Here is a 71,526-nt window from a genome sequence, read left to right on the forward strand (position 1 = left end):
TTATGGGGGACTTCCTGTGGGCACAAAATGACTTTTAGGGTAATACTTGGTTTTAGGGTCAGGAACAGAATTGGGCCCTGCGATGGACTGGCGACCTGTCCAGGGTGTCCTGCCTATCGCCTTGTAGCCGCTGGAATAGGCTCCATCCCTTCCACAACCCATATTTTGAATAAGCGACAAAGAAAATAGATGGATGGATAGATAGGATTGGGTTATGGTTCATTTTAAGATTAGGTAAAGGGGTCAGGCGTTCAGCTGTGGTGGTTATGGTTAGGGTAAGGTAAGAGCTTCAATGGTCATATAAACAAAATGTGTATGCAAGCGTGAGTATATGCTAAAAAAGATCTAAGAATATATTTCATAGATCAGCTGTGACTGTGAACTTATTTTCTAATGGTTTTACCTTTTAATTTAAAAGCCCTTGCGGTGTGTTGCATTGGATCATTTTCTATTTTTAATTGTACACCATCTGTCTACATCAAGTAAACAAATCACATTACACAAAACACATAATACTTAATTTTGCTTTTAATAACAATGTATTTGCTTATGGATATTTTTAGTTTTATTTATTCAAAATTTTTAGCACAAAAAATGTGTTTGTTAGATGTTTTTTTCAGTACTGTGGAGATGCTTTTAAACATAAGACATTTTGAATTTGCAAAGCAACACCTACAGTCTCCGAAACATAAGGTCAATATGTTCCTTTTAAGAAGACTGGAGAAACAAGTCCTAAAAACTTGCAGGGTGAGACTTAATGGCTAATTTACATGCACTGCTCAGGAGGAATGGGAAACTAATCCAATCTTCAGGAGATGTTAGCACAAGACAGGTGGTAAAGGGGAGAAGCTGCTTCATAGCGTTTGTTCTTGTAAAAATATGCTAAACTGTGCCACAAGTCACTTTAGTTTTCTAGGGATATCACAATATCACATCAAAATACAAAAGAACACAGGTTTACAGTCTTTATTTTTGGACCAACTAAATAGCACTTTTAAAAAAGAATAAGTTGACCAAAGTGTCCCACTAACTAAAAATGGTACAGTAATATGTGATTAATAATTTAATTTAAAATAATACTAAAAATATTAAGTAAAACAATAATAATACTAAACACACACACACACGTGTGTGTGTATATATATATTGGAAAGAGGTTAATTTTGCCAAATACATACTGATTATCTGGCAATATTTCTTGATAAAGTGAACTGTTTTAAGTATTTAAGCCTTACAAAAAATGTCAATCTTAATCTGTGTCTTATGATTCCACAGTGGAGTGCTGCTTGCAGTAGACCAATCAGATGCGTCCAAGCACAACACTGACCAATCAGGAACAGAGGAGGTGTTCCCAGCTTTATTCTGCACCGGAACGTGCGTGCGAATAACAATAAACAGCGATCATACAGCGGATGGCAGACACGTCAGGATAAAAAACAAACAAAAACAACATCGGTAAGACCTTAGCTAATAAAGATATTTGCTTGGCTTTGTGATGGTTAGGAATAAAATGTTTTATGGCGTATTTATGCAGCGTGCATTACTCCAGACAGCAAAGGTTTGCTCGTGCGATTTAATTAAATGTCACATGAACGTAGTTTTATTTATTTTTACTAGGACAATAGTCAATCTGACTTCGTAGTAAAAACACTGAAAGACTTTTTTTGGAGCGAATATTAAGTAGTTTAGCCGTTTTCCTCCGTCCGGTACGTTGTGTTCCTCGCTAGCCACAGCTCCTTAGCTACTAAGCATCATGGCGACCGGGGCCGTGTTCTCCATAAAGTGTTCAGATGCACAAAACACCTAAAAGATGCGTCCCTTCTACATTATTAATACGTTGCGTTTACTACACATCCATCGACATGAGACGTCCTTATTACCTAAAGTTTAACAACATAACCGTCCACGGATATTTCGGCCTACCATACAGCAGGCCTGGTCTAGTTCGGGTTCACGCTGGACAAAGAATAACCAGGCACAATCGTGAGATGAATAGGCTGATTTAGAAAAAAAACGGTACTTTTAGTGGCAGTAAAAGTCTTAAAACGGATTACCTGTGTTAAAATGGCACCGTTAAAATAATACACATAAATAAATGCTGCATCACACGTAAAGGTCCTGCAAGTAGGCCATAAGCCCCCCAAAATTTACAATAAAATATGTTACAAACAAGAGTATTCAGTACTTTAAGCATTACTGTAATTTGAAAGAAATTTAAGCTCTTCCTATACTATACTTTTAGATGACTAATACTTTGCATATTGACGCAAAAAAGAAAATGCCATTGTAAGCTATATAAACAATCTGGTTTTTAATAGTTCATCTATTTAAGTTATCTCATTTTAATTATTTGTATTGTATTTCTATAGTCTCTTTCTACGCAAACATTCTTTGAGTACCATGTAAAGAGCTCTATAAATAAAATTTATCATTATCACATTTTTCCATGAAATATATTGGCAAATAATTGTAAGTATATACAAACTGCACCTACAGGTGGTACAGGTGAAAAAGAATAGTTGCAAAGTAAGAAAAAAAAAGATTTAAAACTGATATCATGAAACAACTAGATTTTTGTGCGTTTGCACATGTGCATGCACAAGTTTCGAGTGGGAAAGGCCAATTTTAAACACTGAATATCTTGAACCACTGTGTCAGTGTGTTTTAAAGAAGCACAGCCATCAAAATACACAAAGATTAAAATGTTCAACAGAGAATAATAAAAGTCAAACTGATACTGACCCGACAAGAAGTTAATTTAAAATAATAGTCTTGCTTTCTGTATTTCATTCCAAATGATATTCATAAATCCTGATGATGCCTTTCCAGCCTTACAGTTTTATTACCTTTGCTGCTGTTGCACTGAAATTTCCCCACTGTGTCACAAATAAAGGATTATATTATTTTATCTTATCTTATCTTATCTTATGAAAACATACAGTTGATCATAAGTCAGTTTTAACTTAAAGTGACTTCAAACAGCATGTAAGGTAATACAAAGTACAAAGACACAACAAGTATGTGTTTTTTTTTTCTCCTGTCATCACCAGCTGCAACGACTTCTCCTGGGAAACATTTCCTTGGAATCCGTCCAAGCCTAATTTTACATCCAAATGGCTGTGTGGCGTGTTTTTAGCCAACATGTTGTGCTGCACTTCTGTGTCAGTTTTCTTCTTTACTCCATGTTATCTTTTCTTTACAGATAGCTGCAGTCATGGGCAAGGCCCAGTCACATTTGATCAAACACAAGGATGAGAGTCAAGACGCCCTGACGTCTGCTGGCGAGTACAAAGACGGTCAATCGGAGGAGGATGGAAAGAATGGAGACGTATCTCAGTTCCCATACGTGGAATTTACTGGACGGGACAGTGTTACGTGCCCGACCTGCCAGGGCACTGGCAGAATCCCACGAGGTAAAAACTTTATAGATATTTCTACCATTTAATGTTCAATTTGAGGGTCTAAATGAAGATCTGGGCCCTTGAAGCTGCAGTTTCTGTTAAAACTTGGTATATTTATGACTAAATGTGCTTGTATTTGCAACCGACAGGTGCAGATTATGTGTCGGATGACAAAGATGATTACAAAACCCGAGCTTTTCGTTTATGCCTCACTTCTGCTAGTTTCAGTTCTGTTATTTTCAGTGGGATATGTTTGTGGTTTACAAAAGCAGAAATTAGGTCTATTTTAGAAGAACTTAACGGAACTGCTAGAATAAATTTATTTCCACATGTCAGAATCAATATTTAGCTCATTTTGAGGTATTTGGATGATCATCAGCATTTACTTTATCAACAGTATAAAAAAGAGTAGCTGCTAGATGAAATTAAAGTGATTAAAATTTATCCAAGTCAATCTGCAGCAGGGTACTTTGCATTTGAAAGATCTTACATAATTCTATAGCTGTCGTGTCCAGTTGTCCTGTAGGTGCAGACATGAACCATTTGTATGTGTAGCTCCATTCTTCTCATGGCTGCTGCTTTTCATTCACACGTTAGACCATTGTCTCCTTGCAACAGCTCATCACCCATGTGATCTCTGAGTGAGTCTTTAGTGGAGATCATAATGTTGTCAGACATGCGTAATGATATTTAGGTCCAAATAAAAGCTCTACTCATTTGCCATGCGTGGTTGCTCTATTAAATCAAATTTCAAGTGTCAAGTGGTTGTTCGTGACATTCTCGAGAGAGTTGTTTTTGCTTAGAAATGAATAAAGGTCAACTTTATTTAATATAATAAATATTGAGATGCATTCAGATGCAAATATACCTGAAAGGCCAAACTTTTCTGCATGCTACGCTATTAGATCTTACAACAAAAAGCTTTAGAAATGCTTTCCAGCAGTAACAGGACAAACTATTTCCTCTCCCCTTAAAAAAAAAAAAAATTCCACAGGTCAAGAAAACCAGCTTGTGGCTCTGATTCCATACAGCGACCAAAGGCTCCGGCCAAGCAGGACGTAAGTCTGCCCTCTGTTTTCTTTTTATAGATTAACCCAGTTAGCTCTGCGCCTGATGAAACAAAGTGAGCACAGCAGCAGGATAGACTTTGAAGGCATCAGCTGGTTTCAGGGCCTCACTTCTCTTTTCTTTCTCCTTCAGAAAGCTCTATGTTACCATATCCGTGGCTGTTTGCCTGCTGCTGTCTGGCCTGGCAGTTTTCTTCCTATTCCCTCGCTCCATTGATGTTTCCTATGTGGGAGTAAAGTCTGCCTATGTCTCCTATGATCAGGATAAGCGAATCGTCTATCTCAACATTACGGTAAATGTGCAGAAAGCTGTTGGAAAATTTTTAACTTTTTGACAACACCCTATAACAGATGTAATTAATATTTCTATTTAGATAATGTCTATAATAACCAAGAAAAGGGCTGGCAATGTTAAACACATCAAGAATTATCACCTGACTGTAATCTGGTCTCTAGCTCAAATTTTTATCACTTTTTGTCACTGGTCTCAATAAAGTTTTTGGCAGAAAAAGAAACATTTTTTTAAAAAGAAGAGAATTCCCTAAAGGTATAGGTAAAGGATAGTAAAAACAAGAATTTAGCTAGTTTGTAAAATGTTGTCCTAAATGTGACAGTACTTTCTACCAGTGTTGCTTTTTATTACAGCTCATTTTATGTGCTCCAAAATACAAGAAAAGCTAAATGTTTGCAAAGCTGGTGTTGGAACCTCTTTTAATCTCATGTATTTAAATTTTTTCTCACCAGAACACGCTGAACATCACCAATAATAACTACTACGCCATATCCGTGACCAACATCACGGCACAAGTTCAGTTCTCCAAGACGGTGATAGGCAAGGCCAAGCTGAACAACAGCACGGTGATCATACCGCTGGATGAAAAGCAGGTAGGGGCTTCAAACTGCACCCGCAGCTACAATCACAAGACTCGTGACTCACTTGTTGGCATCACAGGGACCTTTTCATTCTTCACTATAAATGGGTTCTTAAGATAAAGGTTGTCGGCATGGCATAGACGTTTGGAACGCAGCATTTCTCCTTTTAGGATGCTCTTTAGTTACATAGTGACTGAGCGGGCAAATACAGAGATGAAATATTTAAGCTCTTACCACCGTTATGTAATCAGTTTGAATAAATAATTATGCTGTTGTGCAGAATTAAGCATTTTCAGTGAGATATTCCACAGTAGTGCTCTCAGAATAATTCATTCTGAACTACATCAAGCAACCTCATTTGCTGCTCCACATCTTAAAAACAAATGGCCTCGCTGAAGAGGGTTTCCATCCGGTTAGATTCCTAATTGTTTTTATGTGGTGCAGAAAGTGTCTCGTGTAAAGTAACCCCTTCATGTAGTTAACTTTAACGACCCTTAATGTTTAACGTAGGAAAATGCAGGTTTGAAAATAAAAGCATGAAATAACTAAAACAGAATGATGCTGATAATGCAGAAAGAGATATATTGTTCTCCCTCTGTAAAGTTAGTTATGTCAGCCATGTTTAAAGATAACTAGTATGCGTGCACTCTATAAAAAATGTTGGCTAAATGCAGCTGTAATCAGTTTACTTAATAAGTTAACAGCGAGGAGTTTGAATGTAAAGTCATTATTTGAATGGCTTGTTCATTACTTCATTTATCCAAATTGTAGACACACAGTGCTCTTGCTACTAAATTCAATGCAAAAGTAAAAACAACATACTCAAGGCAGAGGAATGCGATCACTCTCAAACAATCAAAAAATATTGTTTCTGACTCACTTGTTGGCATAGCAACCAGAGGTTGCAGGCACCATCTTGCTTTTAGTGGCCGGACCAAGTAAAAATGTACAAGTCTGTTTATATGCAAGAGCAATCCCTGAAGTATACTTTATTTACGCAGATTTTACAAGAATAAAAGCTTTATTCACGCAGATTTTACAAGAATAAAAGCTGAAATGAAATGCAGGGAAGACTCAGTCAGTCAGTCGTTCAGTGCTGCAAGATCCGGCCTCTGTAACAAAGCTGTCCTGGTCAGGTGGTCGTACTTTTCAGTGCAATGGGAATCCTTGCCTGAAATTCTGATCTAGTTTAACTATGGCTGTTAACTTGCACATCTAACATTACAGCTCATTGTCATAATTATTGTAACTGCACAATCAAATAGGACCTAACTTTACTGACAGATGTGTAACGTTACTTCTCTAAAAACAGAAACATGTTTCTGCAACATCCACACTTTAGGAAAAAAAAAGGGGTAAACTTAGAGTACTGTTACCATTCCCACATTTGCCCAATAGGTATCTAAATTTAGGATTAAAAAAGTGAATAATTAGGTTGTATTTAATTTGTACAAATGTGTAATATGTCAGGAGCCGCTATAATTTTTCCTAAAATGTTTTATGAATTGTGTTTTTTACAGCTGGACTACACAGTTCCCACCGTCATCGCTGATGAGATGAGTTACATGTTGTAAGTATCTTATTAAAAGTCTTAAAATAATATTTGACAGGACTTGGTCGCCGTCATTTTTAATCTTAAATCGCTTCTTTTTCTTACAGTGACTACTGCACCTTAGCAACAATTAAAGTTCACAACATAGTGGTCATGATGCAGTAAGTATGTTGTTTGTACTTTGATGAAGACACTGTCTGCGATACATTCTGTTACCATGACAGGCATGACTGAGCACAACACCCTCCTTCACGCTTGCATAGTTTCACCCACACACACACACACACACACACATACTCGCCCAGAGTAAACAGCTCTCTGCTGTTCAGATAAGCAGAAGCAGGGTTGCGTTGATCGTTTATTGGTCAACGGTGACATGCAAACAGTAAATTTAGCTAATCAAACAAATTAATTAGACATTTTTACTCTTTATAGTCAAAGCCAGAAATTTGTTTTCTGTCCAAGCATGATTATACCGACTTCCTGTGAAAATGAGGCAGAAAAGCAAATACCATAACACCTACATCTGCATTTCACTGGTTTTGCATCTGTATTGTGAATGCTTCTTGTCTCTGTTGTATCCATTCTCTCAGCAGTTTGTCTATTTTAGAATGAAAAAAAACTGTAAAAAAAAAAAAAAAACAACATCTGTAGCAACTAATTTTTTAGAAACTTGTGGACTTGTTGCTTAAACCAAGCAGTACTACGTAGTCGGTTCAGGCTAAAAGAAAGCCAATCAGATTTATTTTGTACTCTGTTTTGTCCAGCTCAGAGTTGGACTGTTCTTCTTAATGACTGCTTTCAACTTCTGCATCGCAAATGAGAGTTAAAATTACAACATGCCAGTCATAAATATATGAGGAAGTATATTCATTTATTACAAGGCAAAAAAAAAAAAAACTTACTGGATCGGATGGCAGATCTACTCTGAAACCAGTAAACTGTCCTAAATGATTTAATGTCAACAGCACTCATAATCACAGAGCAACAAATGATCCATCTGGTGGAGGAAAGGGATGCCTCTATCCAATATTGGTATCGGTACCAATGTTGAAGAAAATTCTAGATTGGGTATCATGACAATGGGCCGGATCCATAGGCGCAGATCTGTTTGGAGTAATTCTATGCTGTATGCTTGGAGTGGCGTCATCTGCTAACGACGCGCCACGTGGAGGCTCACGTTAGTTTTCAAAGCGAGTGCAGTTCCTAACTGCACCGACTGAACCAATTCAAAAAGGTTTTGTTTTCACGTTGTTTGATCAGGGTAGTCAAGTTATTGTTTGTTTTTTTAGTTTTTTTTCCCAGTTGCAGCAGTTTATTATCTTGCATTGTGTCTTTTACTCCTACTTACACTGACTGAACCAGGAGCAGTTTTGTTATACTTTCACAGGTTTGACCGAGCTTACGAAGCTTATTTAAGATTAAGTTTAATTATGACTGCTGTGCAGTTGTTAAATAAGTAATTTAGTACATTTATATCTGTTTGTTTTTTAAAGATTAGGAAATAAATTTTTAAGTCTGATATTGCCTGCAAAAGAGAAAGATTTCAGTCTTTTCCACACAATGAGACATAATTTCTTCTTTTCTGTATCAGATCGGTATCGGCCGATACTGAAGTTAAGATATCAGCATTGGTATCGGAAGTAGAAAAAAGTGGATGGGTGCCTCCATAGTTCTCATATGTATATGGGGGTGTCATCCAGATCAGTACCATTTAATTTAAAATCACTTACGCGTTGTGTACCACCTCACCTGTTCGTTTATTATCCAGTTCATCAAGCTGATGCGTTGTAATTGCCGCCATCTTCTGCTCACATAAAGCCCAAACTGTCCTTTGTATCCAAATCACGGTCAGCCAGAAGCTCATCACCTGAGTTTCCGCGGAAGTACACAGTTCCCTGGGAAGTGTTTATCACTGCACTGCCTGCAAGATGAAAACGCAGGATGAAAATCCGCCGATTAATTTCCTTTTTTTTTACGCTGATCACAAACCTGCTGCAGCTGAATCCAGATGAAATACTCTTCAGAAATTAAAAACAAGACGGAGATTAAAAAGACGACAGCCACTGTAGAACCAACTTTAACAGAAAGCAGATTTCCCTAAATTGCCAAATGAATCCCACATTTCTGTACGTGGTGACGTCGGTGCGCATTCTCTACAGCTGATCCCATCCAGTGTTTAAACATCCTAATATGAACGGATAAGGCATGATGACTTACTCTACGATGACTTCAGCCTTGACTGAAAAACATTGTGTTAATATTGTAATCCATCACTGATGAAACTTTTTTTTAATGGCATTTTGAGTTAATTTAGCACAAAATGTTGTTTTCCTCCTTTTTGGAAAAGGACTGGGTGCAGATGGAAACGTCATAAATCAGGTTAAAGTCAGGTTAAATTTGTTCTTAGATAAACAGAAAGTAATTCAGTCTGTAGCAGAGGTGTTTTTCCACAACTTGTCCCAACTGTGACACTGAACACCAGTTTCACTTGTGCCATGTTGTAGTTAGCAACTACTTTTTTGCAGCTGTGTGTAACATAGCCTGTAGCGCCACCATCCAGAAGCTGGTGTGCATTTACTTTGCAGCAACATTTCAAAAGTTTTGCACCCAGATGCAAACAAGGCTACTGTTGTGGTTATATTTTAATAAAAGTGTGAGAGCCATTAATGTAAACATGAACTGAATGCTAGCAGATTGATAAATGTTAATGCCCTATATCACATGTCTGAAAAGAGCTTCAGTTAAAGGGCAGGAAAAAAAAACTTCCGTAGATTCTAAAAAGAGAGCAGTGTTTTATTTCTGTTGGTTTCCATTTCAACTAATATTGAGAAAGATAAAGCTTCTACTGAAACATGCCATGTGCTTATGTCAGTAAATATACCACGCAAATATCAGTACAAGCTACAATATAACAGCACAAAAACCAGCAAATCAAGCACATTCATAGTAGTCAGTCAGCACAAGAGTGGTACTAAAGGTAGACGGAAAACGTCGTCATATAATTTTTAGACATAAGGGTCATAATTTAACACTTAACCAACAGCAAAGGCTGACTTTTGATGTTTAGATTGTCTGGCTCATTCAAGAGCTGGATGTCCTCATCATCATCCTCATCGTCACCATCAAGAACTCCCAGCATCTATGGGATTTGTTATCAGAGATAGGGCTCCTCTAATTGCCTGTTTAACATTTTGTTTGCCTTTCAGGGTGACTGTGACAACAACATACTTTGGTCACGTGGAGCAGGTCTCTCAAGAGATGTATCAGTATGTGGACTGCGGGGGCAACACCACCTCGCTGCATGGGCATGTGCAGATCTACAAATAAGGGAAGCCGAGACTCCTCTGGGATGTAGGTTTTTTTGCAGACAGACAAGGATAACCTGCACGTGAAAGCACGGGATATCTTTACGTGGTGACAGTTGAATCGTGTTTCTCTTAAATTAGTGGTTCATCTGGTCTGACTTCCCCAACCACTTCATTATTTTACATTATAAATATGTTTAGAAGAGACGTTTTGTCACTGATGGCTGTCAGATCAGTCAAGGTTTGAAGTCTTTTTCCCACCGTGCTGCAAACAGAATAAATCTATTCTTCTAGTTAACGGAGGGCACTCCTACCTAAGTAAAATACTGGAAGAAGTAGTTTTGATGCACTTTACCCTGATCCTTACCAACAGAAATAATAAGAGTGTGTTTTAGAAGAGTGGGAATGCTGCATCTGCTAACCCATCCTATCCTAAACCACCTCCTACCTGAACTGTTCGTAAGGTTTGACACAGATGTGGACTTTTGGGCACAGTGAAAATAAAAGCACTGAGCAGTTCCCATCAACCTTTTTCATCTTTCTTTTTATTTTCTTTAATAAATCTACGGTTGTTGATGTTGTTTGCTGCAATATACAGAACTGCTCTCGCATCTTATTGGTTAGTTTTTTCCCCCTTATTTTATTGAGGCAAATGTGACTACTGTGAAAACTTTTAAATAGATATTTTATTAAATAATTAAAGCAATTGTTGCCATTTAAGTCACTTTGTAAAAGGGATAAGTGTTCATTTCAAAGGAAGAACAATGGGCTAAAAATACAGAAATGTGTAAATGTAAAGTGTGCTTTTTTTTTTTTGCTTTTCAAAAAGTTATATGGATAATTTTTGGTCTTTGGAGCAACTTTCATTCCTTTAATGAGGTTTTCCTATTTGTGTGGGTTTGGTATCACTTGCAATAATGTTTGCTGTTTTAAATCCACTCTGCACTGTGTAACTTTAACCATGAGCTGATTCCTTTTTCTGACTATGGAAGCTATTATTATTATTATTATTATTATTTCTTTAGACACTTAAATCACTCTAATATTAATTTGGATGTGTTCAAATGTTCTACAGTTGTCTTAGTTCTTCAATAGCACATGCAGTGTTGTCATGTGGTAGATGTTCATAACACAAAAATTCCTCATTAATAGTTTTACAGACTTTATTTAAGTTCTTTTGTGATCATATATGTACGCTGCAAAACTTCCTACCATTTCTACTCTGTAAATCCAGCTCCTCTTAACATGATGGTGTAGATGTGAATCATTTCTAACATCTACAGTGGTTTTGTGGTTTTCATGCATGAAGCTGAAAATAAAATCCTCATTTCATTCTACGTTTTTTCTCAGCTTGCTTGTCATTTTCTTTGTAAACACCAGGTGGGGCACGTAGCTGTCATAAAACAGAAAATGTCAGATGTTTATAAATGTGCACTTTTTAAATGATTTGGTTTATTATTTAGGACAAAATTAATGTAAAACAGTTGATTTTGTCTTAAGGATAAAACTGAAGTGTATCTGCAGTGTTGATTTTAGTATGAGTTACTTTGGTGACACCATTTACACCATTAACTACTATTCACCTGGATTACAAATGTACCTAAGTTACAATCTCTAGATCACTTAAATCGTGATTAATTTTTATTATAAAATGGCAGAAAGTGACTAGACATATCCAAATTTGCACATTCTCAACTACTCCCTCCAATGGGAGATGAAAACAGACGGACATGAACAGACTAATGGTCACACGGGGGCATTCCTGCTTCAGAGCATCAGTCTAAACCAGTGGTTCAAGTGGGCCAGACCAGTAAAATAACAGCATTATAACCTAAAAATAATGAAAACTCCTAATTTCTCCACCTGTTTTAGTGCAAAAACGTACAAGTACATGACCAAGATGTTTACATCTACAATTGTCCTTTCAGAAAACATTAAGAACCAATAATAAGTGCATTTTCAACATTTTTGCCTCAGTTACACATTTACATAATTACATCAAATACATCCAAATATATATTTTATATTTATATAAAAAATACATATTTATATCTTTACAAAGATATATTTATTTTATGAATTCATATGTTTTTAATTTAAAATATAAATATAAAAAATATAAAAAAGATTTTTTATTATATAAATTATATTTCTATTTGTTATTTTCATCTATATAAACATTTTTTACTTATTTTATGCCTATGTTTTTATTTTATTCACATATCTGGAATCTGGAATTGAAAAATAAAGTATTTTACATTATGATCAGAGTGACCTTTAAAGCTCTACAAGTTATTTTAAATGTACATACATGTACATTTCCACATCTGTGTAGTAATCCTGACTACCTAAACTGAGTCACCTCGTTCTACAAACTAAAGTCAGATCTACTAAGAAAGATAGAACAAGTTATCCCTCTTTTTTATTTTCTCATGTTCCCCTGGAGTGTCTCCAAGTACTCGAGGATGTACGTGTAACCCCATTTGAGAAACAGGTCTAAACAAACCAACGACTGGCCACTTTATAAGGTATGCCTGTTAATTGCTTGTCAACACAAATAGCTAATCAGCCAATCACATGACAGCAACTCAATGCATTTCGTCATGTAGCCAGAAGTTCAAACATTCTGGTGAGGCATAGTTAGGTGTGAACAACATAAAGCATCCTCCATCCTGCCTTGTTTCAGATGTTTTAGACGTCACACGGCAAAAACACTTAGCAAAGGAAACAGTTGTCTATCCTTGTTCATAGCTCCTCTGTTAAACCTCCTCCTTTCCTCTGGGAGCATTTTATGAATATATTAAACTTTTTGGCTATAAAGCATTTCTAGGATGACTCCCCAATGTGCCAGGTTAAAAATAATTATTATCAGCTGTTTGTTTTGTTAGCCAAACCTATCAATAGATTGATTTATAGGTCAGCTGTTTGTATTGTTCAGTAAACAGTAAAACAAGCAGTTTCCCATGGAGCAGGATGAAGGGAAAGCCTTGCTTATTTCTGTAAGTCTGGATCAAAGTGAGAGTTTAGTTCCATAAGTGTGGCTTAAAATGAGTCTGAGCTGAGTTACCATGGTAACTAGTGCTGGTGAACAAGTCCACTCCAGGTCAGGCTAACAGCCAAGCTTTTTTAAGTCTCAAAGGAAAAGAAGTGGACACTACCTTTTCATTATTTCTCAGGGGCACCTGGGGAGTGGACCATTTTCACTGACACCCAAGGAGCCCCCCGATTCCCCATCAGTAGCAGCAGCATGGGTCTTTTTATTTGTGTCTACATTTATAAATGTTAAAACCAATTATGATGATGTAACTGACTTTATAAGCTTCTGTTATGGAAGATAGCAGGGCCGTGCAGACACCTGTGGAGGGGCAGGCGCTCTAAGTTAAAAAGGAGCACATGGAGCATTAATTTGAAACACCAAACAGAAAATGACCTTACAATTTAACTGGTTGTATTGCAGCAACCCATATTCATAAAGAATATAACAGGGAATAACAACATACCAAATCACTGTCCACACCTCATTTCTTTGTTAGAAGACAGTGCGAAGCAAAGGTAGTCTTTACCTGATGGGTACACTGAACTCCTTCTGTGGAGGCGGTTGGTGAGGAGGCTGTGGTGGGTCTACTGATCTGAGCAGACATTAAAAAGAGCATGAGACAGACATGAAAATGGGTCAGGAGTGAAAAGGTGAGAAGGATACAAGCCCTCTAGGAGGTCCAGGGGCATGCTACCCCAGAAGAAAATGTTGGACAATTTATATTTAAAAGCATCAATCTGGTGCACTTTGGGAGCAGAGTTACAGGCCAGCATAAATGTATAATAAAGTTTCTAACACACCTGACACAAATGCCAGCTCTTGTCCTTTCATTGTGACTTTGTCTTCTAATTTGAGCCAAGACCAGTTCTAGCTGCACTTGATACCGTAATCTAGTTGTTTGACCACCACAGCATCTTTCTTCCTAACACACTGATTCTGGAAATACAATGTAATATTAGGGTTGACTTAGAGCTTCATTGATAGAACAGTGGTTGTTCACACTTGGTTCAGACTTTATGTTACACAGATATCTGTTCACTTCAAAAATCTGATTTCAAAAAACACATTTATGTCAAGCGTAGAAAAGGAGTGTTTTACAAGTTCAGAGAAATAAAGCACGGGACTACCCTAACCCACAGAGTAGTCTACCCTAACTCACAGAGAAGCCTACCGTAACTCGCAGAGTAACCTACCCTAACTCGCAAAATAGCCTACCCTGACCCACAGAGTAAAACTGTAAATTATTTTACTCATAACATTAGTCCTACGTATATAGTTGGATTTCAGATTGAAAGGCAAATGTATTTAGTTACAATATAGTAGGTGAATAACATAAAGAAAAGTACCATAATAGTATGAATGCCCAGCCTCCACACCAATTTAGTACTTTCCAGTGAGACAATAATTATTTGATATAAATAGCATGCCCTGTTTACATTACTTCAGTGCTTTTAGGATTAACAATTGAGGATCCTAGCCTACCCATTACTCTGAAATAGGACATAGACACTTTTTTAAAGAAAAAAGTTGGCTGCTCGGTAAACATTGGTCAAAAGAGTGACTTTTAGCACTGGGCTCTTCGTATAGAAACAAAAGCATAAAAAAGAAAAAAGAAACTTACTGACACGTTTGTCATTGTCCACTCAGAATACTTCTGTTCTGATCTAATAGTAAAGATTACTTTAATATAACAATATCTGCATCTTTCATTTTATTCTATCTGATGAAAGGATGGTTATGTAGCTCAAAGGTTACTCGGTCAGTGGGGTTCACTTACACCTAACCAAGCTAATAAATAACTTAAAATGTAATGTTTTATGTAGTCAAACTAATTCTGATCGTTTCTAGACTGATAATAAAATCACTCTTCATTCATTAGCAGAATGGAAAGACAAGAGAAGGTTATTTATGCAGCCTAGAACATTTTGTACAGAGTTTAAATCATTTTTGCAGAAGAACTGCAACCTCTTGCTTAAACTGTGTGGAAGATGATGTTTAGATTGTCTGATTCATATTTATTGTTTAATGGAAATAAAAAAAAACTGACATATTTATGCAAACAGAATGTAAAACCAAAGATTTTTAAAAGTCCAGGTCTCTGCTCCGCTCACCTTTCTAGATGTATTGTGTGTTGGTGGACCAACTCGACACACATACTGGTGCTACAAGCACATAATGTCTCCTGTGTATCCCGGTATGTTCACATCTGTTGAAATCATTAAACACCAGCCCACTTCCTCTCTGGGATCCAGGTCAGTAGTCTGAACCAGAACTCTGCTGGAATACATGTAAAGAAAAATATGTAAGCACTATCAGGTTTCACTTCGTCTCTCGGATGTTTTGCTGACGCTGATAGTCCTGCATTAAAAAAAACTCTATTGAAATCCAGACCAGCTTGTTAGACGGTCTGGATCATTAACAAGGCTACGTTTTGAAGAACGTAGGTATGGTTAAGACTTTGGATGAATGCAAACATTGCATTTAAATCAAAAGATGCAATGTGGGTGCGAGTTAATTGGATTATGCTCTTTAATATGTAAAGTGGGAAATGAACTCATCCCTATATCATCTGTAATAGTCAGAATATTGCTGTGCATGCATGTTTACATGTAGAGTAACCAAGCCAAGTTTCAAACTATTTTTAGGTCAACTTTTTAAATATTGTCAAAACTGAGACTCATGATAATATTCTTGGCTGCACAGCTGTATGAAGGTGGTACAGGATGGGTTATCTGCAGCCAGGGCTGTAATAAACAGAGAAGCTCCAAATGGAAGGAAATGCCAGACAAACAAATATAAGACGTTGTTTTGTCTGATTATGTTATCATCAATCTGCATTCAGCTGTCTCAATTTTCCTACTTATTTGCAAAAAAAAAAGTGTTTCAAACTCCTCTCATGCTGGTTAACTTTTGAAAAAGTGGAATAAAACTCAAGCATGCAATGAAACTTTTATGAGCACGTTTTTAAAAATTCTCTGGTTTCCATCAACAAGGACAGCAGACTACAATCTGCTGTCCTTTCACACAAAGCTGGCAGACGTTTGAGAGAAAAAGAAAATAAATGATATGGAAAATGTCTTTTTTTTCTGTCAGCTTTCGGTTAACAGATTGAGAGGCCCGTTGGAGCTGACGTCCACATCCGTCTTTCATTTGCTTGTGTTATTGTCATTACAGCAGACCTTCCTCTAACCCCACAGTTCGTATATGCCCGGCTTTTTTTTTCACCAGCTAAAAGGAAATGGCTTTTCCACGTGTGCTCTCCATGAACGTGCATCTGTCTGAAGTGTTGTTGAGAATCATAGCAAAGAAGTGCCACATACAGACCCTGCTTCTGCCCATCAGTCTTCTCCTTCAAGGTTTTTACTATAAACCATTAAACCCAATTAAAAAGTAGTTCAAACAAACAATGGGGCTGCATATCCCACTAGCTTCTTGTATTTAAGTTTGCATTTATTCGTGCTAAAGCCCTGTTTATATCTGGTACTGAGTTAAAAGAATTTTTTATTCTCACTTATTTTTCCTTGTTTCACCAGTTTGTGAAAACAAAAATTGAAGGAAAAAACTGTAAAACAGACTCTAAATACATAAAATAAATAATTATTATGAATAATCTGCACAAAAGCGTTATGTCAGTCTGTGACCGCGTGGTTTTGCATTAACGAAGCAACCTGACATTTTCTTTAATATGTTTGGCCAAAATATTTCGCGCGCGGGTTGTCCAGTGACGTTTTACGTAATTGAGTAGCTAAAACGGCTAACATTAGCCCAAAATGAGCTAAACTGGTTTTTGTTGTTGTTTGTGTTAGCCACACTTGGCCACGGTGATGCTTTAAGGAGTTTAATAATTAAATCTTAATTTCAATTCAGTCAGCTAATTTATTGTAATAAATTCACTGTAAGTAAACAAAGGGGAAAAAGTTAGCTTTGTTAACATATTGAAGCTACGAGGTAGCCAGCTAACAGCTACAGTTAAGTTCTGCACTACTTCTTGGTTTACTCCATCTAATGTCTACATCTGTGAGCAGTATCATTATTTAACACCCAGCAGCACTTTCCCTTACAGGTCACCCAGCCCCCCCCAGTCAGGACGCCTTCACCGCCACGCCCCGTGTCCTGCCCCCGGCTCCCCAACCCTGGTTGTAGATTCCTTGTGTGCATCGCGTGAGCGTCGCGGAGAAGTCTCAGTACTTAGCGGGAGACTTTCTCCCTTATCTCCGTCCACCGCTGCGCATCTTCCTCTTCTCTATCCCAAAAACAAAACCAAACCAACTATGGGGCATCCACGTTGCGGGTCAACAGTTTTCATCTTTGCGTCCTTGGTCGCTCTCGTTGGTTTTTGCTCCGGAGGTTCGGACGCACCCCGGGGCGTCGCAATGGGGTTCGTTTTCGACCCCAAAGCGAAGTGCGACCCACCGTGCGAACATGCAGGAGTCTGCATCCGCAACAATACTTGTTTCTGCTCGAAAGGATATGAAGGAGAAACCTGCCGATATGGTGATGTTACAGAACTTTTTCTTAGTCTTTATTTTCAAATAACCACGTTTTTAAAATACAATCATATGACAAATGTATTCTTGTCCAGAGAAACAAAACATTAACTTGTGAATTTTACTTTTATTTCCATACATATTCATGTACATATAACAATTATTTTGCTTCTGATCATTTAAAAAGTTTTAAATATATGAGATCTCATAGTGTAATGACTAAGTTATGGGTGTGTTTGCAGCCAACTGTTATCCCAAATGTAAAAATGGTGGAGTGTGTCTTCGTCCTGGAAAATGTAGATGCCCTCTTGGATTTGGAGGAAGATACTGTCACAAAGGTAAGCAGGTTTATTTGGCAAGAGTGATTATAAACTTATGAGGCCCAGAGAAGTCCTCAGACTGTCGTACATTGGCTATGACGGTTTGCAGTAGTGTGTTTATGCTGATCATCTAAATGCCTTGTGAAGTTTACTGGTTCCACACAGCTGCTTTTAATAATATCAACTTAATTCAATAATAAAATGAGGACAAATGCCAAGACAGGAAAAAAACTTAAAAGATAGAATTTTGTCTTTATTTTTTGGGATATAAATCACTTAACACACAAGTTTAGAAATGTCTTGTTTTCTTACTGTAATAAGTGTGTTGTGTTTTTTTTGCAGTGACTTGTGATGGGGGATGTTGGAACGGAGGGGAATGCACCGCTGTTAACGGAGTGTCCAAGTGCATCTGCCCATCAAGCTGGGCCGGATCAAAATGCCAAAATGGTGTGTTTATGGCCGTATCTGATCACCTAATTAACACCAAAGGTCAAAGTCACTATATGGAGCTGCTTTCTCCAGCTGGAAGCTTTTCATCAGCTGCAGCTTTCAGCAGATATTAGATATTTCCAAGCTGCTCGAGCAATAATTGGCATGCTTATTAATTAAAAAGGGCATACAGGTTGCCATCTTCTTTATAGAATTCCACATCCAGATATAGAAATTACAAAGAAGAAGGGAAATATGTTTATTTTCTTTTTGCAGAGTCATCTATAACTAGTTATAGTAGCTTTGCATACAGACTGTAAACAGGTGGTAACCGAGATCTTGGAGATGCCTAAAGGGAAAAAGTCCACATTCAATCACCTTCAAAGCCTTCAGTTTATCTTATTTGTTTAATCTGCATGAAGCTCTAGTTTCTAAGGGGTTATGTGTTGGCTTTTTTCTTGACTGGATGCTGTAATATGAGAATGGGAAAATGGCCTTCTGGCCAGAAGAAATATCTCAGCATTTAACTGTGTGTGCTCCTGCACAAGTTGTTTATCACAATTCAGCTTTTTTTAATAAAGAACAATGAAACAGTCTGATGGGAAATTTTTAGGCGAGATAGAGAGGCCTAAATCAGTCAATCTTTATTTATAAAGCACCTTTCAGACAAAAAAAAAAAAAAAAACGCAAAGTGCTCTACATAAAAAACATAAAGAACAAACAAACAAAAAAAACATTTTTGCCCATCAGCTCCCCCAGATCATGAACCTACAAATAACACACGCATACACATGATCACACCAACACACATACATGAAGTTATGTCTCCAGAAATGTCGTCGTAACCCTCACTAACTGCATCGGGGAAGCTAAGACACTGGAAAAATAAAAGATGTTAAGGTGAAATAAAAAAGAATAAAACTATCACACATTAAAATAAAGAACTCAACTGTTAGCTGTTATCTTGTTTTACGATATGTCCCAGTAGACTAGAAGATCAACTCCTTTTCCCAGAGCTTCTGCTGCATCTCTTCCTCCTCTAAATGTGTAACTTATGGCTGAAACTTGGCATGCTGAGATGATCTCTCAATGTTTTGTCTACCGAGCAGCAATTTGTCCCCAAGGCTGCAGGAACGGGGGGATCTGTGTGGCTCCAGGAAGCTGCAGCTGTCCAGAGGGATGGCTGGGTGGTGCCTGCCACATCGGTGAGTTCAGTCTGATCCCAAAGACCGAGTGCTTTTACATGCATCCATGCACTGTACAAGCGTTTCGTCTCGCCTCTTTATCTTCTGCTTACTGAAACTAAGTTCAGTTTGTTTTTTTTTTAAGCTCCCCCGATCCCTGTAAACTGTATTCTACAGAGTAAAGTTTTCAGCTCAGTGTATTCAGTGTTAGATTTTACAATTTCTTCAAACTGGCGTCCCCTTGCCAGGTTTAACAGAAGATTAACACTTGTTTTTGTTTTGTCTGTAGCTGTGTGCAGTCGGCCCTGCCTGAACGGAGGGAAGTGCATTTCTCCCAACAAATGCCGCTGTCGTCCTCTTTTCTCTGGATCGCACTGCGAGGAGAGGAAAAACTCTCACTAGCAAACAAGGCCATGAGAATTAGTTTAAACTAAAATGTTTTTTTTAAAACAACCTTATTGTTATAATTCAGCGATGCACACAGTACTGTAATTTACCATTAAATGAAGTTGTATGTTCATGTATTTACGTGTAATTAAAGCTCATTTTAAAAAATTAAATAAAAGAAACAGTATGTTGTCTTTATTTTGTCACATGTAACTTGTACATCAGTGTTTCTGATTTTTCTCATATAAAAAACAAAATCTCCACAAAACATACAAATAGTCATTACTTTGATCCATATATGGTGTCAGTAAATGAATAACAGTTGCATATGTTATCTTCATGAGGGAATAAAAGGAACATGTTTATAGATAACTAGCGGCATATTCATATCAGTGTCTTTGGTCAACTTACTGATGTGCACCATCTTAACAAGGGAAATAAAATAAGCACATGTTTCAGTTTAGTAAAGGTTGGGGTCCAGGAAGCTGAAGATTTGGTTCCTGGTAATTCTTCATTAGTTAATAAAAAAACGTTAAAAGGCAGAGCCGGGTGCAAAAGGTGGACAAACACTTCTGATTTAAAAGAAAGATGCCTCTGCGGGACAGTGATGATATCTGTATAAAGCGCTGCTGATGCGTCTAACAGATGAGGTAGAGATACACGGACGGAAACACAAGTGCAATACATCAGGTCCCTCTGTCAGAGTTAAATGTGCACTGAACCACACATACACTCTAATATCCACCATCACACACACACTTGCACTCTTTTTACCACACTTATGGTGCTTTTCTCTTGTTTTGTACCCTTTGCTGTCATCCAAATTCTCCTTTTTGTCCCATCATGCTTGTGATGCCTGGAAAGTGCAAATATTGGTTCAGTAAAGTCAGATTTCTTATAGTACAGGTGCTGCTGTAACCAGAGTGATGAATGCATTTTAATCCTTTGTGGATCATGAGTGCTGTTTCTTCCTCAGAGCCATGTTCTGTTTATGAACCATGGCCCCATTATTCACCTTTATTGCACAGGTGAGGCCCTTGTAGCCTTTCCGGCAGTGGCAGTGGTCGGGCAGCACGCACCGTCCTCCGTTCAGACATCGCTGTTTACAGATCGCTGAGGAGGAAGGCAAAGCGAAGGGTGGAAATAAAACAAAGCATCATTACCACTGATGTCTTAATTAAAACACTTGCAGATGTGAAACAAACTTTAAAGTAAAAACAGTAATTAAATAAACAGAGTTAAAGTTTCCACAAAGCAGCTGCAGGCGGAGATTTATACTCACGTGTTTGACACTGGAGGCCTTCCCAGCCGACGGGGCAGTGGCAGGTGCTCGGTCCGACACACTCGCCGCCATTCTTACACTTTTGCAGACAGACGGCTGCAATGACGGCAGATATTTTCTTCAGTGATTTGTATAAAAGTTTCATCCCACCTGACTTTTCTTATTAATATGTTTGGGCTTTGAACAGCTGGTTAGCAGTGTGAATATGTCTACTTGAAATATGGGAAATTACAAGGAGCATTTACACTTTTTTTTACATTTAGAAATTTGAATTAATTGACTTAAGACCAGGAGCCTGCACTGTGAAGTTGGTTCAACATATTCAAGGTATCTTCTGGTAATCTGGCTAAACTGACCTGAACATTCACAACCTTGTAATGTGAAATAATGCAGGTTAACTTAAAAAAAATTTCTCACTTTGGAAATGCGTATGCTCATGTGAAATGGAGATAGTTGCATTATATAAACTACAGATCATATTGGAGGACTGGGCTGGAGTCGGCATTGTCAAAAAGGAGGACTGGAGAATGTGCTCCAACCAATCACACAACTCACCCTCCTATCCTGGGAGGATGAGAGGAAATCCTGGCAAAGTTATTATGGTTATGGAAAGGAGGCTACAGCTGATTGATGAACCGCATATTCAGGAGGAATCCAGGTAAGAAGAACAGTGGACCAGGGGCCGTATTTATTAAGTTTCTCAGAGTGCTATTTTACTCCTAAGTGCTGAGAAATTGTGGAATTTAGTCCTACTCACAAACTTAAGAACAAAAGTTATTTATCAACTTTCACAAGTCTAAGAATCGCTCCTACTCCTCCAAATAGAGGTGTCCTAAGTGGTTAGATGTTGCCTAAAGAACAGAAATATTCAACTTGGTCCTACAAGGGCCACAATTCTGTCTCTGCTCTAACTCACCTGACCCAAATTAATGAGTCCTTACACAGAACTTCATAGGCTGTTGGATTCATTTAATATGAGTCAGGTGAGTAAGAGCAGAAGGCTTGAGACACATTTAGTTGATTCTTTTATCACGGCTTGTAAGCGTTTTTCTAAATTTCCCTTTTATGATGTCCTTTCTTTGGTAAACTAATCCTACAAATAGGAGTATCTCCTCCTCTTTCCAGTTCGGTTTTCTTTTTGCGGTAGAAATAGAGTTTGTAAATTAACCACACACCACTTTCAAGTTAGTCGCCTAATTAATGAAATGGAAAGGCAAATTTATTTATAGCACATTTAAGCAACTTCACAATTCAAAGTGCTTTACAGGAAACATACATCAAGTAAAAGCAGCAAATGCAACACAAAGTCAGAAAATACAATCAGAAAAAGTTACTCTATTTTACTATTTTTTAAAGGAGTTAAATTAGGAAATATTGATTTTTTATTAATTGCTATTGTATATATTTTGTATAATTTTGTCCATTTAACGATTCACTGAGAGATCTCTAAGATATTTCGATATTCTTAGATAAATGGTTCCATTTAGCGATTGGTCAGTTCAGTGGACTTGGAAGTGACGTTCATCTAAAATTCCGTTTACGGCACCTAGTACTGTAGAGCTCACACATCTGGAGGGTGTGAGCTGATGTTCCTCCATATTAAAAGGAGTCGGATAAGGTGGTTCATGCATCTGATTAGGATGGCACTTAGTTGCCTTCCTCTGGAGGTTCTCTACACACATCCTGCAGGGAGGACACCCTGAGGCAGACCCAGGACTCGCTGGAGGGATTATATATCCCTTCTGGCCTGGGAATGCCTTACAATCCACCAGGAAGAGCTGGAGTTTTGCTGGGGAGAGGAGCGTCTTCTTGAACCTGCTGCTCCACAACCCAACCTTGAATAAGCGGAAAGAATTGTGTGTACATGTACATATGTTCGGATGGATGGACGGACGGACGGACAGACGGACGGGTGGATGAATGGATGGACGAACGGATGGACGGACGTATGGATGGATGGATGAACGGATAGACTGTCTTGCTAAACCATAAGTCCCACTTCATATTTCAGGCATAATAAATAGCAGGCCTTATTCTAGCCAAAAAGAGATGATTTCGCAGCAGCCAAGAAGACTAAACTGATGACACAGATATGAAAAAAAAAACCTTTGAAAAACTATAAAAACAGGAATCTGCACATTTTCAGCTGTATGCAGTTAAATAAAGTGAATCTCAACTGACTAAAAGCTCAAAAACCTACTTGTTTAATCTTTTTTTTTCCAGACTGTGCTGCTTAATTTCTTTAAAACAAATCCATTTTCAAACAGCCAGACTGCAGAATCACTGACGTTTTGGGTAATAAAGAAAAAAAATCCCAATCTCCTCCATGTAATAAACCTGCATACAAATTAAATGTGTGATTTTTGTTGGAACCTTTTAAGTTTTAATGACCTGCTGTACTATTTATAAATGGAGCATTGAATAACTTACGTATGTTACACCTCTTTCCTCTCCATCCCGATACACACGAGCACGTGTTTGGTCCCACACATTTGCCTCTGTTCATGCACATTGGTTCACACACACCTGCAATAAATGTGTTTACACATTAAATGACACATTTTTCCACAATTTTTCCTAAAAAACAACACGTAAAAACAGCCTGTGAAGTAACTTACTCCTTTGACACCTTTTCCCTGTGTAGCCTTCAGGGCAGGAGCACACGTTGTTTCTCATACACTGACCTCCGTTCTTACAAGGCGGGTTGCAAACAGCTGAGTTTATAGGCAAAGATAAGCTTTTTATGCAGCGTTAGCAAGAATGCAAACTCCACTGAATCAGAGATATTCTAAAATGTACTTTAGCCATAGTAAAAAGTAAAATCCATACATAACTGATGACCAGTTTTTAACCAGTCTTACCAATCTGACACTGCGAGCCATAGAAACCACCGGGACAGGCACAGATGTTGGGCTTTACACATGTTCCTCCGTTCAGACAGACGGGGTTACAGACAGCTGTGTGCGACATCAGGTACACAAAGCTGTTTACTTTACAGCATATATATCAGAGAAAAAGCTTTTATTATCTCAGCAAACATTAAATAAATGTACACCATGTGGAATCGACTTGTGTTTCTGCATCTGGATGCACAGTCTGCAGCAGGTACCTGAGTTACACGTCGGTCCGTACCAGCCAGGTCTGCATCTACATACATCGGGGGAAACACACTCGCCTCCATTTTCACAGTGCCTGTTACACACCACTGAAAGAGAAATCACCATTTTAACACTAAGTAAAAATGAAGATAAATTGTACGATTACAACTATTTACTATGTCTAAATGGAAAATAAAGAAAAATCATCTGAACCCACCACTGATGAACCGACCAGCTCTATAATGATGCTCAGTAGAGGTCAACACCTCACAAAGAAGAAAGTAACCATCTCTGGTTCTAACTAGGTTTTAAAGTTAGCTAAATACAGCCTAAGACTGTAATTTTGGTCCACTTTTCTTTGTAATGTTTCTTTAGTTCATTTCTGTTTGCATCTATTCTTTTCTTAGTCAGTACCCTGGTTTATCTGTCAGGCATTTTTCTGTAGAATACTCTGTTACACAGAGGAGTTCATGGTCCAATCAATAACTGCAAGATGTTCAGGTCCTGTGGCTGCAAAACAAGCCCAAACCATCAGGCCTCCACCACCAGGCTGAACAATTGCTATGATGTGACTGTGCTTTCTCCAACATACTGCTCTGCATTTTGACCAAACATCTTCACTTTGGTCAGGTCATGGTTTGCTCAGACACAACTTTGCAAACTGTACTGTCATGTTCTTTCTAGAGAGAAGAAGCTGCCTTCTGCAGCAGTACTCACACATGATAATGATCAGTTAATAAGTACATTTGACTAGCAGCACCCAGCTGCTACTTAACCTCTTCTGTCCTACTTCCACTCTAAAGGTCTGACATGTTCAATAATCAAAATGCTTAAACATAACATAAACAAAAAGTCTCAAAATACATTTAAATGACTGCATAAGCCAGAAGTTGTCATGCACATGTGACAAGTACAGTTTGTGAATTAGGTCAAAGTTATATGAAAGATGATTTGATTGCAGGTCACAACTTAAAAGTTGAAATTACATTTTTTTGCCCCCATTTTTGAGCCAACGTATAATAAATCTCTCTGCACCTTCACCACTGACTGATTATTACCTGTCACACAGTGAAACTTTTCTTTTAACTTGTCCAAATTTAACAACCCAATAACAATCAATCAATCACATCAGTTTAAAGTAGTAAATGAAAAACTCACTGATTTCACATCTGGGTCCTACGTATCCATAGGGGCAGGTGCAGAGATTTCTGGCCAAACAGGTGCCTCCATGCTGACAAGGCGGCTCGCAGCTCGCTGCCAAACACCGAGAGACTCACTGATAATTTGTGTGTAGTGCGTTCATCAGCAGGTTTGAATAGTCTGAGTTCAGCTTACCTTCCTCACAGGTGGGCCCACCGTAACCGGCAGGACACTCACACACATTAGGCTTCACACACTTCCCCTGGTTCTTGCAGTCAGGACGACACACAGCTGAGAGGGAGGAGAAAGTAATTTTAAACTGAATCAAGACAAGAATGAGCCAAATCTTTCGAGGTTATAGCACAAATAAACAAAGCTCTCACCTATATAGCAGTTGTATCCGGTGTAACCCTCTTTGCAGGTGCAGGTGTTGGGCAGAGTGCACTCCATGTTCCTGCTACACTGATACCTACACACAGCTGAGATAAAAGCACATCATTTAGCAGTGTTGAGATTAATTTCAGGTCCAGGAAGGAGAGGAGATGTTTTACTGAGCAGCAGTCTCTGTAGCCACAAGAGACAAATGATGTAGCGAAACTTTTATATCCAGAACAGAAGAAGCGCTTCGACTTCATCTTTTCATCTGTTAAAGGAAGGTTTCACTTCTCCTCTTTTTACCACCTTCTTCTAGAATCTGCAAATACCAAATGCTACACTAAAAACACTAAAAATGAATGATCCCTCCAGCCACATTAAATATGACGTGCGACTTGTTATATGACACAGCTGCAAATAATATTCAATTAATCAACTGGCTGATTGCAAAAGAATTAATGAAGAAAGCAATTTTAAACTAATTTGATAACTAGCTTCAGGGTAAACAGGGAATAAAATGGCTAGTTTATTTTCTGTGGTTTGCTTTTCTTTTCAAAGTCAACGAGAGGCCACTCTGTTTTAATAAAAGCTAAAGAACAGAATCTACATATGTGGCCGAACTCTGGTTAAACCTTTAGAAGACATTTTATTTTAATTTCTTTCCAAAAGTCATAAAGCCAAAAAATCTCTGTTTTTGTAGAAAGTGTTTAAACCAAAACTAGCAACAGAGAAAAAGCAGTTATTTAATCAAGATAAAGTAATGACGCAAAAAGCTAACTAGCTTAGCGATATAAAGTGACATTCACGTGATTAAAATAGAATTAAATTACCATTAAATCCACATTCAATTTCTTATGATTAAATTTATGTTTAGATGTTGTTATTTTGGTTTAAATACTTAATAATATAACATTTAATAATATTTGAGAATAATTAGTTATTAATCAGCCCTAAAGTCCACAATGTGAAACGTGACTTTTTATGGAATGACAGGAATTAGACAAAAAAAATGAATAAATTTATATAAAAATAAGAAAACAAAAGAAGAAACAGACATAAATAAATGGATGGATGTGGAAGTATGGCAAAAAATAATTAAAAAATAAATGAATTTGGAAATTTAAAGAAAAACAAAACAATAAAGCATAAGATATTTTCATTTATTCAAGTTTTATTTTTATTTTAAATATATTGCACATATTTTATGCATTTCTTTATTTTAAAATATTGTAAATTAATATTTTTTCTCCATATTTTCTTAAATCATTCATTTTATCCCTATTTTTTTTCACTGTATTTTTTATCTAAAAAGTTATTGCCATGTCTTTTCATTTTAGCTCTGATCCAATCAGATTAAGATTTCATGACATCTAAAGGTTGTATGGCTTGATGTTTTTTCCAGCTTCACTGTTTGTATTTTTCTCTGACTTTAGGGTAAAAGACTCCCTACCTTTACATATGACTCCATCCCCAGTGTAGCCGTATGGGCAGCGTCCACACCTGAAGGACCCTGTGATGGTGGGCTCACAGGGAACACCAGGAAAGCAGGGATCATCAGCACAGGTCACATGGTGTGCCGGTGACCTCCATCTGACTCCAGCAGAGAGGTCGGGTGTCAGTTCTACCCTGCTGGGCTGACCTCTGTGGACGGTGGGAGCAAACGCTCTGGCTGTAGTCGGATTCTGAAAGTTCGTTCTGTCTAAGAAGGAAACTTTCCTAAAACTGGAAATGGTCGTCTCTGGTCTGGAATTCCTGTCAGGAAGTTGTCTGGATGAGGTGGGAGATGATTCAGAAGAGGAGGAAGAGGTCCTGTCTACGCTGGAATTAAACTTGAGGTTGTGAATGTGACCATCTGCTCCACTGCCGACTCCCCCCTGACCTGTAAGACACTGGAAGTTAGAGGATATGACTTAAAAAACTAACACAAACAGCCCTGATGGTCAATATTAAACTCTTGAGCCACCAAATATATTACAATCTTTTAACATTTGTCGTTAACAACAGAAGTAAGTGAAAACGTTTCATTTAGATCTGACTTTTTCTACAATATTATTAAAAGAGCATCAGAAAAGTGAACATTAGAAGCAAACATCCTCCTCTTCCTTCGCACTTGTTTATTTATTTCTCCTCTTTTTAATTATAACCACTGAACTACTGGTGTCATTAGTTGACATAACTCACCAATTCTCATGCATGTTTGTCCATTTCCATGGAGACCAGGAGGACAAGGTCCACAGACAAAGCCTGCTGAGACATGGATGCTCTCAAAGCACTGAACCCCGGGGTAGCACAGCCCACTGCTGCAGGGTGATGGGGCTGAAGGCTTGGACTTCAGTGGAACCTGTGGTACTATTGCTGGTGAGACCACTGCCTTGCCTGCAGAGCTTTTGTTACCTTGGAAACAAAAGGATAATAAGCACTTTTAACAATGTGATAGGACTTCATTACTTCTGTATTAATATGTGAGATTCTAAGAAACCTCTACACTGAGATCCAACATCAGAAATGATCAAATTAACTAGAATTAAACGAAGCAGAGTGCTGTGACTTTGAAAAATACTCACTTCCTCTAAGGTTGTGTGAAAGTGAATGCTTTTAACAATTAGAAAAAAATAGGACAAAACAGGTACTTGTGTCAAAAACTATGTTTGTTAACATCTAATCATTTTGCCAAATGAATTATTCTATCTACGTTGCCTTAGAATAAACTAATTGTAAATATTACAGCTGAAGGTTTTTCTACATGGACAACACAATAATATAACCATCATACATCAACAGCCACATAACCAACATAAGAAATAGAAGAAAAAACATATTTAAAGGACAATGACGAAGAATCAATGGTAGTATTCAGTGTTGCCAGGTTCTTGGATTATAAGGAACTTTTGTGATTGTTTGTTTTTGTTTTTTCACCACTTTGAGGGCTCTTTGCTGACGCAGAGACCATACAACAATAAGCAGGTTTCCCTTGTAAACAAGAATCAATTCCATAGTCTGGGAGTAGTCCTGGACTCAGACCTGAAGCAGTTATATTAAGACAGTTGTGAAGTCGGCCTTTTATAACTTAAAAGACCAAATCAAAGATTAAAGGACTGAGGTCTCAGCAGGATTTAGAAATGACTACTGAAGCCTGTACTACGAAGCTGGATTTTCTCTTATCGGGGTAACTTCAGGGTTAACTCTGGGTTTTCTGGACTACGACGCTGGTTCACTTCTTACCAAGCTGTATCACCGCAGCTACAGACGCAGAACGGCTAACCTGCTCCAGAGCAGGTTAAGTTCTGATAAAAGATCAGCGAGTGTAAAAGAGCCACCTCCTGACCAATCAGATCTCATGAAAAATGGCCTGCTCATTTTAAGAAAATCGGGTTGACGTTGCTGCACGGATAGTGAGAGGAGCGCTTAAGGAGAGAAAGAGTCTTTAGGGACAGATCCAACCTGTTGGACTTTCCTGACGACATACTGTACCAAAGGTACAGATTTTCAACTAATGGGCTGAGATACATGTCAGCTGTTGCAGCCGTCTGTAGCAAACGTGACCCATCGTAGTCGGGTGCTTACTGTCCTGCAGTGTACATCGCAGATGAATTGTGCTCCTTTCATCCATACAACAGATACAGTAATAAAGCCTTGTCACTGACTGCTCTGAATTATGTTTTTATATTTGTTCTTTGCTTGCTCCCAAGTCCTTTTAGCTCCACTGGGGTTGCTTCTGAAAAGGAGGTTAATAATAGTGATTATTCTTTTTCACACATAAGTACAGAACCACCGAGTTATGAAACGCACAACTATCCGTGCATTCATGGTGGAGGGATTGATATTCCAACATATAACGCGCTCACATGGGAGCAGATCCTTTAAAGAACTGGGAAATATGACGTAAATGAAGCATTCCCAGAAATGTTTGTGCTGTAATACAGTGATCTGAGTGCTGTCAGTTTATTTTGTCCCATTAATTAATATTGGATAATCTGACAAACTTACGCATTAATGGAGTCTGCAGTTTTCTGCCAGCATTCCTTCCTGGCTTTTGCTGCAGCATCAGTGTTGCTTTTAGCCTGAATTATATTTATAAATTATTCATATTTTTGAAGAATAATTGCCTGCTCCTCCATGGTAAAATGCACTGCTCTGCAGGGTTTGTCCATGTTTGCGATTGGTCAGAACCTCCAAACACCACCACTTTTATGTGAACGCGCACTAATCTTAATTGGAAAACCCTGGGTTGAGTTACCGAGTTGATAACCAGCTTCGTGGTACAACTTATCCTGAATGTCTGGGTAAGTCAACCCAGGTAACGGAGAGAAATCCGGGGTATGTTAATGATATGGGAATATCTAATTTGTGTCCTAAAATGACCATCTGTATACTATTGGTGTTATATAACTGCTTGTTTTGTCCCAAGTGACCACCTGTATACTGTTTTTGTTATATTATTCTGCTTGTTTTGGTGCCTGTGTAACTGCCTATCTTTGGAAGGGTGAGAAAAGGGTGTCTTGTAAATATGTTTACAAGACAGGATCTCAGGACTCATCCTCGCCTGTGGGAAAGGACCGGCCATCCTCTCTCTCATGCGATGTTGTGTTTTTCTAAATAAGTATAAAGACGGGGAAATCCCACATGTCGGTAGAGTCTGCTGCGGGTTACGTACGAACGCCCAGCCGGGGTTTTCTAAGCCACTCTACCGGGATTGTTGGCTCTCCAGTCCGTGTCAAAGGTAGGGCAAGCTATGCTATGCTATGCTATGCTATGCTTATAAGGCTGAACCCATTGAGATGTAATGATGAGTGTCATGAGCTGCGGGGAATAAACCTGACACATTTATTCTAGCACTCTGACTTTGTGTGTTTCATCTGCCGACCACCACGAACCTCTAAAATCACACATTACAGTTAATCACACTTCCTAGTACAGGCCTCTGTAATGCTGTCCTCATAGGTCTCCCTAAAAAGTCCTTCAGACAGCTGCAGTTAGTCCAGAACGCTGCTGATCCAGTCCTCACTAAGACCAAGAAAGTGGATCATATAACTCCATTGCTCAGATCTTTACACTGGCTTCCTGTCTGTCAAAGAATTCACTTCAAAATCCTGCTGTTAGTTTACAAAGCACTGAATGGTTTAGGACCAAAGTACATTCAGGGTCTTCTGGCTCGTTATGAACCAACCAGATCCCTCAGGTCATCAGGGTCAGTGGGTTAAAACACTGGATTTGGCCACAAGTGAATCCAACTTTTATAGAGCAGGTTGCTTGCAGATTTATTAATGATTTTTGTGTATTTGACTTTTACATAACACTTAATATATATATATATATTTTTTTTTTACACTGTAGTGTTCCAGCTTTAAGAATGTAAATGCTTATTGGACCACCGAATGCTACCTGTGTGCTCAGAATAACTTGGAGGTTTATTTCCACCAGGCAGCAGTATGTTTGGTGCATTTAAGGTAGTTGCTATATCCAAATATACCACTAGATGTAAGTAGTTACTCCACGCTCTTCCTTTAACATAAAAAGAGGAGAAGTGAAACCGGATTTAGGATTTAACCTGATACTTACGAATGCAGTTTTTCCCATCACCGCTGTATCCATAAGGACACAATCCACAGATAAATGAGCCCAGTGTGTTATCGCAGCTCACTCCGGGGAAGCAAGGCTTAGAGGTGCACTCATCTATGTCTTCTCTACATGTGGGGCCTGACAACACGGGAAACATCACGTGAAGACTTAATGACTTCCTAAACCACCAGAATGCATGAAAACATGAAGACAAACTTATCATGAGGGTAATAAAAGGAAAGTGTCATTACTTTAAAGGTACTTTTTAACAACACATTATATTACAGTCATTTTGTACCATTTTCAACAATAAAACTAAATTCAGATCTTAGACAACAGCAGCTTTCCTCATCCTTCTTATTTATCATGCTCAGGACATTTCAAGTGAGAAAATGTTCATTTGAAAATCAAATCAAAATGCTAATGTGGTTATAATTAATCTCAGAGGTAATGAGCTCAGCAGTATCAAACTGAGATTTTAAAAGAACAATGGAAACTTGCATCAGCTTACAAATGTGATTTTACTGCTGGTGTTCTGTACTAGATACATGCAGAAAATCAGATTTGTTTCTTAGCTCTGAACATGCGGAATGAAATATTAGTAAATTGGCAATAATGATGCAAAAATCTCCAAAATTCCGACCTTTGTCATAAATAAGAATTTCCCCTGATCACTTCCTACTATGTGTACCTGGGTGGTTTAAAGCAACCAGGTGATCCTACCTGTCATTCCAGGTGGGCAGATGCAGGAAAAAGAGTTGGATCCATCAATGCAGAGACCCAGTCTGCAGGGGTTCGGTTTACAGTCATCAATATCCACCTCACATCTCTTTCCTGTAAATCCATCCAGACACGCACAAACGTATTCCCCACTGCCAGCAGGGAGGTTTACATTGGTGACACACGAAGCACCATTAACACACTCGCAGGGCAGCACAGCCACCTGGAGGAAAAAAAACACACTCAGGTCTGTAAAACAATGCTTAAGGAAATCTGGAAACATGCTGCCTCAGTTATACAACAAGCCAGTGTCATTTACAGACACTGTTAACAGGAAATGGTGAAAAAAGATTGGATTTTTAATTTTCATTCTATGATATCTGTGGAGATGTGTCTGCATTTAGTTGTTTCTGAGCTTTGAATTGTTATGTGCTGCATTTGATAATATGGAATCAAAATATGTATGATCATCCCCCTCTAGTGGGTAAAAAGAGTAAGTAAAAGAGATTTCAAAAACTGACTAATCTGATCTGACTGATCTTGTTTGCTCTATCCTGCAACATAAATAACCAAGTTGCTGTTTAACAAGACTTAACCTTTACTGATGCTGAGAAGGTGATTGATGGTTTATCCTTTAACCAGGTGTACAAAGGTTGCAGACTAATTGTTTTAGAGTGTACCAACACTCTGCAGACCTGCATTCAGTTTCATACTCTGAAAAGCATTAAAACAACAGAAACTTTTCATCAGAATATAAAAGCTACTGTTATCTTTTTCTCACTGCACAAACTGGGTCTTACTTCCACAGAAGCTCTGGTCTCAGCATTGCAGTCATCAGTCACAGTAAACTGGAAAATGTGTGTATTTGTGGACTGAACAGTGGCTTTCCACATTAGCAGGCCAGCCGGAGACAGCGATGCACCCTCAGGACCTGAAGCCAGGGTGAAAATAACCACTGAGCCCTCAGGGTCCTGAGCTTGTAGCTGGTAGATGAAATTCTCCTCATGGAAGGAGCGCAGGCTAAATGGTGGCGGCTGGAACAACGGAGGCTCGTTCTCTGGTGGTAAATAAAAAAGAAAGGAGACTAAATGTCAGCTGAGTGAGAAATGAGTGAAAAGGTGGTCTAGAAAAGATAGCAGACTGGTTTTTTAATGTTGTTTTAGGGATTATAAGGGGATTTTCTGCTCATCAATAATAGCATTTCATAAATAGAGTTATTAGCTTTAGCTTATAGCAGATTCAGTCTGAATGTACTCTTATGGAAATCATAAAGAAATGACCAGTTATGATGAGTAATGGAAGCATAAATTATTACAAAGATAAATTTGTTTAAAACTTTATGAAAAATTAATCTGGACTTTTTTGTATGTTATAATTAAATAATTTTCATAATTGTTGGTAAAGTGTGTAAGAATTACTGACATCTCGTGGTCAAGATGGGCATAGAGATAATTTCAAATAGCAAGTACAGCTGTGAATGGATGGTGGCCGTCAGTGGCCAAAATTCCTCCAGACATACACATGTTTTTATCTGCAAGTGGATCCAGTGGCCTCAGGTGCAGCGATGACTGCACTACAGGTAACTACTTCAGAATTGTGTTCATGTGTCTTCTTCTATGTGCCTTTTAAGGCATTACTAATCCAAACGGAGCTGTAGCACCTATCACGCAAAGCTGGTGCCCCAGTTTTAAACTCAAAGGGTTCTCACTTTACACAGTTTGTTCATTAAGAGACACTGTAGTAAAAATGCTGGCACAAATATGTCAATGCAGGGTTACAGGGGCCTATCTAGCAATTAGCAGGCAAGAAGCAGGGTACACCCTGGACAGGTCGCCAGTCCATCGCAGTGCTAACACAGAGAGACAAACAACCACACACTCCCAATCACTGCAGAGACGCCAATTAACCTAATGTCTTTGGACATTAAAAAGAAGCTGGGGTGTATGGGTTCCATACACAGGAAGAACATACAAGGTCCACACAGAAAGGCCTGATTCAGCCTTTTTGCTGTGAGTTAACAATGCCACCCACCACACCACCGTGCAGATGTTAAATACGTAAGTTATTTTAACAAAGTGACTAGATACTGGTAGAAACACAGTTTTAATGATATATTACATTTTTCTGTCATTGACCTTTGATCTTGTTACACGGTGCAGTTTTAAAATGTTTTTCAGTGATACCAAATGTTATGTGAGTTTGTCCCATCAACATTACCCATTCACCCCCGTCAGGCTCTTTGTAAGCATGTCATCAGAAAAGAGCAGAGCACTGTTTGACCTAGTCTGAACTCAGGAAGTAAAGCCGGTCAGAAAGTTTAACGATGAAGTTAAACTGTCTCCATATCAGCGTCAAGAGGGAAAAACTCCCCCGAGTGACTACCGGCCTGAGTAAATCTGTGTACGTACTCTCTGCTATGGACCATGTGTGTTTGGACAAGTCTGGACGACAGATGAGGCAAGGACTGCTGGGACTGGACTCCCCCTCAGCGAAACATACACCCTCAATGTTGCAGGTTTTGTCCTGGGAAACAAAGACAGTTGATGAACAAACATCTGTTCAGTGTTTATGAAGAATAGGAAATTTGGCATAATATTTCCATTTCAATGTTTTCCAACAGTTTTGTTATTCCTGCCAAATAACATAACATGAAATTCTGTCAAACAAATTCTTAGCTCTCCTGCTGTGCATGATTGATTTCCACTTTCCTCTGACTGCTCTTTTTCACCTAACTGTGGGTCATGAGCAAAAACAGCTGCTGGCAAAGGCAAATGTCTGAGGCTCTAAGTCACTGTATAACTGCACAACAGCCAAAGGAAATAAACAAACATTACAGGTGTAGAGTCCAATGAAAAGTCTGTGTCCAGGTAAATGGTCTGATGATGGGAGTACATGCTGTCTGAAATACAGAAAAACCTGCCATTTATTTTTATCCCCACTAGATAGGTACCTGAAACGATTACCTAGTTATCTAGAACACCAATAATTAGTATTAAACTGTAAATGTGTGTTAAGTAGATGAATCAGCTGTGTGATCTTAGAACAGGTACAACCGACGAAACATATGGAATGTATGGTTTTCAAAGCAAACATTAAGAAATTTTAACAAAAATATTTCAGAGGAAATCATTTATAAAACTAACCAATGATTAGGAAGAAATGATAAACTCACCATGTGATTTGCAGTAACAGGAGAGCTAACAGAGTTTAACAAACTGTTGCACCTGACAGGCAAGTAAAGTTTATTTATAGAGCACATTTCACAGGTGCTTTATCAATAAATAAAAGACAGGCAACTACAATAATGTTAGAAATCTTTTTTGTTTCAGGTATGTTTTAAAAAGTGGGAAAGTTCAGCTGCTAATTTAAAGTTTTGTGTGATTTGTTTTTACCAAATAAAAAAGTTGAATGAACATCTAAGAGTGGTGATTCCTTCATTTTTGCCATGAGTTGTATCAGAAGTCTTATTTTATCCTGGTATTTCAACGGCTTCATCTAATCTTCAGTAAAGGATGACATCTTTACACCCTCACGCAGACTTATGTAAGTATTTAAGTCTAAGTTAAAGGATAAATGATAAAATGTCTCACCCTCAGGGTGCAGGTGACTTCTGTGTTGAGGCTGCAGGTCTGACAGGCTCCATCATACAGAGTCAGTATCTTGGCGTTACTGTAGCTGTAACCATCATTTGAAACCTGCCATCAGCAGAAGCTTGATTACTGTGGATCACTGGGAAAAAGCATTAAACAAATAAACTAAACTGCCGAACTGTAATCACACACATACAGGGTTATTTACTCAAACAATATACAGTCTGAGAAAAATCTCTGTTGTAATTTCACACTGAGGTAGGTACTGTCATTCTCGCATGGTTTTCCTCAGTGACACGTCCTCTCATGTGTACAAAATCTAACGACTGTGAAAGAATATTCCCAGGCTTTCTTTTGTTTCATGCTCTTGGCAGGCATGTAATCCAACTAATCTGTTTTACACCACTGAGTCTATTTTTCTCCTCGAGCCAAGCTGAAACAGAAGAAAACCTCCAGCCGATTCTCTTCTTTGCACGGCAAATAAAAACTAGCCAAGCCTCACAACTGTCTGCTTCCAATTACCACAGCGCAGATTTACTGTGGGAGCTTTCTAAAATTATTATTCATAATGGAAAAGAAGAAAAGATTTATAAAAGAAAGAAAAACTGAGACAGAGAGACCTGGCTGGAGGGAACTAATGTTAATCAGGTAGGAAGGACTCCACAGATTTCTTCACACTGGATTCACCAGCATGCTTGGCTGGAAACATGACTAACTTTGATCTGCCAGCGGGTCAGTGCTCCGTTTGCCACCATTTCCAGGTCCAAATCTGCAGGAACCCTGCTGTCCTCCAGGGGGAGCTGGCACTCCAGAGATGTCACATCCAGAAAGGTAGCTGAGAAGAACCAAGGGGTGTCCAGGACCCATTCACCATCTTCAAACTCGATAAGAAAGACAAAACCAGCAGATGAAAAGGAGGCAGGAATGCACACAGACGAAGAAAAAGAGATTAAAATACAGATGGTCTTATTGTCATCAGTCTACCTTCATAAACACCTGCTGACATTGTATAATGTAATGAGGAAGTGGTGAGTTACCTTCAACTCTCATGCCGTTATCCACAAGTCATTTTCATTCATCAAACAGAATGAAAACTCAAAGTAAAAGATAAACGACAGATGAACGTGTACTGTTTTTCTTATTGTAGGAACTTTGCTTGACATCTTTCAGCTCATAACTGTGATCCTCTACCCTTTTGCAGCACCGTTTGGGTTCATTGCCGCTACACATCAGCTTTGTATCTGTCTGATTTCAGCTCCTCTCAGCCAGTTTTACGCCCCTGCCCTGACACCAAACTGCATACATATACAATGTAAGCAACTAGCTTGCAAACACACACATTTACCAAATATTTCTGATTTGTAAACACCTATTTCACCATAAAAATGGAATCTTGTTGTGTGTAACCCAGAGACACCAACATGACCGGTTCAAAAGGATGGATGAGTCTTGGCTGTTGCTTGGTTTTAAACACTTGAGGCTTGGGATTTCTCTTACTGCACTTTTCCTGGATGTAATATTATGGGTTAGGGTTGTGCTGGTGGCCATTTTGAAAAATATTAAATACTTAAATAGTTGCTAAGCTTCTAACAAACATTCAACTGACATATCATGTGTTATGGCTTTAAACAGTTTACAAACGAATGGGTGACATCACAGAGGCTACATCCACTTCTTATATGCTGTCTATGTACAAACAGTCTAAATGCATAAGTTTAATTATGTAAAGAAACCCTAATCCTGTGAGTGCTTTAAGTTTGTTTTTATACTCATAGTTTTTTATTTTGTTTGTTTTTATTGCGACTATGTTTTAAAATGTGATTGGTTCTTGTTTTTGGGTAATGCTGGTGCTTTTCTTAGCCAGAATTCCCTGCAAAAGAAGTCTGTGATCTCAATCGGGACTTTTCTGGTTGAAGATCAGCTAAAAAAAAAGAAATAATAAATGTGTTCATTTCTTAAGCAACAGAGAAAAAAACAGCTTTGAGTGCAGCACCAAACTCCAAAGGTTTAAAGTCGATACTCCTGTACTCCTTGACCTGTTTGTTCTTCACACTTTTGCATTTTGTGTTTGTGTGTCTGACATTTACCAAACAGTTCATCAACTGGCTCAGAAAATCCATGAGTTTAAAACCCGACTTGATGTCCAGGATCTCAGTTTGCATTTTAGCATTTATTTTACACGTACTTTTGCCACTTAGGCACTAAAAAACAGTTTTCTGATCATATGTTTGTGGTTTGGTTAAAAAAAATCTCAATAAAAAGCTAAATAAAAAAGTGTGCACAATTTTAAGGTTATGCTGGTAAAGAGGATGCATACATAAAGAAACAGGAAACAAAGTACCTTTTCTTTTACAAACTCACACTTGAGCTCATGGGAGTCCTTGAAGCCCTGACCATGGACCTGGATGGTGGAGCAGTCTTCCTGGCGGACGTCACACAGACCTTCCTTCTCCAACCTGGTGATCTCCGGGATCTGGTCTTTACAAGAGCAAAAAAAAAAGTAAAGACAAGCATGGGGGGTGAGATCTGGAAATTCAGTCTAAATCAAAAACCAGATGTCCCACAATCATAAGTATGTCATCACAGAGCTCCTTTAGACAGATCTCCCAGTATCTGTTAATAGTATTATGAGTGGACTAAGCATATGTAGATATTTTAGAGTGTTATTGTACTGGAGTTATAGGAAATTATAATCCTTTTATGAGCATTTAGAACTGCAGCTTCCTGTTTTTTTGGCTATGCAGGAATTACCTAAGAAGTTTCTTTATGGTTAGTTTTGTGTCTGTGTGGGTAGGTGTTAACTGCTTTACCAGACAGCACGCTGCAGTCATACGAGCCAAATCCTGGGAAGCAGACGCAACCCCAGTCTGAACACTGGCCGTTCCCATTACACAGATTTGGACATTTGAGGATGTCAAGAACATCCTGGTGCTTCCCCTCTCTCGTCCCCTCCTCCAACAGCCTCCTCTCACACTCGTTCTCCAGCAGCGGTACCGTTGCATTCAGCCATGACTGCTCATCCTTCAGCTGCAGGTCAGTAACACACATATTCACCGCAAGGTGGACCGTTACCTCTTCTAGCAGGGTCCTACAACCCATGGCGATGCTTGAGTTTGCTACAGCTTGCCGGCACTGAGCCTGGGCCTGCTGCTGAGTTAGACCAGAAGGTGTAGGCCACATCAGGGACACATCTAGCTGTACTGCTGGTTCATGGTCCTCTGGGAAAAAGTAGGAGAATCTGTCCAGATCGGACTGGCTTAGACTTTGGTGTGAGGATTTAGGAATGTTACGATGGGTTTGCCGCCGGCCTCTATGCTGATGACGATCGGTTGGGGATTTGTCTCTTAAAGTTCTCAAAGAAGACCCTCTTTCTCGTCTCTGTGTGTGACTATCTTTATATTGAGTCTTTTGGGTAGAGCGACTGTGGGTAAAACGCTGTCTTTCATTACCTTTCAGTGGCTCCACTGAACTGATATACTCAGCTGTAACATCCAGAGTGGGAATGACACTGGGAAAATGGACGTTTCCATGATCAGAGCAGGTGGAGCCGGAGGAGGTGGTGTGTTGAGATCGGGTTCTGGGAGATGAGATGTGGGGGTCTCCCTGACAGTTACAGTACTTGGGGGTTTTGAGCATTTTCAGATGTGAAGGAACAGTGTCAAACAAACTGCTGCCTGAAGGGAGTCTGTAAACAACGAATAAACAATTAGTTCATTTCCATGCATTAATCCCTGCTTACACTTCAAATGAAATCCCTCATTTAAATAAATCTCATGTGACATTCAATGACCATTAACTGATATTTAAAACCTCTTTTTAATATAGTTGACACTGTGAAATTTGTAAATATTAATTATAAGCAATCATTTGCTAATCTCATAAACCAACATTTTATCCGCAATACAATGTAGAACACGTACACAAACGCTGAAACTGACACGTTTTAGTATTTCCTGAAAAACACATCAGCTTATCTTCAATTTGATGGCAGCAACACATCTCAAAAAAAAAAAAAAAAAAAAAAAACATTCATTGGCAAAAGGGCCATTTTTAACTGAATCCTGTTCACATTTGGCTTCTATATTTGTGAGTCATGTTCATAAATATACAACCTACTTTATGTATACAGCACATTACAAAGAAAAACCCATGGTTACCAATGCTGTGTAGAAAAAAAGAGTCACTACACACACAGGCAGAGACATTAAACATCAAAAGACATTAAAAGACCTGAAAAAGAAAAATACAGTGAAAAGTTGTCATATAACTAAAGAAGAAAGAAAATTAAAATACACTAAAAGAAATTAGAACACTACTTTACAAGACAGAGACCACACAAAGCCAAGGAATAATAATGTGTTTTAAGACGTGATTTAAAGGTTTCCAGAGTGGGGGCCAGTTTAATTTGGGTGGGGAGCTTATTCCACACTTTGGGTGCCTGTACTGTAAAAGCTCGAAATAATCATTTGTGGATGAGATGTCCGTGACATACTCATGCCTTATTTTTACCAAAGAGGTGTCTGAGTGCCTGAAGATCACAGACATCTAATTATTGATTGTTGTCTGTTCCTCTTATGAACAGAGATGCCATTAAATAATGATTTAATATTAAAAGTCTTTCTAATTCTGCATTAAGGAACATTTTTCTGGAGTTTAAAGTACATAGATGAACCTCTCATCTTTATTTCTCAGAGACTCTGCCTCTGTGAGATGCTCTTTTTACTTACCTGTTATAATCATTCTTATAATTAGTTTGTTAAAAAAATCCACTGTGCTCAGATTAGCATCTATTCTCTCTCAGCAGGTCACAGACAAACATTCAACAGTACGTATATAATAACAAGGTAAAAACATAAAAAGTAAAGTACAAACCGGTTGTAGTACATATTTTATAAAGTGCATGATTTAAAGTGTAAGAGTGCATATTTCAAGTACCTAAGGTTGGAGTGTAGTTAGAAGGATTCAAGACGAAATACAACCATTATAATTTAATCAAAACAAAGTCACTTACACTTCAATCACACAAGATAAGTATACAAATAGAGAGAGTGCAGCAGTGTTTTTTACAGCATGTTCCTCCAGCAATTTTTTGGTACCACTGGGTTTTTTTTTATTCTGTTGCCCCTGTCCAAACATTTTTGTAACTGGGGTTGTAGACTTTCACACTCAGGAAACAGGAAAAAGTGACAAAAGGTTACATGTTACTGAAAATGGTCTTATGTCTGTAATCAGTGCACCGAACCCAAAAGTTTGCCAACAGACAGCAATTTTACTATAAAATCACTGACCTCCATTCAGAGATAAAAGCCTGCAGATCCTCCAGTTTGGCACCGCCTGCTGAGTGGAAGTCGTTGCTTGGCTGTCCGTCGTAGGTCCCGCACAGACCCTCGGTGTGATTCCGGTCTGAACTCGGGGCCCTCAGGGTTAGACTCATTCCCCAGTCAGACACGTCGGCACGAACAAACGCTCCAGAGGAAAAAGTCATCTGCAAACAGTCACAAATACACAGCATGCAAAAAAAAAAAAATGTATGAAACTCTCAAAAGAGGAGGAGGTGAAATATTTTATGTTAGTTTGCATATTTTATCATTGATGTGAACTAGTTTTCAGAGCCTTTTGAAAACAGATAATCAGCTAGTTTAAATTAACATGGTTCAGGAAGCAGTTAACAGATTTTTTATGTGACCAATCCCCACTCACAGTGACTTTGCGTCCTTGGTAGGACTCAGTGATCCGAACGCCGGTGTTGTTCAAGTCTCTGCTCTTAACAGACAGGTGAGGCTTGGTTTCACCCATTTCCCCATTGCACATGTCGAAAGCAATAACGTCACCGCCATCCCTCACCACGAACCCACACACGCAGGACGCAGAGTGCACCAAGCTGCCACACTCCCACTGACGAACGTGGACCTCAAACGGCCAGAAACTGCTCTGATAGAGAACAAAGGTGCCTATTTGGTAGTTCTCGAAGTACCTGAGTAATCAAATAAAACATATACTTTCATTAGTTTCCATCTACTTCCTGCTGTAGACATTCATCCGTTCGTTCATTCATTTTCTCTACTGGGTAGTACTACGACTATTCTGGAAGTCTGTAAAAACATATTTTCTTAGTGTGGCCCTAAAACCAAATGATAAAATGGAAAACATCACTGCTGAAAAAATATGTTATAGAAAAGATATAATAAATAATAAATAGATAAAAGCATGCTAATCAATAAAGAATTTAATGAATTATCTTAAACATATTTATCTATTCATGTATTCATTTTAAATCTCTTCATTTATTTCTGAATTTTCTTGTGTATTTTTACATGTATAGGCTTATTATATTTATTTTTACATTTATTTATTTTGTATTTCCTTCCTGAACGGTAATAAAATGGATTTCCAGCCGAATTCTAAAGTATGAACGGTGGTCAACAAAACTAAGTTAATAAAAAGATTAAAAATGAATTCTTAATGGTTTGCATATATGGATATATAAATCTAAAATTAATAAATGCAGAACAATATTTTAAAATATGGTACATAATTTTACTTAAAAGGATTTATTAATTCATCTCCACATTGAATATTAATTAATGATATTCAATGATTTTTTTATTTTATTTTTATCTATCATTTTTATTTAATTTCTTTGAAATTTTAAGTCCTCCAGTAATTAATTCGAGACGAAACCAAAGTACCTGCCATCAAAAGTGGCCACATGGGGATCAGTGAAGTAGTAACAATAGGCTGGGGGAACATCCTTCACCATTATCTGAAAATGAGAAAGCAATGTCATTCCTTCATAAACAGCTGAGGAGAAACACTACCAGTCCAAGGTTTGGACACATTTTCCCATTAAATCTACTGGGAATAGAAGAAATGAAAAAATATCACAAATGATGAAAGTCTGACATGTTGACCTGTATGGACTCTGGGGAATGTCCATTCCAGAGAAAATTTTTTGTGACGATGGGTTTGACAGAGATTTGTGTTGCTCTTTCACCATCTTTGACAAAGTCTGTGATGGGGCTGAAATGCATCCGAGCCTGGCTACAAACTCCATTCCTGCAGAGGTCCTGAGGAAGATCCACCTCGCAGGAGGACAGAGACAGGTCTGCAGCCAGCACACCCTTATCTGCAACACAGGGATCCAAGGACACATTTACAGCACCACCGAATAATTACACCGAATATTTATTATTTTTTTAAATAAAGGTTTCAAAATGAAAGCTGAATGAAGCTCTTTATTGATTACACATACAGTTGGATACAGTTGAATTTTTGACTACTTTTATTCTAAAGAACAAATTTCAGGATTTTCTTTGTCTTGAAAAGATAAATTTGTAGCCGTTGGCACCATCAGGAGAAAAGTGTCTCTTAATGTTGGACCTTTTTAGCATTATTTAATCTCCAGTGTCCGTCACGGCTACATTGTTAGAGTCACGCCTTCAAAATGTCGAGAATGAAATCGTTTCACATGAACAATTTTAACGTTTCTAAACTGAACCTGCAGCACAGCAGCGGTAGGCTACTCTGCTGTCAGACATCTGCTGTGCACGTGAACGCAGCATGCAGCCCCTCAGTTCGACCACTGGACCGCTGGCTTACTGTATCAAACATTCTCCATAAGTGTTGATGCCCACTCTGGTAATAACACTTTTTTTTCTTTTACTGGAGTGAAATGAAATATCACCATAGCCTGTTTTTGCCATTTTTTTTGTTTTTTTGTTTCCTAAAAATAGGTATGCTAGGGGCTGGATTAATGTGGTCATAGGCCAAATTTATTGCTTTTCAGCCTTCTTAAGGAAACCAAGTGTCCCACTAAAACTGCATAATTTAAGTCCAAAACCACACAAACCAGAACTAAAGTTAATTTATAAAGCTTAAGGAAGCTCACAGTGCACCAAATCTCAAAATGTTTTTTTCTTTGGAGGAATATCTAGAAGATCTCTGACTCTGAACTCCAGGAACTCCAGGAAACAGACAGTAAGTAATGTGTAATTTTCTTCACTGGTAAAGACACAATCACCCCAATAAATCTTTACATTGCAAATCATTGTTGCCGGCAATATTAATGTTCATAATTTCATAAACTGATTATCCTTCCTCCTCTCCTGTTGGTGGTTACAGTGATTTGGTGTCCCATCTTGAGATTCAAAGTAGAACTGCATATTTCGTCATCTTGCTTTGAGTCCTCACCTTGGCTGTTTGTGCTGAGCTGCAGGGACAAAGCGCAGTTCTCTGTAGAGGAAAAAGACCCATCTGGACATGGGACAGGAACTGTGCTCTCAACCACCAGCTCATACAGTCTTCCATCCTCAGATACAGAGCTCATTTCTGGTTTTAACTGCAAAAATCATTGTTAAAAAGAAAAGTCACTGAAGGAGACACATTTTACTGAAGGAAAGCTCAGCAGGAGAAGCCAGTAATATGTACCTGAAATGGATGCCAACAACACAATTTTAAAAAATCTTAAGTGTAGAAAATGTCTGGTAACTGATACATACTCTTATCCCAGCAAAAAACTCCTGACTTCCTATTAAGGTACTCCGAATGTCAGGAGATTCCAAGAAGAAACTGGAGCAGGAGCAGTAAATCTGAGAAAAAAAGACATATAAACAAACTTTAGCTCTATTATTTTTACTGAGTCATGAAGTCATTAAATGAGAAATATCCTAATCACACCAGAACATCTTGTATGAAGTGGCTTTACTTTACTGTACGTCTCATGCCAAGTTGGGCAAACAGGGGAAAGTTTTTACCGAGGGTGTGACTTATGGTGTGGCCGAAGACGTCAGTATCGTCTGTGATATGATTATCGAGATATTTTAGAAGAATATTATGACATCATTTTTTGGCAATATCGCCCACCCCTACTAGCTAATACTTTTTAAGTCCTGTTAGGAAATGTTTTTATTAAACAACCTGGACTAAATAAAAGTTACATGAACCCACCTTGTCCCCCAAACGGAGGTTGAAGCCGTCCAGCTCAATAAAGGCGGAGGTGTGGAAGGTGGTCTCCTGTTTGAGCTCCTCTTTCCTGCCTTCAGGTGAAAGACGAGACCAAGCCACTACGTAGCCCAGGGAGCTGTTGGAGCTGCTCTCAAAGCTGCACTTCAGGTAGACGGTGTTACCGATCACTTCTGAGACAATCACTGGCTCAGACAGAGTCGGGGGATGATGAGCTGACGGGGCAAAAACAGAAAGATTAGATTGATTAGTGAATGATTTGATTAAAGCAGCACTTGTGAGCTTTGGCAGATTTTTCACATGTTGTCGTCCTCTAAGGAAGGCTTATTTGGCATCTATCTTGCGTCCTGTTTCTTCTCTGAGCTCTCTCCAGTCAGTAAAAGTTAGTATAATATGGTCTCTTCTTGCATTTCCTGGCTGAATCAGCCATGGTGGGAGTTCAGTACAGCCAGCGTGATGTTCAGTAGCTGTCACATGATGCTCTGGACTGGAAAAAAGAGTTCTGAAACGTGGTTTCTCAGTCTTAGGACGTTGCAGGAAAACAAGGGCACCAGGAATGTATAATGAATGACAGTACGCCTAAAAAGGACAATAATTTGAGTTGGGGAAAAAATGTAAGGGTTATTGTAAAATATGGGTTTGGAATTAAACACATAACATTCAGCATTTATCCAGGCTGCAGACTGAAGAACATGAGAAGGGCACAAGTGTTTTTGAATGAGGAAACTGCTATTAAACAAAAAGCAACCATATGCATTCAACTGGAGATATGAGAGGAATAACTCTCTTTTTTTGTATACTTATCCTGAGTGATTGAATAGTGACTGTTTTATAGAATTATATTGTACCATAATTATAACTTTATTATAACCCTAACTGAATTTTAGTGGTTGTTTTTTTTATCTTGAATTCTTATAACTACACTCCAACCTTATGTAGTTTAAATATGCACTTTTTACAGTATGTACTACAGCCCGTTTGCACTTTACTTTTTATGTTTGTACCTTGTTATTATGTGTAAAATAAGAAGGTACTGTTGAATGTTTGTCTGTGACCTGCCAAAGGACAATAGATGCAAATTAGCAGCAAACACTAACTTTGAACACATTTCATTGATGTACAATATGTCCCTTTTTAAATAAATAACATTGTAAAAAGAAAGCCATTAACACATTCCTTTCATATGTTGTTTATGTTTTTTTTGCAAAAACTAAGGGACTAAATTCAGTGTGTTTTGTAAAAACCTGCACTTCATTTGAAGTAACTTTGAGATTAGATCAATTAGATCAATCTTTGAAAAGTTATACTTTTTACTAGAGAATATTTTGTGTTATTTTCCATCTCAGCAGCCATGGACAGACACTGTGCATATATATAAGTAAAAGACTTGTCCAGACAGAATTGTCTGTGGATTGAGGGTTTTTTTCTCCAACAAATTCACTGGTGTCTGTTCAGAGTTTTTTTTTTTGTATGATCTGAATGCTTACAGAACGTTAGCCAGTTTCAACATTCAAAGGAGCATATTTACATAAAAAATATAACTTATATTGTAATGAGTAAAATGTTCTAATCTGAAAAATTAATAAGACAAAGCATAAACTCCATAAACATTTCAGAGGTTATGCAGTGGAAAGGCAGGCAGGGGAACATGAATTTACTTATTTATATATACAATCCTAACCACACAATATTCAGAGAGGCCAATTCTAGGAATAATAAAGAGAAAAGTCAGCTTTGGAATTAGATGGGGTGGCATGCTATTGGCACAATTCACCAGTGTGGTCAAGGGGCATCGCTGTGGAGATGAGGCCCAGTGGATAACAGGACACATGCTCATCTCATTAAGAGGAGCAGTGAAAGAGGTTGTGGTGCATTCCTGAGCACGTGGCAACTCCTCGACCTGATTGTTTGGGTGTTTGACCAAACATGAGACGACAAGCGTAGGCCGTAAACACAGCAGCCGGATCCTTACGTTTACATTTTCCACTGATGTCCATCTCCTCAGGACCGCAGATGAGTGAGCTTCTGGGTAAAGTTTCTGGCATCTCTGCAAGAGATTAAAACACAACAGTTCAATTATAACCCAGTTAGTTATGTATCAGTGGTTTGTTTTCATTTAGGATACATGTTTTTCAGAATTTTTTAGTTGTTTTGTCAGGATCAACAAATCTTAGGATGTTGTATTATAAAAAAAATTTTAAAAATTAAGTTTTTTAAAGCATCTTTTTTAACCTCTTCAATTGTACATACCAATACATCTTTACACAAAGCTGACAAGAACTGTCACAAAGACATTAAGGCAAATACTGACCACACTGACATTGGTTAAATTCAATAAACAAGAAAACTATCAGTTCAGTTCAGGGAAGAATCCCATAAATCCCACTCTGTCTGAATCTAACAAAATAATAATCAACTTGAGAACTAATAAGCAAAATAAAATCTTGAATAAAAGCAGTCTTGTCCCCTTAATACTTGACTTTTTAAAAGAAGCTGATTTCAGATGAAATATCTGACTGTCTCATTCAACACTTCAATTAGACTTCTAAAGGAAAAGCTTAAATAAATTGGGTCTGTGTACTTTCAAGAAGTTCATTTTTTCTTTGAAACAAAAACAAGAAAAAAGAAATGGAGAAACCACTTGTATTTTCTATATTAATTTCCTAAGCCAAAATGTCAAATTAGATGACAAAGCGTTGTACATTGATACGTTACATTGTACAGCCTTTCAGCATCAGATCAGAAAGTCTGAATCTAAATTCATTGAGACGTCGATACAGGGTTTGAAGTATTAAGAGCAGCTGTGTCAGACAGCATTGAAGGGTAGTCAAATTTATATTGATTTAAAAATATGAACAATTAACCTTTATTTTTATCAGCTGTACTTTTAGTGATTGCCATCTTTTAATCATAACTAGCATTGCCTCAAGGAAAACAAAAGACAGTTGTACATGAAAGAGCAGGCTATGAGTCCAGCATCAGTTACCATGGTAATCAGTAGGTTCAGAGACAACTTGGTGACTGGGCTCAATTCTGGCTTTCAGCTTGTTGTTGCAGAAAAATCACATAATGTAATATTGGTTTAGTTAAAGTGTAGATTCAACTGACGTTAAACAGCAGCCAGCGCCCACAGGTGGAGTAAATTACCAACCATCCATCCATCAATCAAGCTGGAACAAAAATATTTGTCTAACACAGGGGTCTGCAACCTTTCCAATCCAAAGAGCCAGTTTTCCCTCAGCCCAGCTAAATAAAACGTGTTTCCTCTACTAAAGGAAATGTGTTGTTTTTTTTAACGACCACATTTTTATTTTTATTTATTTGTTTTAAAATAAAGAAAACATAAAACCTTCGCAAAAAGATTATAAACAGACTTTCTTCTATAGGATGTAGTTATCTGTGGAAAATTATGTAAAAAAAAAACAAAAACAAACAGCAGATAGTTTCCTAGGGAAGCCGAGAGAGGCCGTTATCTAGAGGGTTTGTTTTCTCGATAATGAAGATAACAGCTAAGCTCCTCCTGCAAACACTGGAAACCCTGAAGAGCTCCTGAATCCGCGCTTGGTCTGTGATTCTCCGAGTATACCACACACCCAATACAATCCAATATAATTTATTAATGTACATACTTAGTATTTTTTATTTTTTTATAATTCTTATATAGTACCAGGAAGAAGGTTTCTGGGGGGAACCTGTGTGGAGTTTGTATGTTCTCCACGTGTTTGAACGGGTTCTCTCCCGGCTTCCTCCCACAGTCCAAAGGCATGCATGTTAGGCTGATTTGATTTGATTTGAATTCTCGGTAGGAGTGACTGTGTGTTTGATTGAATGTTTGCCTGTCTGTGTTAGTTCTGTGATGGGCTAGGAACAGCTCCAGCCTCCTCGCAACTCTGCATTTAAATAAACCGTTATCTTGAGAAAACAAAGTTTATCTTCCCGAGATAGATTATCCCATTATCATGAGAAAACAAACAAACAAAAAAAATTCGAGCCTGGCCACTCTCGGCTTCCGTAGTTTGCAACCTAAAGACAAGAAAAATAAAAATATATATAATAGTATTTATACTATGGTCTGGGTGAATACTCTATTCTGATTGGCTGGAGGGTGTCCATTAAAAAGTGATAATAGACACCTATAAAAGACATTCCGGTCAAATAGACTTATTGTTGTAAATTATTGCACTGACTAAACAGTAGATGGTAACCGTGGTGGGTTGCAGACAAACGTTAAATCTCCGTCCTTGAAACGCCACTGTGGACATGCCAGTGTCTTTATAAAATGTCACAAAGGCAATGTTGCATTTAATTTTAAATAAGTCGTCTCCTGTCTTAATTTCCTTCTTGATTACCTTACTTACTTACTTGATACAGAGTGAATGGTGGATAATATTATAAAAAAGTTTTAGGATAGACTTGCTTGATACACATTTAATTATCAGAGTGAATAGTGGATAATATTCCTTGCAATAAAAACGATTTAGGAAACTATCTGTGGACTTTGACTGTTTGAAACAAAATGTTGCATCATCCTCTGGACACACACAAGCTGTCAGAGCTGCACCCGCCCTCTGAAATGATACTTCGTGTCACGTAACACAACATTAAGCAATCATCTCCCTTCCCTCCACTGATCAGGTCTAATACAACAGCTAATACCAAACAGCTGCAGGTTCTGCGTGCCAGTTACCTTGGCAACGTGTTACAACGAAATAGTCCACTCTTGAGAATAACTTAAGATTTTAATGGTGAAAAATAATATTAATGCAATAATAATTGATTTAATACTTATTTATTTCATAAGTGACCATGGTATAAGCGGGATAATGCCCTTCGAGGTGTCCATTATCATAAATTAATGGACTTCGCGGAGGCAACCGTCCTCTGCTTCGCGTCAGATAGTTCACGCCTCTGCATCGTCCATTAATTTATGACAATGGACACCTCGTCTGGCGTTATCCCTTACATATTTTATATATATAATGTCATTATGTTGTGGAAATTCAATGCAATTGTTCCATGAAAAAAATATATAAATTGCTAAAAACCTACATTATCTACATTAAAAACATTAGTTAGTTCTTTAGCATTTTCAGTCATGTAATAAGGGCCAATGTGGAAGGTCCTGAGAACTACTTATGCCTCCAGAGGTTGGTGGTCTAACACATAAAACGAGTTTCATTTGCTTAATACAAATGTGAAACAAAGTTACTGCATTTTGTGTACTTATCATGACAATCAAATGAGTTTAAGGCAGCTTTGGATTTGTAGTCAACACACCATACACAAAACAGGGAAAACTCCCAGGTCATGTGACTTGTCTCAGATGAAAAAAACTAGATTAAGTTGAGTTGCTTGTTAGCCTTCTTTCAATTTTCCTTTTGTGCAAAAACTGGATAATAGTTTATTATCTGTTTTTTGGTTTCAGAGTAAAAAAAAAAAAATCTAACTGCCTGAAAGTGCACAGACCAAACTGCAGGTAACTCCTCCTTCAGTATCTTTGTTTAATACGGTTTCATGTACTTTGTAGGAAAAACAAACCTGAGCTAAATTTTAAGTAAATAAAAACCATGTTTTCTCCTGTGTTTTGCTACAAAACCAGTAGCTCATAATTTGTTAGATGTTCCCACGAACACAACAAGTTTAGGGGGGGACAGAGCCTTTTGGTCCATGGCACCAACGCTGTGGTACCGTTTACCACTACAGCAGTGGCTGAGCTAGACCTTTATATATGGGGTGGCCAAAGGGTCAGCATATACTAGGAAGGAAAATTACTGTTCTTCTCGTAAACACACTAACAAACATTGTGCTGATAACAGTGGTCACATTCTGCCAGCAGACGTAAGTTATTTGTAGTTTTATCAATGGCTACATGTAAAGTGTCCTACAAACATCTTGTTTAGTACATTTAAAATAATTTAAAAAATAAGCTTAACTTAGATTTAACAGATGTAATTTACTGTATATATACAGTACTAACTTTTCTAGACCTGACCCTGCATTGCTGAAGCAGATCTTAAGTATAAATCCTTTCTACCACCTGTCAGCTACTTTGATAAAGAGGAAAGCTCCCCTGATTTATATCTCAGAACCTGTTCATAATTTCACTCACTAGATTCATGGCCCCAAAATAATCAGCCATGTGTCTCTTCTGCACAGCACCAATTATTTAAAAAAGACATCCCCTTGCTTCGTTTTGCTGTTTTACTCTCACTAGATATCTGAACCTGATCTATCTTATGACTAGAGTTTACAGTTGTGCTACTAGCAAACCTCATTAATTCTGAAAAGTTATATAAAGACAAACAATATCTAACTGATAGAGGCTGTTATCAACATTTGTCATTCTTCAGCTTCACATGGTGACATGTGTCTGATTGACATGAGACTTGCTAGCTTGCTATTGCTAGCACGTTAAAAAAACAATACTTTTGGGTAAATAAGAGAGGTGGTACTAGCAACAGAAAAGCACACACACATATATATATATATATATATATATATATATATATATATATATATATATATATATATATATATATATATATATATATATATGTATGTATATATATATATATATATATATATATATAGTTCTTTTAAAAAAAAAGATAATAACAAATCAATTTTACGTACTTATACCTTGGACTAAACTTTTGATTTGACCTACCTTGTGCACAGTATCCCATACATCCCTGTGTGGGCTGAAGTAGGTAAACATAGAAGTCTCCACAGTTCCGGACGCTTACTGGGATGCGGAACATGCAGCAATCTTTGCTGCTGCTCTGGAAGGTCTGCCAGGCAGCACAGGCCGTCAGCTGCTTGACATCCAGCGGTCCCGGCAGGGACTCGCCCTCACCCAGAGACAGCCACACTGGAGCCTGAGTCCCGCAGTGGTTCACCTGCATGAAGCAGACAGGAGAACTTGCTTACAGTGCAATGGCGATACACACATTTTTATACTGAATGAAGGAACTATTACAATCAATAAAAACTTATTATAAGCAACATATCACCATTCCTTAAAACATGTGTGCAGGTATACTTGGAGACCTTTTCAAAAGAAATTGAAACCATGAAACATGTAATATCACTTCACACAACACAGAACAGAATTGTAACTGCAACAAGTGCAACGAAATTATGAATTCATTTAAAATCGCAAGAGAAAAGATTTTCATTCACCACCATCAGAAAAACTTCCCCTCATTATGTAACTGATGTTAACAGCTAACTCCCCTTCCTTCCTCCGCCCACTCCGTGTGGTTATTCATCACCAGGGGAGAGCAGCAATGCCCTGGGAAGCCAGAAGCACTTCAGATGGATCCTTCAGGCTCACAGCAGGCCACCCGCAGGAAATGAGACACATTCCAGCTCTCCTTGCTCTCTCCTTCATAAATATCTACATGCAAACGACTCCAACTGTCCAGTCACATACATCCTTGCTTGCACACAGAAGACTTTAGTTTCTGACGCATGGAGAAACATTCAGTGATGACAGACAGGGACCCTCAGAGTTTCTCTGCATGAGGTCACAGATGGATATTTCACAGACTGATCTATTTATACGAGTAATTAAAGAGAAATCTACCAAGACTTTTGTTGTATTTAACTCTACTGGAGTTTACCACATGAATCTCAATAGAAAAGTACCTCATTGAAAATTATATATTTAGTAAAGAAATGTTTTCCTTTTACGTTTTTATTTTGACTGTGCTTTATGTAAACATGATTCCTGACATCAAGATAGAAGCAAAGTTAAAAATATTACCAAAAAGCTTTTAAGTTTAAATCATTATTTGATGTATTAAAGGGCTGTATTAGTTTTTTTCTGTTTAATTATTTATTTATTGACAATTTTCATAATGAATAATAAATTTCTGTTGGATTTTTTTAATATAACTTCTGCAATTTTATAGTTTTAGAGCCTTTTGTGCTGTTTTAGGTGGCAAAACTTGAACAATTAAAAGTGCAGATTGCAAACTTGATGCAAGTTTGGCTTTGTGCATTATTTATTACTCGTGTAAAGTGTCATCTATTTTTTATTAATTGCATTTTAATGAATAGGTCAATGTTTACATGTGGAGATAAAGGCATAATTTTATAATCAAAATAAAAACAAGTAAACATTACAATGATTATTCAGTAGCTTAAAATTGACCAAATACTCTTGAAAGTTTATACTCCCGATGGTACAAACACACAGACCTCAATGTCTTTCAAAACATCTTTACAAGAAGAAGATTGTTTACCTCCATGCACTCCGTGGGCATACCGGCCGGCTTGTCAAAAATCTGAAACTGGTACCAGCCTGGAGTGAGGGAGTGGTCGCAGATGAAGTCCTGCAGGGATGACTGCTGCAGCCAGCTGGAGCTGAAGGTGGTGCTTCGGTAGGGGTTCTGCAGGACTGAGTGGCCACCTGGTGTGCACTCTGGAGGGAGCACTGCAAGCACAGCTAGAGGCATAATATAAACACTGGATTCTACAGTCATTTGGATGTTCACAGACACTGCCAGCAGCAATGATCAAATACTTATGGAAATATCTGCTTGGCCAAAAATGTCTTTGTGGATAGCAACTCTATATAAACATTCAAACTGAAATTCAGAGCTGGTATGTTGTTACTACTGACCACAGATGTAGAAGAAAACGAATGATTGTTTTTGTTTAGAATGTGACATTTACTAATACAGTCTGCAGGAAGTCGCAGCCAAAGAGTGAGATATTTGCAATACAGCTTATGCATGAATATCTCAAGCCAAACCATGAAAATGAACCAGTGCTCAGGGAGTATTGCCCACACTACCCTGTTTCATAAGAAGTTCAAAGCCTATTAAAATATAAGTCTACAATAACCCAGAAATAGGGACTGGAGTCTCGGAATCTTACTCAGACTCAAGTCGTACTTAAGTCACATTTCCAGTGACTTGAGACTCAACTTGGACTCACACTCAAAAAACTCGACCTGGCCTAGTGATTTCAGACTTGTGAACAATCTTTTTTTTTTCATGATCTTCTCTCTGTCTGATCTCCAGTCTGCTATTATTTTCTCAGATGTAACACTGACGTAGCGTCACAGACACCCCTGCAGTGCACAATCAATCAAAACATTGACAGTACTGGTGAACACAGCTGTTGCTGCAGCGCCTGTAACTTTGGAGCATTAAAGAAATACTAGAGCACTAAACTGGAACGTCTGTGGTATAAAAACCCAGGACGCTGGCTCCACCACAGCTACCTTAGCTTAGTTAGCATCTATGTTTGAGCCTGACCCATGTGGATTTTTTTATGGCGATGCCAATATCTGGTAAAAAAAAAACAAAAAAAACCCTGATAACCAAATAATCGCTGATTAATTTAAAAAATTTATATGAATAAAATAAGTTCTATTTTATTTATTTTACTTTAAAATTGCATTGTGAATTTTCCATTCTATGGAGCATGCATCAATGTAGCTACTGAGCTGTACTGATGAATTTATCTTTAGATTTAGACCATAGGTGTATGCTATATATCAGGCGTGTCCAAAGTCTGTCCTCAAGGGCCGCTGTCCTGCAGGGTTTCAATGTTTCCTGCTTCAACACACCTGACTCAAATTAAATAGCTCCAACAGCCTATTAAGTTTTGCATAATGACTTTTGAGTCAGGTGGTTTTGGAGCAGGGACACATCGAAAACCTGCAGGATTGTGGCCCTCCAGGACCAGAGCTGGACACCCCTGCTATATATAAACAACATAATGATTGAAGTTACTGGCAAAATTATTTATGCAGCCCTCTGACGCATTTTCGTGGTAAATCACATTTTCTCTACTCTATTATTTTCTTGCCATTAACTCATTACTCATATGAACCAAAATAAAAACCAGACGTATTTCTCAAATGTCAAAACCATGTCATCTTTGACAGAGATGCATTTTTCACAAATAGCCTGGCACAGCTGTTACAGCCTGTGTCACGTTAAAGGTTTGTTGACAAAGAAAAACTAAGAGTGACGTGACATTATGGCAGTTGCTGGAGACAAGAGACTGATGTTCATCATTTTAACTTTTCCTCTCCTCTCTGCTTTCACATCGCTCCTCCTTAAATGCGTCTCAACACGGAGCTATAGAGTGATGAACCGTTCTGTTCTCTTAAATATTTTGTATACTTACGTTATTTCTGCAGTTACAGGCTTTTAAGCTGTTAGCTATGCTAGGCTAGCATAACCTCAGCGATGTTATTGCTAACATAAACGGACAGTAACTTAAGCTAGGTTAGCACAACTTTGCAACATAAATGAAAAACGGAACGAAGTCACTATCATGACAGATGGCAAACAGAGTTAAACTAAAACTGGAGACATGCTAAGTCGTTCTTAATTTCTCAAATTCGCTATAACTGTGCCTGTCGTTGTACCGTAGTCTCGTGCTGCCTGGCTCTAGCTGCTGCAGTAGTCATTAACGACGGTGAGGACTGAGGCTTGAATGGAATCAGAGCGCCATCTAGTGGACAAACGGCGCAATGAACTTATTCTGCACGATTCCGACACTTCACTGTTTTATGATAAATTAAGAATATTTTGGCGTTTAATCGGCAAAACTGCGCCGATTGTCATTATTTTGAATAGGACTGTAATCGGCTGATCAATCAGTAGGGTTCTAATCTGTTAGCCGTGTAAAAGTTAGCTTGTTACTACTTTTGTAAAATAAATCAGATTGGCTCCACTGTGCTCAGAAAAAGAACAAGACATTTTGCTGAACAGTTTCCATTAACTGTAACTTTGCCATGATCACGTTAAACTGGGATCAGACCTACAAAACAATGCGGTTTTACTGGGTCTGTTTACTTGAAAAGTACAGCTGTTGCTGATTTAGGAAAGTAAGTAGCCTACTGGACCTAGAAGTACTGGATCTCAATTAATTAAAATTGAGATTTTGAGATTTTTTTTTTTACGTGTGTGTGCTTTTTTCCATTTAAAAAAGTTTTAAAAGAATGATTTTCTGTGCTCATCCCACATATTTCACGCACTATTAATATTAAGATTTTTCTGATGCAGTAGTGCAGGGATCACCAGCTGTGGACCTGTTGAGCCACTGTCCTGCAGTTTTTACCGTTTACCTGCTGTAATACACTTGAGTCAAATTATTAATGGGCCATTAAGAGGGGAACCTGACAACAAGCTGTCACATGGATTACATGTGCTGCAGCAGGACAAGTCTAAAACCTGCAAGATGGTTGATGATCCTGCACTAAAGTGCAGCATATTGGCCCTCCTCTCTATATTTAGGGAAAATAAAATATCAATTGCAGTATTAGTATCTTAAATTTCTTTGTGGGTCCAGATGGATTTAGTATCACATTAAAAATTCTTGGATAAGTTATGCTATGAGCATATTTACTAATTTCTATAAATTTCAATGTTCATCTATGTTACAGTCTGTCCTGCCACTCCTCCAACACTCCCGTCCTGCCGCTCCTCCATTGACTCCTCACTTCCCTGATCCTCCACACCAGTTCCTCATCCGCTCATCAGCATTAACCCAACCTGTCACACCTGTTCCCCATTGAATCTCCAGCCCTTATATACTCCACCATCTCAGTTACTCCTTGTCAGACCTTAAACCTCACACCTTATGGACTCACTCACTCTCCGTTCCTGGATTTCTCAACCCTACTTCCTCCTCCAGTACCGGTACCAGTATGTTCATCTGCCGAGTACTATTCTGTTAATAAAACCTTGTTAAGGCGCCCTTGTCTTCCTGGAGTCTATGTGTAACAATCTGCAGGTTTTACAAATTCAGTGAAGGAAAGAAAACATCCAGAAGACAGGGACAGAGAAATTGTCCGTTTAAGCTACAGAGCAGTGCTTTTACTATATGCTGGTAGATAAAAGGTGAATTCCTTAATGCAGTCCTCTAAGCAAACCAAACAGGCATCGCATGGCGGATTACTCAGTTCAAGGATTTGCAACTTGACTTGGAGTTGCAAAAAAGGACTTGTGAACATCTCTGCAAAACGTTTTTTATGAGCCTGAATCATCCAGAGAATTATACATCTTAAATATTCCAATTCCACATCTGAAATGTCAGAATAACAGGTAAAACTTACATGTTATTATAATATTACTATAACTGGTAAGCTGCATCCTCTGGAGGATGACTGGGCTGGACAAAAAGGGTCGATAGGATCCTTTTTATTTTCAACAACAAATGTTTTTGGTGGGTGGACAAACTGTTTCTTTGTCCTGGGAGGTAATCGACCTGACATTACTGATCAGTGACTTAATGTTAGACACTATATAATAAACTCTTTTTCCTGTCTTTCCCCAAAGAGGGCACAAGATTGGTAAGGTTTGTTTTATTCCTCTGAAAGCTGAAGCAGGGGTTGTAGTCGTATTATGCAGTAACATTAGATGAGGATTTCTTTTAGAATTTAATAAAAGAAAAAGTAAAAACCTTTAGATTTTTGTGTAGGTTGGGACAGCCTTTTTTAAAACTGTGGATTTATTAGCAGGCTCCCTCAGAAAATAAGAAAAAGATTTGTATTGACATTTAACAACATGTAAAATAAGATAAGTTTCTCATTTAAAACTATTTTTTTCTTCCCAGATTTACCAAGTTCTTCAAATCTTGCGTTTGTTCTTTCTCCATGTATAGGGATGTGAGGGGATATTTTCTGGTGAATTGGTGCAATATGAATGAAAGTGGATTGAATTTAATAAACCACAATAAACATATTCTTACTAAGCTGAAGCCAGAACTAATAGTGTGATCATTTAAGGATTTTTCCAAACATGATGATACATTTTCTGTCTGATTCCTGCTGATCTCAATAAAAGCAAGTCAGACAAAATATCAAAATTCTCTGTTTAAGGTTAATATAAATATAAAGTAGGAAGGCAACAGTGTAAGTTTACTGGGGGCAAACCAAAAAGAGCCCCAAGGGTGTTTCATATAATATAAAATCTGGAAGGAAGTCCTTAAAGACAGAGAAAATGTCAGCAGGTGAAACAGACATCTTAACCATGAACTTAAAGTGATTTTACAACACAGTAAAAACTACATCTGCATGGAAAAAACAATGTCTGGGCATCGTTATGGACAAGATACATTTCTATGTGTAAAACTGATGATAAACTTTGAGTAAAAGCATCATTAAATAAGCAGCAAGGTCTTAAAACTATGCTGATAATCATGTCTGCATTGATTTAGGATGAAGATGTTTTGCTGTTATGAGGAGAAGACGAGCCACCATTTGCTTCCGTGTGGAAAAGTTTTAAACCCTGACCTGAGAGGTCAAGTGAAAACTGATTCCTGACTGTGACATGCAGACAAGCTGCTGAAAGAGAGGACAGGAGTCGTCGGAGCTCCACAGGCACTCACCATACTCAGCACCTGGTCACTCCTCATCACCTCAACAGAAGTCTGAGAGTCCAAACTCATTCAGAGTGTGAGAGCATAGCAACAGTCAAAGGCCCAAACTGAGATATAAGACACTAAACTGCACCTTAACATAGGATCTACTGATGTATTACAGTGGAGAATTAAGCAAAACATCGAACTGATTTCCCATCTGCATTTGGGGGGTTTGCAAACTTTTCAGAGAAGAAAACAGATGTCACCACAGATGTCACCGTGTCCCTTAAATTCAGAGGGCAGTGCGCAGGCGTTATTTGGACACTAATTATAGGAGTACACTTACCTGTTTGAGCGTGCATTGCGTCAGGAAATGAGCACACGCAGCAGAAAAGAAGTTTCAAAAGAGCTCCAAATCTCATTGTTCTGCAGTCGTCTGCGCGCGTCTTTTCCAACCAAAGCGCAATAAAAAAAATAAAAAATAAAAAAAATCCTCTCTGCGCAACGGGATCGCAGCAGAGTTTTCCGACACGACACAAACAAAGCAGTAAATTCTGAGGTTCCTGCGACTTTAAGCTGATTTAAGTCGGTTCTTGTTCTTGTCTGGAGAAAGTTTCGGCTGACTGGAGGCGCAGGGACGCATCGGCTGAGCGCAGACTGCAGGCTGCAGCATCACCCTGCGTTAGGAGGAGCATTGCTGACCCAAACCTCCAAACTTTTGCAACCATCTGCAGTGAGACATGGCTATTAAAACTAGAAAGAAAATAATATTAGCTCTAATTCGGAAAACACATTATATTTGTATATTTTTTCTTCTTTTTTTTAAAAAAGTATTACTGTTCAATTTTCTTAAATTGGAAGCTGTTTTATCTCTAAAAACAAAAGAAAATTGTCTAAATTGACAAGTTTTCAAGAAAATTCCTTAACATTCTGTGTTTAACTGTTCAAAACCTTTAAATACTTCAGTTGCTCTAATGTATGTCTGGAAAATGAAGAAATCCTGACACTTTAATTATCTTTAATCACAGTTTCTGGAAAATTAAACTTGTTATTAGTGGTTTAGTTTTTATAATCTGCTGATTCTTTTTAGAGTTCTCTATTATTCATTTGAACTATAGGTCTCATAAAAATGAGCACTTTTCCAAAACCTTAAGTGATGTCTTCATGCTGCATATCAACAGAAAAAATAAGCAAACATTATGAAGTTTCTATCCAAACATTTAAAAACCAGTCTAAACAAAATTTGTTATACATGAATTCTTCACGGTAACTTTTTAAATAATCTTGCTTTTAATCATTTTAATTTAATTTATTATTTTATTGTGATTCCTGCTATGTGTTGCTGCCTTTTACTATTTCTTAATATCTGTAATGCTTTTGTTTTATGTAAAGCAGTTTGAATTGTCCTGTACATGAAATGTGCTTTACCAATAAGCTGCCTTGCCTAAAAGGATTATATATTTTTCATACAGTTCATACAGAGATGCAACTCAAACATTTCTACTTCAGCTAAGCCCCTATATTTCATCATCTAACTGCACAAAGCAGTGTTATTAAAAGCCAAAACATAAATAAATAAATACATATTTATGATTTAAGTTGGATTCAGTTGGTTAATCTCTGCATTTAAATTTGTTTTTACCTTTTCTAAAGAGAGAGAGAAAAAGAGAAAGAGTAGAATGATGGACTAATTCTGGGGATTCAGTTCTGAGCAGCCAGTGATGTCTCATTAGTCGCCACCCTAAAACACTAAAACAGATGGTGCACATGCTCCACTTTTCAGGGAGTCGCAGCCAAAGTGTGGGATATTTGGATAAACCACATTAACAGCTTTTTCCAAACTACTTGTCTCACTGGTTGACGAGCTGATCTGTTCAGGAGAGGAAACATGAAACAGAGAAGGTGGTGGTTCAAATCTCATAACATATAGATTTTGAAAGCATCTGGAAAAATTATTTTTAATAAACAGTGAGATAAATTAAATAATTTGTGTAATTTGACCAGTTTTAGTTCAGCTCTAACAGGTAATTCTTCCTCTCTTAATGTAATTTAATGTGACTAAAATCCAGAGTTTCTCATTATGGAAAACATCTAAAGAGCTGGCACAAAGTGATGAAAATGTCTAACCCATCAATACCACTGGATATTAATTTAACTCTGTTGTTCAGAAAGGGAGGAACCACTCATGCATTCTGGTGATTTTCTAACTCAGATTAATGACATTGTTGCACAGCTGGAAGAATATTTTTGAAACAGTACAGGTTTTGGTTTTTTTTTTTAGATTTTGGAGAGACTTTTGGGAAAATGACTGTGCATGTCTTCCTGTGCAACATGAAGGTGCCTGAATGTCTTGTTGCAGTTTGACTCCCAGGCTGAGGAGGGAAATAAACCCCTCCCTCATAAATCTCCTGGACCATCAACCTGGTAAGACCCTGGAATAGCCATCAGGTTAAAAAAAAAAAAAAAAAAAAAAAAAAAAAAGCAGCTCTTCTTACACAACCAGCAATTAAACCTCCTTCAGCCTCCTGGATGGAAAACATACACATGACATGCATCATCAAGTTAAATCCAGGGAGTAAAGAGCATGGTAAACAAATGGAGATAAGTGCCTCTTTTAATACTTTAATCTACACAAAAGCTAATTTTGTGCAATTTTCTCTCATTACAATCAGTTATGCAGACGTGGGAGCGATGGCAGCGCTGCAGTGCCCCCTGGGAACTGTGATATCAGCTAAATGATGCACGTATATAATTACCTTAACCTCCACCACCGACAGGAAAACTGATTGCACAACTTAACTCTTCAAGTAAAAACAAAAGAACAGAAAAACATGAGCAATCAAATGAGCCAAACAAATTAATCAGTTATAGACAGAGCTACATAAAGTTTCAGTTTTATTTGGATTGCTGATAAAAAAAAAAAAAGTCCTTAAAAGACTCAACTCTGATTTACAGCCCACCCGAGGCTTCTCATGTTCAGCAAAGGGTGAAAGTGCTTATTTTGGTTGCAAGCACGCTGGAGTGATGGATTACTGCCTTTGCCAGGAAGGTACTAGTTATTACTCATGAGATAAGCTAGCAAATGCCCACTACTCTGATAACAGAAGTGATTAAGTTAAAGGTCATGACAGGAGCTATTCTTGCTTCAACCCTGACCTCCAACTTCCAACCAAACACCCAAACCACAACTGACCACTGACAGTTTGGCTTCAACTGTCCTACAACTAGTCATGGGTTAAACTGGAGGCCTCATTTATAAAACTAAAGGATGATAACGTGCAGAAGCATTAGAGTTTGAGGTTAATCTTTAGTTTAAAACACTAACTGGATGGGCATAAACTGCAACAGTAATTTTATGTGTTTTCAACATTATTATATTATGAATTATATATATATTATATTTTTCTTTGATATTTTTTGGGGTCTCTTTGCCAATTCCTGAAAAGATAGATGTTACTCATGATGCTCTGTGGAAAGGGTTTGGAAAGGTTTGTGATTAATGACATTTAATTTAAGGTCCCTTTATTTATTGGTTTGCTATTACAAACAGTAAACCCTCCATTTATTCAAGCCAAGATAAAAGTAAAGCGAAAAAGGAAAAAAGTGGGTTCGATCTGAAGGCATAGCCAGCGATAGCAGAGATTAAATGATCAAATTCTTTTATTCTTTAGCCACAGAGCTCAAATAACAGTAAAAACAGATGGAAATCCTCACACACACATTTTGGAAGAGATGATGAGAAGATGAAACCAGTACTGTCTTCAATTCTGCCTCAGATGCTTAGATTCAGCTTTTCTCCGGATGCTCCTGCTGTATGGCCATAACTTGTATATTTGTGTTTCTTCTTCTCTTCATGCGTTGCCAAAGTGACGTCTCTGAGCTTACTGTGAGGCAGGATTGACAGCCTCTCAGCATGTCATGTCTAATTGGCTCCTGTAATTGTTTATTTCAAGCCACTGATTGCGCAGTGCCTGTAAATGTCACTGGATACAAGGGATGGAGACTTCCGACACAGGTCTGAGGGGCTTGAGGTTGAGTGGAGCCTCCGAAGGTGGCAGCAAGGTCAGGTCCTTACGAGGCGCTGTTTGGTTTCAGCTCAGGTTTCCTGTTGTCTTTGCTCTCTTGTGTCAGCTGTCCAGGCCGGTACCAACAAAGTGACTTCCCTGTTTAAGTGCTGCATACAGATCAGTGTTTACACCACAGGGTCTCCTCTGCTTACTGTCTGCTTCTTACAAGTCACAACTCTGACATCTGATTCCACAGTTTTAACACCCTCGCCTGTCAAAATACATTAGGTCCATGACAAATGACGAAGAAGATATGAAGAAATAAAGAAACAAAACAGTTTTTAATTCCATGTTTTGACTGTAGTGAAGAAATTAACATAAAATTAAACTAAAATTACCTCAGAAAAAGGAAATGCTGTTTTCTAAACTTAACATAATCATAGCTTACATTTAAAATCAAAGAGCATTTTTTTCATTCCATGAAACATTATTTTCAACAATCATATGAACACATTTTTTTTTAATTCCTGACATGTCTCTCATGATATAAAGATACTGCTGCTTAACAATATAACCTGCAGCTGACACAGATCTGTTAATGTCACTTTTTTATCCATGTGCCAAAGCTAAGAGAAACCAAATCAAACCGTGAAATGAAGACTTACATCATTGTATTATTAGAAAAGATACAGTAGGTAAGCTCAGTTATAAATCTCAATGATAACTTATTAACCACCAACCTTCCACAAGCAGTACAGTCTTGAAATAAAGACTACAAACATGTAGTATACTGTATTTATACTTCGTATTAATGTGCACACAGAAAGCCAGATGTTCTCTTGTAATCACCAAACCTCTTCATTTCTGTAATTTTCTAGGATGTCCAGTCAGTAAAATGTTTTATACAGCAGGTAGGCAGTAAACAGCTCCCTCGTACAGAATGATAGCGACAGGAATCTGGAACATGCATTATCTCTGCAGACCAGATCTGGAACCACCGCTTGAAACTCCCTTTATACTGAGAACCCTCATAAAGTTGGATAGTTTACACTATAAATTGTCACTAAAATTAACTTCAGCCTCGACTTTACAAAGTTACTGAAGAAGAAAGAAAAAGGTTAATCTCCTAATGAAAATAAATAAAGGATCATGTCTTACCTGTGCTCATCAGCTGCTGAAAAGGCGCCCAGCTGTGGGGTTGTGAAATCTCCTGCCATCTAGTGGTCATAAAACATCTCACTGTGCGGACACTGGAGGAGGACATCAAAGTGACAGTAAAGTGATCATGTTAAATAGTTTGCCATTTTAGTTCTAGAAGTATACATAAAATCTTCCTTTTAAAGTTACTTTTTAAAAAATATTCTTGAAATTCAGCTTTTCCCTCTCAGAATCGGTATCTCAAGTTACAGACTTTGAAGTAACACATCAGTTTCTGACCTTGAAACTGTCTGATTCTGACTTTATTTGATGGTAAATGGATGTTCCTGGTGCCACCATAGCCCTGCAGCATCACAAAGCTACGAAAATGCACTTTGCACCTTGTTTTTTACAGCCCGGGCCGTCATGTGACGGCTGTATTTTGCTTCACAGCACAAATTCCCTACAGAAATATGTACATTGAAATTGTGAGCCCTCAACATAACAGGTTCCCTTCCTTTAGCTTCATATATACTTTGAACAGCAGGAAACTGGACAAAATTTTCTTTCATCACAATTTAAAATGCCACATTTTATTAATCATGAACACTAAATAACATTTTCCTGGAAAGAAGTGTCTCAAATGCTAGGTTTCTATCAGTTATACTAAATGTTTAACTATGAGTTAAGAGAACTACAGGGACTGGTGTTTCATCTTTTCAGAGGGTAAACGTTGTTAAGTATTTGTTTGGTGTTTTGTTGAATGTCCGACTGAGCTCGGCCCTCTCAAATTTCATTCATTCTGTTAAAGAGACAAAAGGGACTCGTAACCAAGCAACATTTTTTATGTGTTGTGTCTGTAATCGACTCCTCTGTCACTCTGTTTTGTGCTCTTGAGGCTAAAGCTGTGCCTTCAATGAGATTTCTCCTTGAAATTCAAGGTAAGCTTTTATAATATTGGTCCAGCTATGAACCAAAATGACTTGGAACAATTCGCTTCGTCAAATGTCCTCAGTCTCATTTGACAGAAAAATCCGATTCTCTGCAAGTCAGGATCTTGCCATTACAAGAAGTAACTGTTTAAAGCCGACGGGAAACGAGAGCCAAAGTGACACACGGAGCATCAAGCCACCAGATTTCTCTGTGAAATTCTACAGCCGTCTGACTGTTTCACCAAAGAAACAAAGAAATGTAAACTCAAATGTATCTGTACCTCAGTCTAATGTTATGAAGAGGATAAAAGGAAGATTTTTTCCCAACATTGTGCATGCGGGCACCAAGAAGAAAGATGCTCCAAAGTTCATCACAACACACAGACCTCCAGATGTGCTCAAGTCTGAACTGATGTTTGTAAAAAGAGGAAAGCATCCTCCAGGCCCTTACATGAACCCCAAACCTCCGAACTTCAGACAGGTGAGTGTCGGGCAAAAATATAACATGTTCATAACACCTCCTCTGCATGTTTACATCGTCTTAAAGTTAGGCAAAGCACAGTCTTCCACGTCCTTTCATAATGCAATATTTGATTTAAACACAAGATGGTGATATATCCAAAAATATACAGCTAAACACTGAACTCTTTCAGCTTGATGAAGACCTTCCAGACATGATAACTACACGTGAGAGAGACCCTGGCAACTGGAATTTTAAACTACAGCACTTAGACACATGTCAGTATCCTTATTCTCTGATCTCATCATGACTGCATCCACATATGCATAGACTAATGAAGATATATTTCTTTTCTAGTACGAACCACCAGATCTGAGGTTGACTTTAGCTCCAGAGACACTAAGACACGGATGGATACTTTTAAACCAGCAGAGCCAACATGGGATCCTAGGCTTATCCTTCCTCCACTGCCGTGGCCTCTAAAATCTGCCTCCTACACTGTCAGTACATGATGTGTCAACATTGTTATTCATGGCTTCTTAAGCAGATGCTGGATTTTGTAGGAATGTTATCTCCAAAGAAACGAAAGCACATGAAGCGGTGACCTTAAAAAAACATAATACACTGTTCAGATAAAACGTCAAGCTGCAGATGAAGCAGTCAAAACACTTCCAGAACCAAAAGCACTAAAGCATATCTCGATACTGATACAGTAACAGTGGTTTTGTTTCTTTTTTATTACATCTATAAGTACAATCAGCTGCTACATTTTCAGTCCTTAATATTTAAATGTGAAGGAGCACCACACAGAAGAATGATTGTATCTTTCATTTGAGTAACTAGTTTAAATATTTGATCAATTTCACCTTTTTATTTCACCTGACATGTTATTGGCTTGATTTTAATCCAAGTGCTGCAAATACACAATGAAAGATCTGGAAGCTACCTAACAAAAAGAGCTATTTTTAACCCGTGAGAACAACTTCAGCTGGAGCTTTGCCTCTATTAATGTTTACCAACTCTGTTCCACAGAGACACCAACGAAGAAGAGGAGCGTACACTGCCTTTTTGAACCGTGTGGAAGAGAAACTAAGTCAATCCTGGAATATGAAATCATGATCCTCTTCTTTACTTTAAAATACTCTTCAAAACTAACATATTTTGATAAACCGTGAAAAAGAAAACGTTAAATAATTGAAAATGTATGTATATGTCCATTAAATATTCAGTTCATGCTATGTTTACCAGTTATCTGGAGTAAGCCAAGGACATTTTTTTCCTTTAGACTTTTTTTAATCTTTAAAGGCAATCTAGTATCCATCTCATTTAAAAAAAACTTCCTTTATATTGGTTTTAAAACTATATTAACATCAATAGGTTGTCAGTAATTTCCTAACTTTGTTCTTTTGTTCTGCACTTTGTTTTATTTCAGTTCTCAGCTTGATCCAGTGCCTTTGTATGTCTAGGAAGTGTTTGCATTTCAGTCCAAATAATAAAAAGAATATTTAAAATCCAGATTTAACTGAGAAGAACATGACTGAGCTGGCAGGTTCTCATATTATTCAGCTAGGCAGATGGCATGAAGGGACAGTGGTGTCATGCAGCTCCACTGACAGCTGCTCTTTCACCACACAAAGAATTATAAGCACGTGAAGCCGTCACATGTTCCAAACATATCTAAAATAGCTCCACATATGTGGTTAATGGGTCATCTGTGACTCTGCATAACTGGCAGGCTAAATATAAAATGAAAGGAATATCAATCTCTACATTAGACCACCCGGGTCTGATCTGCCATGTGTTTATGTTATTTAAACTCCTTCATAGATAAAAGGAATAATTTCAGCTCTGATAATAAAGGTTGCAGTGTGTCTTTGTACATTATACTTTATGTAAATTAGGAAACAAGCTTCAAAGAAAAAATGTGAAAAGCTGCCAAATACAATATATACAGTGGAATATGTGATATAGATGAATGATGGACAGATGAAGCTTACTTATGTGATAGTATAAACTTTTGTGCTTTGTTAATAGCTAGTCTTACTTTTCTAACAGGTTTATGTGCTGCCCAGACAAACTCCTAAACCGAAACATGACCATAGTCTTTTATATTGCAGACATAACCACAGCACTTTGTGCCGTTTGTAGCTTGCCAAACTGAAACACTAGAATCAGACCACCCAAACAAACAGTTAACATAAAAATAATAATAGTTCTGCCATTTCTATTTAATTTTTAACTCAAGACCTCTTCTTCTCTCTACATTTTCATCATTTTCCCATGTTAGTTTATTTCTTGACTTTTCCATCTGTTCTCTGTTTTCTTTGTATATGGGTTAGTTAGACCCATGCTTACATTAACAAGCTAAAACAGCTGCAATGCGACATAACAGGGCTTGTGTCTAAAACAAAGTTAAAGCACTTGTACTTGCAAGAGACGGGCTTAGATTATTATTAGTAACTGACATGTTTATGTCTGTCTGAAGGAGGAGTTTCACTCTGAAATCACATGGGAGGTGAGTTGTTGCAGCAAAACAGTCTGCAATGTGAGATGGGCTGGAAAGAGAGCTCTGCACAGCTGGAATAGCAAACTTACATTTCTGAAAAACAAATGTGTTTTTCAAAGTTTGGTCACAAAATATGAGGAAACTTGCACAGCTTTCCCAAGCTCCTATTCCCAAAGAAAGTATTTTCAATGTGTGTCGAGGTTAAATGTTAAACTACCCTCCGTCTTTGACTACTAATACTTTCTCTCTTCATAGTTGAAATTCATTTTCTTGTCTTCTTGATGCTGTCAATCAAATAAAAAGACTTGGCCATCAAATTAAAATGTGGCTTTAAAACTGCTGAAAAGCAACCAAATATTCAGTCCTGACATGTGGTGACTAGCAGTTCCTGCTTGTGTGAAAATTGTCAAAACAGTAGGTCATGTCTGATTAGATTATGTAATTGTCATATAACATGCACCTCTCCTTACAGAAAACATGAACTGAAAGGGATTATAGAGGAACAATGTGAACAATACACTTCTAATAGCAATCAGAAATGAATCTGTTATATATATTGCAGCAGTTGGGACTGCATCAGGGCTATTTCACTTATTCATGCTGAAATCTTTCCAATATTTTTGGGTTAGGGCTGCACAATATATTGAGAATGTTATGTTCTTACATCAACATGTGCAATATCATTATTGCAAAGTCAACTGCAATGTCCCAAAGAAATGCTGGCTTAAAACAGGAGCAGCTGTTTCAGTGAGGGCTGGAGTCCAGCTAGAAGACATTCTGCTTTTTTCAACAAGTAACTAACTAACTAACTAACGGGACCGTGCAGCAGTGGAATACAGCCCTCGTTATTACACGTGTGCAAAGTTTTGTTCATATGTTGTAAGTCATAAAGTAATTCCAGAATTTATTAATGGTATCACATATGTTTTCTTAATATTGTGCAGAAAACGGGACATCATCCATCCACCGGTTTTCATTACCCATGTAACCCAGTTCAGGGTCATGGGAGATTCTCCAAAATTATAGCTGTCAAATATTAAAATTGTGCTTAAACACACATGTGTTTGATTGCTTTAAATGCTTGGTTGCAATATATATACATATATATACATATATATATATATATATATATATATATATACTTTCTGTCAATCTTTTGGATGCACAAGTAAAACCTATTTCAGAACATGCTGTTTTCTAAGGTGATTAACTGTTTGAACTACAAATTGTTTACTATATTTAATATTTGGGCGTGCATGTGGACGACGCCCTTTCATGGTCCTATCATGTGGTTTACATCTGCAACAAAGTACAGCAGCGGATCTACTTTTTGAGGCGACTTCGGTCTTTTGGAGCCAGCAGCGAGATCCTCGCAGTTCCTGCAGCGCCACCATGCGAAGCATCCTGCAGTATGGAGGTCCAGTTTGGCTCTGTGGCTTCTCTGTCCAGCTGAAGTCCAGGATTCTGAAACACTTGAACATCTGCTCCAAGGCAGTAGGTCAACCTGTGGAGAGCTGTTTCTTTAATGGCTGGTCTGCACACACCCTTACACTGGCAAATAAGATAGCAGCAGATTCCTCTCATACCCTGTATGATGAGCATCAACGCCTCCTATCAGACAGATGCTTCAGGGTGCCTTTCCACAGGAGGAAAAAATATAAACATTAACTTATTCCACACTCCATCACACTGCTCAATAGGTAGTATTGTGCTGTAGTTTATTGTTTCTAGAAGTTCCAATGGTTTTTGTTTTAATGAATTTTATCTACTTGCTGATATTTTAATGGATATTTATAGATTGTTTTTGTTTTTGTATGACTCCAGTCTTGTCTGTAATGATTGTTGATTCGGTACCGCAGTGCAATTTTCTGTGCAAGCGGACAATAAAGCATTATCTCATCTTATCCTACTAAAAGTTCTGGGTCAATGACAGCTTGTATTTAAAATAGTTTCCTTCATCATAATGTTCACATTTTGCCATCATCAGACCAAGATGACACCTAACACGTGACAAGTTATTTAGACATTGACATTTTGTGAGTTAACTGTTCTTTCTATAAATGGTTTAAAACGAAGGAATAACCATTGCATGATTCTAATTAAATACCTTAAATTCATGACCAGTTTAACAAGAACTTTTGTAATTTTTTGTAAATTTCATCCAAAAGTTGAATATCCCTAACGTTTTATGAATAATTTTCCATTAAATCTAATGGGAAAGTGTGTCCAAACTTTTGACAAGTAGTGTGAGAGGGAGAGTAAAATAGAGAAATGAAATACACAAATCCCTATTTTTATCATAAAATATAATTATATATTCATACTAATTATTTTTCATTTAATATAACAAACTAATGAAACAAACTACGGTTATCTAATTGAGTTCAGAAGCAGAGGCAGGTTACATAAGTCTGTGGCTACAGACCGTGGTCACTGTTACTGTTATCTTTGATGGTGGACGGGCTTCAGAGAGCATGGCGCTGGTCCTGCCCTCAGACCAATCATTTTAAACAAAAACATGCGGGTAAATGGGGCGGCGCTGTTTCTACACACAGACGCATAAACGTGCAGTCTGCCAGTCTTCAACTACACACAAGCGAGGGACCGACTGGGAAAACCACACCGATTCTTCAAGCTAAAACTACGGTAATTTAAACCTGAATGTACAAGATAACGGTCACCAACGTCCTTCACGCGCGGTTGCTAGCTTAATTCACGCTTAGCGTTCTACACAGTCTTAGATGTTTATAGTTTTTCTTTTAAATAACACAATTTGTTTACCCGACTTACGTTGTCAAGTGTATCTAGATCTATTAAGCTACGTTTAGTCTACGTGGTGATGCCATGAACTCCATCAAAATAGAGAAGTGCATTTGCTTGACGTGTTATTAAAGTAAATAATACTTATAAAAGATAAAAAAAAATAGCATAAATAATGTGCCATTGTTACTTATGGGGATCAGTTTAAGTCGCTTCTCCAGCTTTCATACAGCAACACAGATTTCAGACATGGTATTTGGCTCCACATTTTCTTTTAAAAAACTCCTAACTCCATAAACAAAATGGTGTGACAGACTGTCCGAGCAACAGGTGATCCTGATTCCCGGGTAGACACGTGAGTAACAGCTGGATTAGCCAATCAAATAACAGAGATAGGAGCGTACGCACCAATCAAATCGGCCCGCAGTGTCTGTGTGGGCGTTGTTCCAGAATGGTAATACACAGCAGCGGCGTCATCAGCGGTAGAGCCACACTGGGCTTGGAAGACAAACAGGAAAGGTTACTTTCTGGCGAGGGCTTTCTGTTAAGAGGGAGAGAAGTACACATTGAGCTGGATTTTTAGATCGTGAAGAAGCTGTAGAGGATCGCAGGTAATTTCAGAAGGGCGTAGGTTTCATCATTTCTCCTCAGAAGGCTCAGACTGGTAGGTAAGGAATTATTGGTCTGGAAATAACATTGCATTCGTCTAGCTGCTCAGTAAATGTCTTAATTGAATGCAAATAGTGTTCACTTAGTTTTGATACAATTAAGGATGCAGTATTTGCCTGAAATTTGCATTTATGCGTTGAATTTAATAGATTTAGGCAGCCATAAACTCCACGAAATTAAATAATAAATTTGTCACGCCACTGTGACTGGTGCCCTCACTCGGTTACAGCTCCCCAAGCTGTCAGCATAATATTGTCAGTTTGAACTCAGACTACATACAGTAAACAAATTGAATGTCTTCCCCTGAACTTAAAAACTGCCTCACAGGTAATTGAATTGGCTCAAATTTGTTTATTATGTACATAATATTCACCAGAAAGGTGCTGCACAGGAAAAAACCTCTGACAGTACTTCCACAACAGCTATTTTCATTGTTTTTCTCAATAAAGAGAGAATAGGATTAATATCCATTGTTGACAATGATTTACAATAGATTTTAATCAAAGAAGCAGTGATTGTTTTTGTTTTGTAGGGTGGCATTGTGTTTGACTGCTAATCCAAAAACAAAATATCTGACTTAAAGTTTGATAGAAACCAGCTACAATTTTGAGTTTATTATGAGGCTGTCCTCCTGACAAATATGTCTAATTTTGACTTGTAGCTCTGTTTTGGTCTCCTGAGACAAGTTATCTTTTGCAGACTTCTTCTTCCTGTAATTTTGATTCTGCTTACATACGGACTTTCCCCAAAGTAATTCCTGCCTAAGAATGGAAATGTGATGTAGAACAAAGCCTGCAGGCTGGAAAACCCAAATATGAACTTTTAGGCGATACATGCATTATGGGGGCGGGAGGATAGAAAGAGGCATGGGAAGCCATGTTGACTAAATGTTTACATTATATTTTTGTTCATTATATTTAGGTTTAATCTTTAAGTTCTTGGCTTGCAGCTAG

General features: G+C 37.9%; 5 protein-coding genes across 7 annotated transcripts in view; 4 read left to right on the forward strand and 1 right to left on the reverse strand.

The window, feature by feature from the left end:
* Window positions 1-1,317: 1,317 nt before the first annotated feature.
* tmem106ba (transmembrane protein 106Ba) lies at window positions 1,318-11,538 on the forward strand. The gene is made up of 8 exons (XM_041989129.1): window positions 1,318-1,455; window positions 3,203-3,413; window positions 4,396-4,459; window positions 4,602-4,761; window positions 5,213-5,353; window positions 6,862-6,911; window positions 7,001-7,054; window positions 10,103-11,538. The coding sequence occupies exons 2-8, from the start codon at window positions 3,215-3,217 to the stop codon at window positions 10,221-10,223; spliced, it is 789 nt and encodes a 262-aa protein (XP_041845063.1). The 5' UTR covers window positions 1,318-1,455; window positions 3,203-3,214; the 3' UTR covers window positions 10,224-11,538.
* Window positions 11,539-17,297: 5,759 nt separating this feature from the next.
* vwde (von Willebrand factor D and EGF domains) lies at window positions 17,298-20,195 on the forward strand. Its single transcript, XM_041989130.1, has 5 exons — window positions 17,298-17,732; window positions 17,968-18,063; window positions 18,388-18,492; window positions 19,584-19,679; window positions 19,948-20,195. Exons 1-5 carry the CDS (start codon window positions 17,510-17,512, stop codon window positions 20,058-20,060), a joined length of 633 nt encoding a protein of 210 aa, XP_041845064.1. The 5' UTR covers window positions 17,298-17,509; the 3' UTR covers window positions 20,061-20,195.
* vwdel (von Willebrand factor D and EGF domains-like) lies at window positions 19,922-58,696 on the reverse strand. Of its 3 annotated transcripts, none has more exons than XR_006010879.1 (32): window positions 58,449-58,696; window positions 53,020-53,222; window positions 51,438-51,669; window positions 46,743-46,817; window positions 44,756-44,985; window positions 44,308-44,397; window positions 44,000-44,147; window positions 42,721-42,935; window positions 42,499-42,572; window positions 41,510-41,783; window positions 41,098-41,294; window positions 38,620-39,494; window positions 38,151-38,287; window positions 36,526-36,690; window positions 35,810-35,914; window positions 34,628-34,742; window positions 33,020-33,276; window positions 32,223-32,442; window positions 31,500-31,637; window positions 28,122-28,334; window positions 27,391-27,819; window positions 25,949-26,044; window positions 25,761-25,856; window positions 25,584-25,679; window positions 24,437-24,532; window positions 24,189-24,284; window positions 23,946-24,041; window positions 23,758-23,853; window positions 21,328-21,423; window positions 21,061-21,158; window positions 20,820-20,901; window positions 19,922-20,032 (listed from the first exon to the last, which is right to left on the reverse strand). XR_006010879.1 is itself a non-coding variant. In XM_041989121.1 (31 exons), exons 1-31 carry the CDS (start codon window positions 58,522-58,524, stop codon window positions 20,887-20,889), a joined length of 5,349 nt encoding a protein of 1,782 aa, XP_041845055.1. In that variant the 5' UTR covers window positions 58,525-58,696; the 3' UTR covers window positions 20,199-20,886. The 3 variants fall into 3 exon arrangements, 1 of the variants encoding a protein (XP_041845055.1); XR_006010878.1 differs by lacking the exon at window positions 19,922-20,032 and adding an exon at window positions 20,199-20,683; XM_041989121.1 differs by lacking the exon at window positions 19,922-20,032 and having other exon boundaries at window positions 20,199-20,901.
* Window positions 58,697-64,473: 5,777 nt separating this feature from the next.
* si:dkey-30e9.6 (uncharacterized protein LOC564083 homolog) lies at window positions 64,474-65,757 on the forward strand. The gene is made up of 4 exons (XM_041987449.1): window positions 64,474-64,659; window positions 64,832-64,916; window positions 64,996-65,138; window positions 65,671-65,757. Exons 1-4 carry the CDS (start codon window positions 64,474-64,476, stop codon window positions 65,755-65,757), a joined length of 501 nt encoding a protein of 166 aa, XP_041843383.1.
* A 4,390-nt stretch (window positions 65,758-70,147) lies between these two features.
* arl4aa (ADP-ribosylation factor-like 4aa) overlaps window positions 70,148-71,526 on the forward strand; it is a 3,166-nt gene continuing 1,787 nt past the window's right edge. The window contains exon 1 of the mRNA XM_041988594.1: window positions 70,148-70,568. The gene's annotated coding sequence lies outside the window, so the exon portion shown is untranslated. The remainder of the gene's footprint in view (window positions 70,569-71,526) is intronic.

The sequence above is a fragment of the Melanotaenia boesemani genome, chromosome 6, assembly GCF_017639745.1.
Source record: "Melanotaenia boesemani isolate fMelBoe1 chromosome 6, fMelBoe1.pri, whole genome shotgun sequence".
Taxonomy (NCBI): Eukaryota; Metazoa; Chordata; class Actinopteri; order Atheriniformes; family Melanotaeniidae; genus Melanotaenia; species Melanotaenia boesemani.

Excerpts from the sequence above, each read along its gene's own strand:
- tmem106ba (XM_041989129.1), top strand. The coding sequence starts at position 3,215 with ATGGGCAAGGCCCAGTCACATTTGATCAAACACAAGGATGAGAGTCAA. Across the intron at positions 3,414-4,395 it reads CACTGGCAGAATCCCACGAG|GTCAAGAAAACCAGCTTGTG; the intron begins GTAAAAACTTTA and ends AAAATTCCACAG. Across the intron at positions 4,762-5,212 it reads TCGTCTATCTCAACATTACG|AACACGCTGAACATCACCAA; the intron begins GTAAATGTGCAG and ends TTTTCTCACCAG.
- vwde (XM_041989130.1), top strand. The coding sequence starts at position 17,510 with ATGGGGCATCCACGTTGCGGGTCAACAGTTTTCATCTTTGCGTCCTTG. Across the intron at positions 18,064-18,387 it reads AGGAAGATACTGTCACAAAG|TGACTTGTGATGGGGGATGT; the intron begins GTAAGCAGGTTT and ends TTTTTTTTGCAG. Across the intron at positions 18,493-19,583 it reads CGGATCAAAATGCCAAAATG|CAATTTGTCCCCAAGGCTGC; the intron begins GTGTGTTTATGG and ends TCTACCGAGCAG.
- vwdel (XM_041989121.1), bottom strand. The coding sequence starts at position 58,524 with ATGAGATTTGGAGCTCTTTTGAAACTTCTTTTCTGCTGCGTGTGCTCA. Across the intron at positions 46,818-51,437 it reads TATGGGATACTGTGCACAAG|AGATGCCAGAAACTTTACCC; the intron begins GTAGGTCAAATC and ends AATCTCTTGCAG. Across the intron at positions 27,820-28,121 it reads ACAAACATGCATGAGAATTG|GTCAGGGGGGAGTCGGCAGT; the intron begins GTGAGTTATGTC and ends AGTGTCTTACAG.
- si:dkey-30e9.6 (XM_041987449.1), top strand. The coding sequence starts at position 64,474 with ATGAAGAGGATAAAAGGAAGATTTTTTCCCAACATTGTGCATGCGGGC. Across the intron at positions 64,917-64,995 it reads ACTACAGCACTTAGACACAT|TACGAACCACCAGATCTGAG; the intron begins GTCAGTATCCTT and ends TTTCTTTTCTAG. Across the intron at positions 65,139-65,670 it reads TAAAATCTGCCTCCTACACT|AGACACCAACGAAGAAGAGG; the intron begins GTCAGTACATGA and ends TCTGTTCCACAG.